The following is a 70,414-nucleotide window of genomic DNA, read 5'->3' as shown; positions in this document are numbered from 1 at the left end:
CGATCACGAGGGTTGCGGTGGGTGTGATGAGCGTACACCGGGGTGAGGGCACCTCGGTCTGCTCGGCCAGGGAGGCGGCGGAGCAGAGGCGGGAATGGCAAAAAATACAAATCTGTCAGCAACTGAATCTAAAAACGAACCTGCGGCGTTTCGCTGGCAGATGTGAACATCTGGCCCCAGGGGCAGCATGCCCCGCGCTGCACCTGTCAGCTTTTCTCCTCTAGCCAGGGGTGCGAGGCACTGGAATCCCTGGGGCGGCAGGGTTCCTGCCCCGGACTGTGCCCAGTTGCAGTTTGCATCCTCTTCCCCATGCTTCGTGCATCTTTCCCGGCTTCTGGGAGATCAGAGCACACATTGCAGGTTAGGGAAGCTGGCAATAGATCCAGCCGTCTCCACTTAAGGACGAGGTGAGCCATGACATGTACGGACTTCGGGGTTTCCAAGTTTGTGAAACAAGTGGCAGAGAAACCTGGGCATCACCGCCCCGGGCTCCTGGAGACCACCCCCCCATCCTCTCTCCCCCTGAGAGCAGTACACAGGCAAACCTTGATAGAGCAGCGTGTCGTCACGGAGCAAGGCACTTTGCACCTGTAATATCCCTCCAGGACCGACCTCACAAAGCCGCCATCTTCATTCCTGTATAAGAGATGCGAAAGGCAGCGTGCTCAGTGGCTTGCCTGTGGTCTCTTAGCTGGAAAGTCTCAGGGTAGCATCTAACTCAGACGTGCCCCACTCCCAAGTCTGCATCATCTGCGCACTCCCCCTGGCAGGCCGCTCGCCTTGGCTTTGTCTCTCAGGGACGCAGGAGCCAACCCACGGTGGGAGGTACCTTTTTGGATAGTCTGGATGTGTGTTTCCCCAAGTGTGGTCCATGTGTAACAGAACCCCTGGGCTGCTCCGATTGAAACAGAACCCACGGGCTATTTAGTTACGGGCCCGATTGCCCGCCGCCAGAATCATAACTCTGAATACCAGAGTTTGGTGAAAAGAAAAAGAATCGTTTATTTACACAAAGCCCTGCCTCCCCCTCCCAGACCTGGCCAGTCTTAGGAAGGTCAGAAACACCGTTTCCCTACTTCCCAGGCACAGTTCAGCTTTACCAGTAGCTGCCAATCACTCAGTTCTGATTGGGGAGGTCCTTTCTGTGCTGCGGTGCCCTCCAGCTCTCAATGCAGGACCGCCTGGATTCTCAGCCTCCTTGGAAACTGCCTTCTTCCTGAAAACCGCATGAATCTCCTCTCCTTCTCCAAGCAGTCTGGCAAGAGCCTGTTTTTAAAGCAGCCTGGAGATCCCTTCTCCAAGCCACATGGAGGGAGCCCACAAGAGCCAGAGAGTGAGGGCGTGAGGGCCGGAGAGAGCCTCCTAGAGCCAGAGCCAGCCCAAAATGTCCGCAGCTCCTTCTCTCTTGCTCCCTGCCTCCTCTCCCCCCCTGCGTCCTCTCACGCAGTGGGTGTTGCAAAGAGTCCTGACCATTCACAGAACCCACGTAGGCTCTGTCCGCTTCTTCCGCACCAGCCCACAGTCCAAGATCCCTCCCATCTTCCTGAGTCTTGGAAGTAAAGCGGATCTTTGCAACAATGTATCCAGCCACTAGCTCCAAGCATGCAAGGGCATCCTGAAAGCTGCTTCCTGCTGCCTATCTCCCAGCCGCAAACTCTGGGGTTTGTTTTTGGACTCCCCTGTTTCTGTAACACATGGGCCAAGAGTAGTGACATGAGCATCAATCATCTGAGGGCTTGTTAGCAATCACAGACCCCAGGCCTCTCCCCAGACGCACCGTCATAGTCTGCTCTGGCTGCCGTAACAAAATACCATAGGCTGGGGACCGTAAACAACAGTTCTGGAGGTTGGAAGTCCATGGTCAGGTTCTGGTGAGGATCTGCTTCCTGGCTTGTGGATGATGGCCGCCTTCTTGCTGCATCCTCACACGGCGGGGAAAAAGAAAATTGGACTCTGCCCTTCCTTATAAGGGCACAAATCCCATCATGAGGGCCCCACCTTCATGACCTTACCTGACCCTAATGACCTCCCAAAGGTTCCACCTCAAAATACCACTACCTTGGGGGTTAGGGCGCCAACAAATAATCTTTTTTTTTTTTTTTGCAGGGGGCAGGGGGTGTTTACAAACATTCAGTCCCTAACACCCACCGAGTCAGTAGGTGATTTTAAAGTGCCCTAGAGTTTGAGAGTCCCTGGAGATTCTGTATGGAGACGTGTAGCAATCAGATCTTTCAAGATATGTTCACTCGTGTCCTTGCTCTGTTCCCGAGGAAAGTTCTGCAGACAAAGAGAGAATGTCAACATGTTTGCAGAGTGCTCTGAACTGCTGGGCACCCCAGATGCTGCCTCAGCATTTCCTAGAATAGCAAGCCTTGAAGTCAGTGTCCCAACTAAGTAGAAAGCTGCCTGTGGCTAGTTGTTGCTGGAAGAGAGACTGTCTGTCATACTCTTGTGTATCGTAAGCCTCTGCAGAGAGGATGAGAACTGGCTTGACTCAAAAAGATTGAGCCGCAGCAAGAGAGACTGAAGTTATCCATCTTGAAGAACTTCCAGGCTGTCACGCGTCCTCATTTTTTTCCAGTGTCAAGAAGAGGTAGCAAGAAGGCAATCAGCCCTGGAAGTGGCGGGGGAGAGGGGGGAGGTCATCCAAATGGTTAGTTTTAATCTTCTGTAGCAGCTTGACTCGGTCTTCAGCCAACTAACCTCACAGACATTCATGGCCTGTTGTAGCCGAGACACAGCGATCCATCACCAAGTATCACTTTGTTCTCTGCCTTAGCGAGAGGCAGGAAAAAAGATAAAACAAACAAGCGAGGGACAGAGATTTTATGTTTTTCTAATAGAACGAGGGAAGAAGTGGGAAGAAACAATTTCATCCCAGCCCTTCCGAGCCGCTGTCACAGCCGGTTCTCATCAGAACAACAAGAACCGCAAAGCCAAGTTCGATAAAGATGAAGAACAGTGTGTCTGGGTTTCTGCGGAAGGAGCCGGTCATCCCCAGTGAGGCCTGGACGAAAGAGAGAGACAAAGGGCTTTTGGAACTGGGCCACCTCTTTGAGATGGACGATGCTTCTGGCCCTGGAAATGGAGAGGCAGCGGCAGCAACAGAGGAAGGCTGCCCGTGGGGCTGGGCTTCAGAGGCCGCCAAGCAGCCGGCGTTGTGACAGGTGTCAATCAGCATTGACAGCCTCCAGGTTCAACTGCCGTGGCTCTGCTGCCTCTCATAGCCTTGAGTGGCAGTTGGGAAGGAGAGATTTTGGGATTCAAGAGACAGGAAGGCAAGAGGCAGGAAGCCTGCTTTTGGGAGGCATTTGGCTCCTGGCCTGGTTCTGCCCCGAGCAGCAGCTCTTTGACCCTGGCTGGTCACAGCCCCTCTGTTAGCCTTGGTTTCCTTCTCTGTATCAGGCAGGGGGTAGGGGGTGCTAGACCACAGGTCTCCCTCCTGGCGGGGCTGGGCCCAGGCATTGCTGTTTTTTAAAAGCTTCCCTGGAGATTCTGATAAACTGGGCTGAGAACCACGGGCCCGGAGTCTACACAGATGGACCTTGGCCCTGGACAAGATCTGAAGACTCTCCGAGATGAGAAAACAAAAGTCCACTGTGCGGCACCCTGGCCTGCTCCCAGGTCTCTCCACCAGGAACAGCCAAGGATGCTGAATCCTTGTCACTGGGGTCACGCCAGGGCCTCTTGACATTCGCAGGGGAGGGAGGCCTCAGCGGGATCACGCAGCCTGCACAGGAACTCAGGACTTAATGGCAGGCTCCGGCTCAGGGGTCTGTGAGGTCAGCCTTCAGCCTTACCGCCTAGCTTTGCGGAGGCGTGAGTTCTCTAGGGCCGCTTTCTCACCTGTGAGATGCACCCAGTAATCATACCGGCCTCCCCGGTGAGGGCACAGGAAGTCAGACGTGGAAGTCAGAGCCATGCCTGGTTCATGGAAATAAAGTTCAGTGACCTTGTCAGTGTCCTCTGATGGGGACCGCACACTTCACGGGGGCAGCGATGGTCTCAACCGGGTTGAGCTTGGCAGCCTGACAACCAACTAAAGTCCAGACACAGGGCAGGTTGTCCACATGTGCTGGTGAAGGCATGCACGGGTGGAAAAGAAGAAGACTGGGAGGGAGACGGGGATGAGAGGGTGAGAGATGGGCAGAGGGGGAGAGAAAGAGAGAACTTACTACTTCCAGAACGTGAGCAATGACAGAAGGTGCCCGCCCTACTTTGAGGTGGCCCCCTCAGATGGGGGTCAGAGACAGGGAGCTCACTCCTGACACTGCCTCATAACGAGGTCTGTTCGCACTTCGCAACATTCAGCATGAAATGCCGCTTGTGCCCCAAGGACGGGCGCTGGAGCTGGGCTACGTTGAAAACAAAACCAGACAATGACAGCCCTTTCAACTTGTTTTTTCCCTCGTCTGCCGTCACATCAAAGCTGTGTTATCGGTATATGTTCAGAAAGTGTTTTTTAATCTCCCAAATTATAGTTTCTCTCTATATGCTTGTCATTGTAAATTACACTATGATTTCCCGAGCCTTTTTTAAAAAAAGTTTTTTGGTGGTGGTATCGGTGACAATATTTTCCCCAGGGACCTCTGCTGGGGCCTGTCGGCACACTGGCTTCTCTGTGCTTAAGTCTCACTCCTGCCTGCTTCTCCCCACATCTGGTTCGCTGCAACCTACAGGAGCCACAGGCCCATGCCCCTGTCACACCAGGGACGGCTGTGACATTCCAGCCTGGGCTGCGGGGAAGGGAGACAGGCCGCTCTAAGCAACTCCAAATTCTCAGGCTTCCCCAGAAGGCATGGGGTTCCCACGGCCCCTCGCCCTCCTAGGGACCCCCCAGCCGGGGCGTGGAGCTGGGCTCTCAGCTCTGCCTCCCCGACCTATTGGCAGCGCTAATTGCCTGGCACGCTGGAGGCTCTGGTCACGTCACTCAGCCTCCCAACTAATGACTCATCCTTGCACGGCCATTTGTTTGTGCTGGTTTCAGACAGACTAATGTTTTTAATGGCACATAATCATTTTTCAGAAGTCATTTGTTGCCACTAATCATCTCGGTAATACGCCGCGATGGAACACATAATGACATTTGTAACAGGACAAATGGCGGTGTGATTCCTGCCTTCCCCCCTCTGATCTATATTTTACCACGTGCCCGGCGGCTAATGACCAAGTGTCGTTAATGAACAACCTTCTTAAGGCTGTTTTCACCCCTGGGGGGTTTGGAAGGGCAGGGGGCACCCTTCAAAAAGGATTCCTGAGATGGTGGTGGGTCAGACTGAGAGAGGAGGAAGCCGCTGGCAGACGCAGCTTCTAGGAAGCCTGGCCCTCCGCCCACGAGCAAGGGCCTGACTCAGACTTGTTTTCCCTGGGTGGGATGTGAGCACCCAGTGAGTGAGAAGACCAGACGAGGAGTGGAGGACCCTCAAGGCAGTAAAAAAAACCCTACAAATTATTGAGAATTCCTGACCTGGAGGTTGCAAGCTGGGACTCTAGGGCCATAGAGTTCCATGGAGCCACTGGTCTTCACCGAGAGGCATGAAGACGGGGCTCTGAGGAGACGGGGCAGGGTGCGCACGGCACCTTCTGGCAGGTGGGTAGACCCTTCTGCGAGGCTGGAGCTGCAGCAAGCACAGGAGAGACTTCCGAGGACATGACATAAGACTTCTCCTTGGAGCGGGGGTGCTGGATGTGAGTGATCCTGCCATTAAAATGGCCGCTAGGGTTCTTGGAGGAGCTGGGGCCCGGTCAGCTGCTGCCTGGGACTTCTATCCTGGGAGGGTTTCATTCAGGTACAAAATAGACAGAGCCGAGGAACCTGTACTGGCCCTGGTGTCTGGGGACCTAAGTATCTGCCACAGTCAGATCCTTCCTGACCCATTTCCTTACGACAAGTCTTCTGAGTAATGATGTCAACGAGGCAATGTTTTATCCCCATGTCTGCCAGAGAGTAACTGCTTAATAAAATGCAGCAATTACAATAAATAATAATGACAGGGGACAGGCTGGACATCACTTCAGGAGACCAGGGGACAGGGCGGAGGGCCGGGGCCATGAGAACGGCTTCATCATGGCGGATGTCCCCGGCCCTGGCAGACAGCCTGTTTTCATCCTCGGGGGTCCCACCATCATAAGGAGGGGCTGTCCAGGTGGGGGGACTAAGTTACCTTTCCATCATTCTGTCTCCCACCTCCGTCTCCTTCTCTTGGGTCTCTAGGGAGGCTGCTCTCCTTGCACCCTGCTGACACGCTCCCAGATCTGGGGTGCAGGCCAAGGGGAGCAGGGTTGGTGGGCAGAGCAGCAGGGTGACTGAGAGCAGGCTTGTGGGTGCAAGTGTGCAGCCCCGGACAATTACGCGCTCTGAGCCTCCTGTGCTCGTTTATAAGAGGATACTAATGACGTCTCCCTTGCCGAGAATCACCGTGAAGATTAAATAAAACAGTGCATGTGTGATGCTGAGCACCAACCACGCGACATTAATTAATACAGTCGCTGCTGAGGACAGGTCAGGGGTTCCCTGTGGACTCAGAGAGCCCTGGGGCGAGGGGACAGCTGGAATTCAGACTCGGGTGGGCAAGTCAGAGGAGGCGCTTGAGGGGACAGCTGGGCCGTCTCCGTGGGGGGTCGACGGTAGGTCTTCCTCTCTGGGGCTGCACACCTGGGCTGTGTTCAATCCCCTGCTGCTTTTACACCGAGAAGAGGCACAGAGATTCAGTGGAAAGCCATCTGTTAGCAAGTGGGGAAGCCCCGGGCGTCCTTGCCGATGTTCAATAATTTAGCGTGAGCTGCAGGATGAGGGCTGGCCGGAGTTCCGACGTCCATGTTAATGAAGTCCTTCTTCACCTTCCTCGAGCTCAGGCCCGAGGTCCATGGGCTCCCAAGAACCTGCACAGCCCCGTCCAGCGCAGCCTCTCGTTCACGGGCAGGCAGGCAGCGGGCACAGACCTGCGGGGCGGGGGCCCAGGAGAGGCGTTACAAACACGCGCCACACACGTGCCGTGGAGCTGCGGCCGGGCTGTCTGTCTGGGAAGCACAGGGTGCCCAGGCCAGCCTGCGCCTCCGCCGGCTCAGAAGGGTTCCCGTGAAAACCGCAACGGGAGCAGCAATTGTCACTTCAGAATGGGCTGAGGCCTTAAACGATCTTCTGGGATTCTCCCCCTGATCTTGAAAGGGATGGTGTCTACCTGACCCTGTGCATTTGCTAGAACTCCCAGGGCCACCCACTTTGAAAAGGGGTCAACTTTACCGCAGGGAAAGGAGATCTTAATTACAAACGTAATGAAACGAAAAATCCCAGGAGAGCCTCTGTGGCCTTTGGAGGACTCACGGGGTCGGCGCGTCCTGATTCCTCCCAGCGCCCTCTGCTCGGAAAGGCCAGGGAGGCGCCGGCATGTCCCGCTGCCGGGGAGCAGCCCAGCATGCTGCTGGGCTCGGGGAAGGCTCCTCTCGGGAAGTGAAGCCAGAGTGGAAATTTCCCGCCTGGACACCTGAGCGTTGGCTAATGGGGTCCCAGCGGTTCACGTCCAGGAAATAACTAATAGGGTCGGGGTCATCGGGTTAAGGAAGTCGGAGCTCATTAGGGAGATGGGGGGAAGCGTGCAGCAGGACGTGGGGCTAATGTGGGTGCGTGGCGGGGGGGTGTTCCTGCCTGATAAATGGCTTCAGTCAAGTGGCAAACCCAGAGGCGTAAAATTGCCTCCTTACGATAGGTCAGTTTTGGATCCAGCAGGCGGCAAAGGTCCCGTTAGTGTCTCCGTCATTAAGCAATCTAGACACAGGTAATTTGCTTCACTCTTTGGAAAGCAAAGCCAAATGACTCATCATTATCTTATTAACACAATCAAGGGATGAACAGAAAGCTCGGCTGGCATTTCGTCTCCGTAGCACTTTCTGGAGGGGTCAGACGTCACAGCCCCCTAGATTTACTTCCTTGGTGCTTTCTCTCCCTTCCCAAGACCCCCTGCCTCCCTGGGCACTGGGCGGGAGCTCACCAGGGGCGGCATTCTGGGCCAGTGAGGCTCCTTCTAAATCCCAGCCCCTGGTTGGCACCTGGGCACCTAGGTTGGGCTCTGGGGGGTGGGAGCTGCCCTTTTGTAGCCTCCCAGAAATGGTTGGGTTTGAAGGCCCCAGGTTTTGGGTTTGGCTAACAAGAAGAGGAGCCACATTGTGTGGACATCTTTTGTGCAATACACACTGCTGCACACTTGACATGTGCTAGGCCACCCCACAGCTGGCACAACTATACTCTTTAAACTGTATATATTGCCCTGGCTGGTATGGCTCAGTGGATTGAGCACCGGCCTGCGAACCCAAGGGTCGTTGGTTCAATTCCCAGTCAGGGCAGATGCCTGGGTTGCAGGGCAGGTCCCCAGTTGGGGGCGTGCAAGAGGCAACTGTACCTTGATTTTTCTCTTCCTCTCTTTCTCCCTCCCTTTCCTTCTCTCTAAAAGTAAAGAAATAAATAAAATCTTTAAACAAATTAAAAATTAAACTGTGCACAGTAGGGCTTTGGTGGGGGTGTAGGGGTTGGTTGGTTCAGCTGCCAGTGATGACATGCAGCTGGAAGTGACTTAAATCAGAGGGCCTTCTCTGCCCTCACACAGGACTCTGGAGGTGAGCATTCTGGAGTCCCCTCACAGCACAGTGATGTTGGTTGGGGCTCCAGTTGGTCTCTTGGAGGCTTTCTCAGCCTCCCTGTGTCATTGAAAGATGGCACAGTAGCCCCGAGCCTCACCCCCTAACCCATCCACAGTCAAGGGGAGAAGGACTATAGAGCAAGGGCTTCCTTTACCTCGTCCTCTGACCCCGCTCCTTCCTCCTCCTCCTAAAAAACAAGGCAGGACAATCTTTTCTGGAGATCCCAAACACAGTCCCTGGCGTCTCTTTGACCAGAACAGGCCACAGATCCACGCTGCAGCTGTCAGGGGGCAGGGATGAGTCCTTGGTGATTTTAGCTCCTGTAGCCGGAGGTGGGCTTTGCGGGGCAGATGGCGGGCAGCGACGCAGAGAGGCTCAGCACCTCGCCCGAGACCATCAGCTACGCAGTGGCCGGCTGGGGTTCGTGTTTGGGCCCTTTAGCCAAACAGCAGTTTTCTTCTGATCAACAGCGGGAGAATGAAGAGTGGCGATCAGCCCCCCCTCCCCCACCCCCATGGAGGCCAAAAGCTACGGGGAGGGAATGTCATGCAGATAGTTAAAAAACAAACAAACAAAAAAACCCCAACAATATAACACCCCTCAGCACTTTTACACACCAGCTTCTGTCAGCCCAACCTCACAGACACCCCCGGAAGTCCTAACATCCTCTGTGTTCACTCTGACCCGGGAGTCAGGTGTCCTGGGTGAGAGGAGGTTTCTAACACCAAGGGCTTTCTCCCATCCAGGGAAAAAGCCGTGTATTCGACCTCTTTTGAATGCAGTCTTTCTCAGCCGTGCCCTAAGGCACTGTTCGCTCTGCTGGGTATCTGGGCTTTGAATGGGGCCTGTCTCCTCTCCTCACACCCACCGCCCCATTGATCTGGAAGGTTCAAACAAACAAAACATGGGACCCCAGACACAGTACATTTTCACACTGTATTACACAAGACGCTCCGGACCAGGGCCCTCCATCTTCCTTCCCTTAGGTTATCAGTTCCCACAGGATATGGTTCCATGGGATGGTCTTCAACCCCCAGCGATGATTTCCTCTTATTCTTTCTGGTCTGGCTTCCCCTACAGATGAAACTGCTGGAGGTAAGGTGACACCCCGCATATCTCATGGTGAGGGCTGGGGACCCCACAGCCTGTCGCAGACAGCGGCCCTGGCCTCTGGGACTCTCCCGGTACCCAGCCCCTCGGTCGGTCCCTTACCTGCTGGGTGCCGCCTTTGGCTTCTAGTACCCGTTGCAGGCTCCCCTGCTCGGTGAACGGGATGCGTGGGCACCCACTCCAGGGTGGAGGGACCCTCGTGGGCCAGGCTAGCCTGAGTCCCCCGACAGCAGAGGAGCACTGACCACCAGCTTGTTACTGTTGCAACCAGCGTGCCCTCCAAGGTCATCACATGTGCCCCTTCCCTGAGAGGTCCCAGCTTCTCTGCTTTTCTGGTCAGCGTGGCCTTTGGCTCTTTGTTTCTGGCTGCTCTTGTCAGATTGCTTTGGTTCCTCAAAGCTATGCCGGATCTGGAGGGTAAAAAGTAAGAGACAAAACTTGAGGGACCAGAAACATTAATTTTTCACACTATACTACAGCGGAAGCTCTGGATGGGGGGCAGGCAGGTCCTCTCTCTCTTCTCTTAGGAGCCCGGGGCACCCCTTAAGATTCAGGGGGCGCTTCCTCGCATATTTCCAGCCTCTGCCTCATCCTCAGATGAAATTGCCGAGGGCTTTGCTGTCAGGCAGAGGTGGGGGCGCCGTTGGGAGTGGAGGATGCTGAAGGGCGAAGGAGCAATCAGAAAGGCCCGGCCGTTAGTGAGCTTTAAGCAGCTTTGAGGAAGGAAAGGAAAAGAACCAGGGACCAGAAGGAAAGCCTGGGAAAGCAAAGGAGAGCCAGTGTTTACTTAGTACCTGCCCTGCCAGGCTGGGTTCCGGCACACCCCCATTCTACCCCATTCACAGGTGATGAAACAGATGCAATGAGAGGCTAAGTAACTTTCCAAAGGTCACCCAGCAGGTAAGAGGCAGAGCTGGAGGATTTGAAGCAACCTGCATGTAACTCCAAAGCTGTGGAGTCCAGGAAGGCAGGGCGGTTCAGTGGTTTGGGCCCAAACAAGGCTAGGAATACTGGAGTCCCTCAGTTTCCCCACCTGTGCAGAGCGGGCCTCAGCTTCTTTTCAGCTGCCACTCTTAGTGGGAGGGGCTTCTTTCCTGCTATGTGGAGATCGCAAGACGCTGTGACTTCTTCCTGGGAACAGGGGGGCTGGAGTCTTCAGGTCACATGATACAAGACGGCCAGCCTTGGGGACCAGGGCTGGGCTGTGCCCACTGGGCAGGCTGCAGGTCACGTAGAGAAGCACTGAGCAGGGCCCCAGGGAGTGCGGCCCCTCTGCGGGCCTTACTGCAGCCCATGAGCTACCCATGGGCAAGGAATTCAGTGTAACTATTCCCTACAGCGCAGCTTCTTCCTTTCCTCTCCCTGCACTGGCTCCTGATGCCCCTGCTTCTCCCCCACTCCTCTCACTCCAAGGAAAGGGTGGGCTGCTCAGGGGGCAGGCAGAGGGAGCACCTTTGCCACATGTAGTCTGGCCACATTCTGTCTAGAGGAGCCCAGACGTCTGTGTAGAACGGCCAAGGCGCAGACCAGCTCTGGGGCTCTCCCTTTCTGTCTCCATCCGAAAAGGAGAAGAGAGGAGACCCCAGAAGTCCCAGCAGGATTCCAGCTCTGCTTAGGAAGAGGAGCTCTCCAGTCACGTGGCAAGCGTGGTCATGTGACACGTCTCAGCCCCAGCCTGTGAGTCATCCGTGTCAGGCTTCCAGCTCTCCCTGGAGAAGGCTGTCACGGGGCTGCCAGAATTCCCACCACTGAGTCATCCCACACTGCAAGTGAGGTTTGTCGGGACATTCGAGTTTGCACATAGATGTGGATCTCAGAGGGCCCAGCCTGTGAAATTATTTTGGTGGCTTGAGAGAGGGGGCTAAAGGGAAGCAGAAGACCGGCTCACACACGGTGAGTGCCGCTTAGGGGGGAGATTCTAGGGTTTCCACAGATCACCTCATTTACTTGTCCTAATGCTATAAGGGGGCTTCTATTATTGGGCCCATTTTACAGAAGAGGAAGCCGAGGCACAGAGAGGTTGAGTCACCTGCACGAGAACACACAGTGAGCAAGGAGCAACGATGGGGTTTGAGACCAGGTCTCCCGGTTCCTTCTGCATGGCCTTCTCCATGACCTTAGGTGGCCTCGCTGAGAGCCCACGATTCCAACATTCAAAGCGAGCTCTGTATTTTCAGGATGGAACGGTGCCCAGGACACTGGCACTTCCATTGGCAGCCGAAGAAGAACCAGAATAGAACATACCAAACGGATCCGGTGTTGCCTGAGCCCCCCCGCCTGCGAGGTGTCAGGGTGCACTTGGGGCGCAGAGCGAGGCTGGGCCCGAGGCGCTGTTTGCTCTCGCCGCCTTCGCCCTGCTTGGTGTGTTTGACTCGGCCCCACTGTGCTGGGTTTAAAAAGGCATGGCGCTCCTAGCTCTTCGGAATTCAGGAATAAGCGCTCTGCACCGCCGATCAGAACGCCTGGAGTCAACAGAGCCGGTGACATCTTAAGAAAAGCGCCCGGTACTTAAGGCTTTCATCTTAATTATACATGTTCAAATCATAGACAGATTTTCTCCTTCTGGTCCTGAATATCAGAGCTGCCAAATCCAATTGAATCATCTTCTTTTAAATGCGTTTTGCAGTATGCGTTTCGCCGTTTTCCCAATTTCCATTGTAAACAAGCACCAGAATTGTGCTGAGGGCCCTTTTTTAACAGGCTGCATTATTCAACCAGCAAATGAAGAAAGGAAAGTGCTGATTGCAAAAGAATTAAAAAGTGGTCCCGGGCAGCCTCTCGGATTTGGGTGGGAGGGAGGTGGCCAGGCCCAGGAACTACGTTTGTTCTTTGTTAGACGGTTTGGGTCCTTTTCCCCCTGGCTGGGATTGACAGAGGAAGGCGTCCCTCCTAGGGGCAGTGTCCTTGCCGAATGAGCTGGCTCTCAGGCCAGTGTCCTGGGCTGGGCAGGCAGGAGAGCCATGGGTGACAGCAGGCGCTACCACTGTCATTCGTGTAGATGCCACATGCTTTCATTTCTGCTGGACCCTGGCTCTGGCAGGCTGGGACCACTCCCAGGAAATAATCTGACTGTCTCCAGCAACGTGGAGAGCTAGTGCCCTTGCCCACCAGCTGCGCCCACTGATTTGGGGTGGGGTGAGGGACTCCCGGACTTAGTGTGGTGACAGCCGTGCGTGGGAGAGGAGCAAGCCAGGACCCGACGGCTGGAATTCTGCTTGGGTCTGTCTCCGATTGTTTTGCTTCTCATCCTTTCCCTGCTCACACGGGCAACCCACACGAGCACGCGTGTGGTTCTTTGTGCCTCCTGCTTCTGCTTCCTCCTTTCCCATCACTCTCGTGCTTGTGGGTTTCTCTTAAAGCCCTGGGCTGTGTCAGTGCAGTGGCTGTTGGGCCCATTTCACAGACGGGAAGGATATGCCTTTGGTTGAGACTGGGTGCTAGAGCCCCGCTGTCTGCAAATGGATCCCAGTCTTAGGCAAGTTACTTACTATCTGGATTCCTCAGGAGGCCATCATGAGGGTGGAGCGCTTGTGAATAAGATTAGTGCCCTATAGAAGGAACCTCAGGGAGCTCTCTTGCCCTCTTTCCACCACGTGCGGACACAGCACAAAGTGGGCCGTCTGCAACTCGGAGGAGGACCCTCACCGGAACCTCACCAGGCAGGCACCAGACCTTGGACTTTCAGCCTCCAGAACTATAAGAAATAAGTGTATCTGGTTTATAAGCCTCCTGGACTTGGTCATAACAACCTGACCTGACGAAGACAGTGCGTGAACCAGTTATGGACTAGGCATCCTGTGTCATTTAACCCACTTGTTTGTTTGTTTGCGTTAAGGGCATTCATGTTACACGGGAGAAAAACGAGGCTCTGAGATTTGAATGGATGTGTAAAAGTCAGGAATTTACCCAGCCCTGCATCTAACCCTTCCACACTGAACCCCTGCAGGGCAGCGCCACTGAGCTAGTCCAGACGGAACTGGCTGATCCTGCTCGCTTCGACCTGCCCCTCTCTGTCACCCTGTCCCCACCTCCCCAGCTAAGCAAATTCCAGCAAGGGCTCAGGGCTGTAAAAACTGGCACAAGAAGCCCTTTACTTGTATATTTTTAAATGTACAGTAGTTTGGGGTTTTCTGCCATGGGTGCTCAGGTGCATGGACGGGTGATCAGGCCCAGGGGTGTGGTTTTTGGAGGGAGCTGTGCCTTGCCTCTTCCACCCTGCCATGGGCCCCCTTGCACATAGCAGAGCCTCAGTGTGTGGATGAAAGGGTCGAATGTAGTCACAGCTGCCCAGCTGGCCAGGGGAGTCCTTTAAAACACCCCAACCCTGCCCCAAGAGCAGCACAATAAAAGTGTAGGGCTCCTTGTGCAATAGCAGAAAAATCTTTCCTTTCTTTCAGTTTCTCTCTCTCCCCCTCTCCCCGTCCCTGTCAGGGTGGTTTTTATTTGCTCTCTTTGTGGGAATAATTGCAGGCGAGTGCAGACGCTCACAGGAGCCTGGGGTCCTACCCCAACATCCCCTGGCCCCCTGACACCCAGCTGCCCCAGCAGTGAAAGGGCAGCAGCCGTTGCTGAAGAGGGTGAGTGGGAGCCTCTGCGCCCCCCGCCCCCGCATGCCCCCTCGCCCCATCAGACTTCACGTGCAAATGGCAAATTCACAGATAAAAGCGTTACGAATTCTAAGATGGGCCACCTGAGCACGGAGCCCTGCAGCTGGTCTTGACAGCGTGTGCTGGGTCTCCTGTACTTTTGGGGATGCAAACTCATGCCCTTCCCCCTGGGTCACTGGCTGGCAGCTGGCATTTCTTGTGTGGGCGAGATTCCCTGGGTTCCTACCGCTGGCTCAGTGGCCAGGTGATTCAGTCTCCTGCTCTGTTGGAGGTGCAGCTATGTCTAGGCACCCCCACTCCCACCCCACGTGCACCCTCCAGGTCACGGCAAGGTGCTCGGCAAGGGCCCGGCCCAGCTCTGCCCAGGCCTGATGCCACATGACATTTGTGTCGTGTGAGGACGAGTGGGGGAAGGTGCTAATAAGACAGGGTGCTAATTAATAGGGGCAAGCTCTGCAGCTTCGTTGTTTGCATGCTGAAAGGAAACAGCGTTCCTGGTTTTCTCCTTCTCCCAGCGCTCCTGCACAATTATTTCACCTGCTGCAGAAAAGGCGCGGTCACCAATAATTATTAAATCCGATCATCATTAGCCTCCAAGCTCCAAGCAGTATGCTTAGCACATCCCCGGCTCCTGACCCCACCGTCGGGTACAGGGAGCAGATGGCAGACAAGGCAAAGGGGAGGAGCTTGACCCTGCTTTTTCAGAGGACCAGAGAGGACAGGATCTGTACCCACAACACCCCCTTCGCCTTTGCTGGCAAGAAGCCCTTACTCCCGCTTTCCCCGGCACACCTGCATATAAACCTTCCAGTTTCTCGTGTTGTATTGGGAGCGGGAATCGCCTATGAAAATGCCCAGTAGATGTGCGTACACATCTCAAGGTGTCTTCTAAAGAGACTGGTTCTTTTACAGGTTTATTTAATGACAGAAGAGCCCAGGGTCCTGGTGAGCAAAGTCCAGGCGTCCCCATGGTTTGGATAGAACATTCACAGAAGGGGAACATGGGCTGCTTTTTGAGTCAGTGAAGGCCCTGCCCAGAAAGGGTTATTGAAGTGTTTAGTGAAGGACCGTTTTGGAGGTAGGGGTGGGTGTACCAGCCATGTCACCGGCTTCTGTGAACTTGATGCTTTAACACCTGCCCTGTATATATTGGCTGGACACACCATGTTCTGGACGTGGCAGGCCCGAGTCACTTAGCTTTGACCTCCTGTTCCACCCCCTCTCCTGGGGGAAGAGTCCTCCATGCTGACTGTACAATTTTCAAATACAAACCAGCCAATCCAGAACCCACACCCCTAACCACCTCTCCTATTGGGCTGTCACACTCCAGGCCACAACACACCTGCTCTAGTGCCTCCAGGGCCGGAGGCCAACTAGAGACAGCCCCGGCTCCCGCTGCCATTACCCTAAGTAGCTGTTCTTGCCCACAGTTCTCTTTCTCCCTCTGTCTGTGGCCGACCCTGGTGCTTCTGCATGTGGCCCTCCTGTGATGTGCCGTGGGACCTCTCTCTTGGGATCTGTGAGTATAACAAACTATCTTTTTAACGGCAGACATCTCCTGATCCATTGACCTTACTGTCACAGAACCCCTGGGGTGTTCCAATTGAAACAGAACCCACAGGCTGTTCAGTTAGGGGCCCGATTGCCCGCCGCCAGAATTATAACTCCCAATACCAGAGTTTAGTGAAAAGAAAAAGAATTGTTTATTTAACAATTATATATATTTAGATTATTTGCGGATTTCTGCTGTTGAGTCTCATGTTCTTTATAACACCCACAAACACATATTTCTGCCACCCCCTACCAAACCAGGCCAGTCCCAGAAAAGCTAGAAATACCACTTCCCTGCTTCCTAGACACAGTTCGGCTTTACCAGTAGCTGCCAATCATTCAATTCTGATTGGGGAGGTCTTTCTGTGCTGTGGTGCCCTCCAGCTTTTAGTGCAGAACCGCGTGGATTCTCAGCCTCCTTGTAAACTGCCTTCTTCCTGCAAAACCGCGTGGATCTCCTCTCCTTCTCAAAACCGCATGGCGAGACCCCCCGCTAAAATGTCTGCAGCTGCTTATATATCCCTGTGTCCTCTGACGCAGTGGGTGTTGCAAGCAGTTCTGACCATTCACAGAGCCCTACGCAGGCTCTGTAGGCTCCTTCCCTACCATCCCCATAGTCCAAGACCCCTCCCATCTTCCTGGGCCTTGGAAATTTCAAAGCGGATCTTTCTGCAACGAAGTTTCCAGCCACTAGCCCCAGGCACGCAAAGGCATCCTGAAAGTTGCTTCATTTCCCCATCTCCCAGCCGCAAGCTCTGGGGTTTGTTTTTAGGCACCCCTGTTTCTGTAACATTACCACACCTAAACAATAATGAAGAAATAATTAAAGTGATAGGGTTATTAAGGAAAACAACAGGCATAGTCAGGCTTCCAGGGAGGAGCCAGGAAGCCAGCCTGCACCAGGGAAGGAGCATCATTACCAGATGCAGCGGAAGCTTCGCGAAAGCATGCCTGACAGAGGTGGGTGGCCCTAAGGAGAGGGGCAGAGCCATTGCTAAACTGAACCTTGCAGAAAGAGAGAGCAGGGGATAACCACCACCCCACCCGGCTTCTGCTTTCCCCATTTCCTGACCCCTTGTCTGCAGCTGGGCTTCCCAGTGGCTGGGTCCGAGCAGAACCCCAGCAGTACAGCGCTGGTGGAGTGCTGAGCCGCAGGGGGATGGAGATGAATCAGAGACTGTGAACGCACTGAGAGGACTTTTGTCAGTGGGTGGCCCCCAGGACAAAGCCCCTGGTGGCTTTGGATATGGATGGGGGGATTCAGAGAAGACTCCACACTACGGAGCCTCTAGCTGATGGCTGGTCAGACAGGTCCATGATGGGTGGATCTCAGAGTGCTCTAGACCAGGGCCTCTAAAAGGGTGCCATATGTACAAATCCTACCGCCGCCCCCTCCAGGGGTGGTGTTTCAATGCAGAATTTGACTCAGCAGGTCTGAAGTGGGGCCAAGATGCTGCATTTCTAACAAGCTCCCAGGTGATGCCCCTGCAGCTGGGCCGAGGACCACACACTGAGTAACCAGCCTGGGCTGGTGCAGGTCTTCCTTCCCACACATTCCCATGCCCCTCATCGGGCTGGGGTGTCAGATCGTGTGGTCATCCATTTCCACCTGGCCTGTCCTCCTCGGCCCTTTGTCCATCTGTTTGTCATTTTGGAGTGTCTTTGAAATTCATGTTTCTCCCTCCACCTCATGTGGCGTTTCTTGCCATCTGGCCAGAAATCAACTTCCCTAAGACAGACTGACCTGTGGTAACGTTAAAAAATAAATAAATAAATAAATAAAAGATAAAAGAAGGAAGTAAGTTTAATTGGCTGCAATTAGTACAAACAAAGTGCTTTGACACTGCTGCAAACGTCAGTTTTTCCTTCTTGCACTGAATACAGTTCATTGCTCAACTTGCCAAGAAAGACCCAGAATAGACTTCGGGAAGGTTGGTGGCCCCCCTCTCAGCGCTGGGGGGCTCTGTGGGCCCATGGCTTTGCGTCCAGGGCCTGGGCTCAGGGAGAGGTGGTGTGGAAGGGAGATGGCATCTCCTGAGCCCCTGCCCCGTGCTGGATAGCACGTCGGGGTGATCAGGCGACCTTGTGTCACCCTTGTCCAGCAGAGTCACTCGAAGCCCGTGTTTAGGAGGACATTCCACTTGGCTGAGTGTGGTGGCGAAACTGCGCTGGGTTCTGTGTCTGATCCCCAAACCAGTGCCCCACATGGCTTCCGAGCAGGACCGAGACTAGGGAGACAGAAGGAGGCACTCCCCTGGGGCACCAGATTTAAGAAAGAGGGACCAAAAGTCAGGAATAAAGATAGATGATATCTTAATACAATCTTTTTAAAAATAAAAATGAATCCAAAATATCCATGGTAAAAAAAAACAATTATCCAAATTTCAAATAAAGGTGGCCTACAATAGGGCCGGGGGTAGGTAGGGTGAGGAGCGCAAGGCCCCGTGTAGGGTGGAATCTGGTCTTTAGTTAGCATCTGGGTGCTTTGTTCCTCGTGGATTTTCAGCTGAGCTGTTGTCCACGGTCAGGGCCACCGGTAGACACCAAGCAGCGGTGGTGTGGGGACCCTCTGATGCTGTCTCCTTTTCAAACAGAGAAGCCGGAATGCTTTGTGGTCTGCCCTTCACATCTTTGGGTGATGTGATGCCTTCCAGAAGCAGGGGCTGGGGTGTCCTGTGCTCAGGGCACTGGCTGAGAGGACAGCCTGCAGGCTGGCCTGACCCCCTCTGCCCTCCTGTGTGTGGACCGACCCCCTGTAGGAGGGTCACCTGGCCTCATGCCTCCCAGCCAGCTGATGGCTCCCTGGACCCAGGGGCTGCCTTTCGGAAGGGCAGCTGTGGGATGAGCAGTTCCCTCTTAGCAGATTTGCTCCCGCTGGGCAGACAGGAAGGAGCCCTGGGCCCCCTCCGCAGGAAGCGTGTGAGGATTAATTAGGTAAGTCTGCAAAGGGTTTGGGAGTGAGCAGTGCGACCCTTTCCTCTCCAGGTTCGTTCCCCAGGGATGAGACATTTCAACGGGGCGTAGAGAAACCCTGGGCTCGGCCCTGGGAGGGGGCTGTCCCCGCTTCTTGCCTCGCCCTCCCCTGTCCCCTAGACCCAGGGTGTCTCCTCTTCTCTGCCTCCTGCTCCAGCCAATCAATTTCAGCAGGGAAAGAAGCAAGGCTATTACAGTTAACATCACTCTGCCCGGAGTCGCCGGGTCTTTGCTATTCATCATTCCTAATTAATTAAAAAGTAATTACTTATGGATCCGACTTTCATTATTTACACCCCCCAGGCTGTGAGGATATTACTTTCCGTGGTCCCTCTGGTACCTAAATTGCTCTGGTGCCAGGAATTATAGTGCCAAGCATAGCAAAGACCAAATGCATGCAGCCATCCTAGTTGGGGGGCAGGGTCTGAATCCCCATCAGAATCAGAGGCCATGCGTGCTGGGGGATCTGCAGCCCCCACTGAGCCCAGGAGGGGAGTATGGGGAGCTGGGGCTGCCTAGGTCTGCTCAACCTAGCAGCTTGATCTTCTCAAGACTAGAACGATCTCCAGGCCCTGCTAGTCACCGTGTGGGCCCAGATCAGCCTAACCAGCAGCACCTGAGAGCTTACGAGCAATGCAGACCCTCGGTCCCCACCCACACCTGCCAGATCAGAACCTGCATTTTCACGATGTGCCAGGGCCTTCTGGTGCATGTCTGGGTGTGAGAAGAGCCGCCCCGGTGGACAGAGAGCAGATGTCATCTGTGCCGGCTCATCCAGGTGCTGCGTGCACCGTGCCGGTTGTACATTACACACCCCTTGTGGGGCCGGGGGCTTCTGACCCCTGCCCCCCGGCGTCCCAGCCCAGGGTCCTCAGCGTGCTAATTCCTTCCCTGTCCACCCATGAGCTGTTGTCAGGATTAATCAGGATGATGTATATGAAAGCGCTTTGGAAGCCCTACGTGGAATTTCAAATGGCACCCTAATAAATTCTCGCCCAGCTCATCACCCTTCACCACGTTCCCAGGCTGCTCCCCCCGCCATTTAGTCCCTGCAATTGCTTTCTTGCCTCAGAATTTATTTGTTCAGAACTCTCTCTGCTCCCTCCTGTCGGAGCAGGCGTAATCTGGTAAATGAGTCTGGGCCGATCACTCACTACCATGGCGCGGTGTTTCCCTCCTCCGGGTCCCGTAACACAGTTGGAACATAACGGGCATCTGACACGTGAGGCTTCCTGTCCTTTGAGGCTTCTGAAGTGTGCAAACTTGGATAAGTGATTTCTCTGCCTGTCGGTTTCCTCAGCTGTCAGTCGGGGGGCCCCCACTCCCAGAGTGGCCGTGAAGAAGCAATGAGCTCATCAGCACTCGTGGCTCAGTGCCTTGCAGTCATTGTTATGATCCTTGGCCCAGTCTGAGGCTCCGCCCAGCACCTCCATCAGCTGAGCTGAGCCGGACGCACCTGGGCCAGGCGAGGCGCCCGGGGAAGGCTGATTATTTTCTGCATTTGTGGCCAGGGCGGTCTGGGCAGAAACGGGGACTGTGGGGACCCAGCCGTGAAGGCCACTCTGGGGATGTCCAGGGTGCCACGACTTTCTCTAGCTGAGAAGCGGGACTCAGGAGTCCTGAGTAGTGGGTGTGGGGTTCAAGATGGTGGCCAGACATTGCGTCCTGGTCCCTTGGTGACGTCTGCCACTCGGGTGCTTGGGAGGATGGGGTTGAGGGTATGGCCAAGGAACCAGACGCCTGGGTAGAGTGGGTTTGGTTTTCTGTGCTTTCTGCTCCCCCATTTCAGGGTAGGGTTCCGCTTGCTTGGCTTGGCTGAGGCAGAAGCCGTGGTGACCGACCGCCGTCCCACCTCCTGGTCCTGGGAAAGCCTTGGCTCTGTGCGATCCAGAGCAGAAGGGCGGGGCCTTTTCAGGGACAGAGGCAGGAACAGCAAAAGGAGGGAGATTGCCCACGGCTGGAAGGAGGAGACGGAGACTCCTTGAGTTCTGCTCCCTGGAGGTGGTCACACAAGGCACACAAGGGTCAAGGTCACACAAGGCACTTTTCAGCAACTGTTGTAAGCCACATGGGGTCCAGCCGTTGGCACTCACACTTCCCAGGCACCAGAGTCCCCGCCGACACCTGATTAGTCTGTCCCAGGTTCCCCACTCCAAGGGTCACTGGGAAGGCCTGGGGAACTCACACATTTCCAAACTGGGTCATCTGGGCCCGTTATCAGGGCTGGAGCTCCTTTGGTCATCTTAGACAGGCTTCCCCAGGCTGCCACCACCCCCGGCCCCTGCAGTTTGCCCAAATACCAGTGACAGCTGGCGCTGGCTTACACGGGTCTATGACAGCTGATGGTTATAGCTCAGGCATTCCGTGAGCCCGGTTGCATTTATCAACCCAGTGGGAGTATTTACACCACGGAAATTGGCGAACACTACACACCGGGGCTCCCTTCCCCTCACCAGCTGTTAATCGTTTAGCAGCACCCCACTTGGTACCCCCAGGCACCCACAGACTGCACTGCTTTCCTGAAGGCTTGGGGCAGGCAGAGGGAATTCCAATCCAGAAAAGAAAGCACAGGTGACCTGTCACTTCCGTGGTCCATGGGGTCCCCTTCTCAGGCCCCCAACCTTGGTCTTATTTCAGGTCAGGCTTACCACTCACCTCCCTCAAGTAGGGCTCCCTTCTTTAGAGCCCCGGCCCCAGTCCTCTGAAGTGCCCTTGGGAGAGGAAATTTCATTTCTATTTAGAGCAGTCATAATTTAGGGGACTTCTCATTGATATGCAAGCCTTTGTTCTCCTGTGCTTCCAACGTATTAGCTACATTTGTCTTCATTCTCACGCTTTGCAAAACTACGAGGCCCATTCAGAGAGTAAACCCCACACAAGGGGTCAACCTGCCCGCACTGGGAGATTCAAGTTGGCACCTCCAGATGGAAAGAAAAACTGCAACTCAGGAAGCTTCAAAAACAAGACTTCCTCGTTCATGTATATTCATGCATGTGTGTGCATGTGTTCCTGTGTGCACACATGTAGCGGTGTGCATGTATCTGTGACAATGTGGAATTTTACCTGAACCCCGAGCTCCTGGAATACAACAAAGATGAAAAGAATCCTCTCACGCTTTTGTTCTAAAACACAGCTTGCTGGAAAGAATCTTTTTTTTCCCATATGACTTAGATAAGACTTGACCTGTGATAAGGCCAGACAGAGACGCTCCGAATTCTCAGTCTTCGCCTCATAAATGATTCTGAACAGATCAATGGGGACAAAATGCTTCTTAGCCAAACTCGGGTTCTGTTTCTCTCCTTCTTCCAGGCCCCTGAACTTCGGCCTCCCCTTGCCTGAGCCTGAGCTCAGCCCCTCCTGGGGAGGACAGTCTGGTCTCGGGGTAGATCCTTCACCCCCTTTCATCTCCCCTCCCCAGGCCGGCTTTTTCAAGCATTGTTTACTCCTCTCCCTAAAAGAGAACTCTTCTGGCCGAGTTCTTGAGAAGCTTGCCAATCACAGTCGAAGCATCCTCGCCATGGCTGCGGCCCCCGCCCCTCCTGCGGCCGGACCTGCCTGCCCCTGCGACCTGGAATCAAGTCTCCCTGACGGAGGCCAAGCTTGTTCTCAGTGGCCGCCAGCCTCCTTATGGCACCTGGTAGGCCGGGAGCACCGGACAGTCTCTGGCAATAAGCCTAGTCTGATGGGGGAGACAAGCTTGGGCAGAAGCAACCACAGGTCCAAAGAGCAAATGGCAGGGTCGGGGGAGGCCAGAGCGGGAGAGCAAGGTCAAGGGCGCGTGCTCTGTGCGGACAGAGATGGACGCGGCACCTCCCTGCCTTCTCAGGAACGTCGTAAAGAGAATGAGCAATAAATGCATGCGACCTGCCAGTGGTTACCTCCGTCGGGAGAAAAGTTTTTCCTCTATCAACTTGGGTCTGATTGACCCGGGACCTAGGAATGAACTGACAACGGACAGATTAACAGGGGAAAGACAAGGTTTATTTCACACGCATGGGGGCGTGCTGTGGAAGGGCTCGCGCTCCGAACACCAGGGGTAGTAGGTGTTTCTGCGCTGGCCTAACGGGATGGGGCTGCTTAGGGCTTTGGTGGGAAGGTACGGAAGGTTCTGACAAGGCCCGTGTTGGGGACTAAATGTGTGTGAGCTGCCCCCTATATTTACACTTGGAAGCCTTAGCCCCCAGGGTGCTGGCACTTGGAGACAAGGTCTGGGGGAGCCCATGAGGATGGGATGAGGTTATGAGAGCGGCCCTCATGGTATGATGGAGAAGAGACACCAGAGAGCCTGCTCTGTCTCTGCCGTGTGGTGACACACTGAGAAGGTGGCCCTCGGCAAGCCGGGAGGGAAACCCGCACCAGAACCCGACCAGAGGGGCACCTTGATCTGGGACTTCCGCCTCCAGAACTGCGAGGAGACGGATTTCTGCTGATGAAGCCCCCGTCGGCAGGATTTTGCCATGGCAGCCTGAGCGGACCCAGACGGCCCCTTTGTGCAACTGTCTTGGAATGTCATGGTGTTGAAGATCAGTGGTCTTGCTGTCTGGGGACACTCTCAGAGCCAGGCAGGGATGTCTGCTTCCATCAGGTAAAGGCTACTCTGAAAAGGCTTCTTGCTGCATCTGCAGGGCCTCAAAGGTCTTCAGCTGAGAGCCAACTTGTTGCCATTCTAGTTAGTGTATTGTTGGTGCCCTCAGCTGCATCTCGTCCCCTGTCCGACTGTCTCAGCAAGGAGGCCAGGCCAGGAGGGCTGTGGGAGAGGCTTGGGTGGGGCTGTGTTTAGAGAAACTTGCAGAGTTGAGTGTTCCTTGGGCTTGGCCTTGAAGAAGAGATGGGCCCTTCACATGGGCACGGTGTCTCTGCCAAGCCTTTCACATGCCCCATCTCAGCCCTCACCAGCACCCCTTGGGATGTAGCTGGGGTGGGGGCTGTTGGAACGGAAGCCCCGTGAGGCTGAATTGCTGGTGTCAGGCTGTGTGACCAGCGTGGGAGTCAGGGTGAGCACCCCCCTCACCGCCTCCCCTTCAGGGCTCTCTCTGCCAGGGTTCGGACGGGCAGAGAGGAGGAGAGGTCTTCTAGCATGGGGGGCTGTGCAGTGGGGAGGGCGAGAGTGCTGGGGTGGGCCGAGGAAGACCCCCACCTGCGGGCAGCAGAGGGTGTGTGGGGGACTCACAAGGGGCGGGTAGGCTGGGCTGGGGTCACAGAGAACTCGGAATGTCAGGCCGAGGAGTTTGGGGTTAGGGAGCTTGAGAACTTTCTTTTTCAAACAGACGGTGGGTTAATAAATTTTTACCATAAGTAAGCATGCCACTTATAATCATAAAGTAAGCTATTTTTTAAAAAGGAGACAGAAAGGGCAACAGTAAAAACAAAGCACAAAAAACGGACCTGCAGGGAGGAGTCCAGACGATTCAGAGGCCGGAAGCTTCCGTAGGGGGTGGGGTGGGTGGATGCACGCTGTGAGCCGCAGAACTCGTCTGGATTGGAAGAGCGTTTATCTCTGCAGGGGTGAGGCGCCAGGCAGCCCGAGAAGAAGCCGTCTCTGGAGGGCGTAGGAAGATCTTTGGCGACATCACTGAGATGCCACTGTTTGCTTATTGGTGGACTCCTGCCTGTTAAGAGCGTAACCTCCCAGCTTCTCACTGCCGGGGGCTGTGCACACAAGCCAGTCATTTATAGCAGTCTGACTCTGCTGTGGGGGAAACTGAGGCAGGCACGCTGGATGCTCCTTGGCTAGGACAGGCGCTGCTTCTTACCCAGTGCTGGCGCCTTGAGGCAGCTCTGCTCAGCTCTGCGCCCCTTGTATTGGGACTCCGAGGGAAAGTCTTTATTTCCTATGCCAAGTGGCCTCCAAGCGAGAGATCAAACTTTAGAGAGAGCGCAGAAAGCAATTAACTTCACTCAAAGTGAAGGATATTGTTTTGTGCCACAAGACACTTTTTTTTTCTCCCCCAGAAAAATTACGCCCTCAAAATCAACATTTGATTTAGTCTTTGTTCATTTCCAGAATGATGTGAGGATATGAACAGGCAGCATGGGACTTTATATAAAAAATATGATGCAGCTGAAATAATTTTAAGGCTGGATCTAGCTTTGTATTTGCTTCCTGGAATGCCTGTACCAATTTTCCCCGCACCAGCTGCTTATGAGGAGGGCCTGGCTCTTTGTAACCTCAGCAGCTTTGAGAATTATAATTGAAAAAAACATTCACTTGATGGCGAAATATTGCTCCGTTGTGTGTTTCTTTGTTTACAGTGAAGCTGGAGATCTTTTTCCTATGGTTATCAGCCTCTTGCATTTCTGTATCGTTTTTCATAATTGGTTTTTGTCTCCGTCCATTTTTTCTCATTGCTTGGTACAAGCTCTTTACATATTATAGTTCATGTCTCTTGAACCCATGGTCCTTGGTTTCCACAGTTCCATGACCTCAATCCCTGAAGTTATAAGGTTGTAGAGGAAAACCAAATTTGCCCTGACCCAAAAATACCCACTCAGGGGCCACCCTCTTCTCAACTCTGCCCAACCCCCTCACCCCACCCCCATCACTAGCGTATTTACCTGCCCATCTTCATCAGGTCTGTGAGTTGGTCTGCTCCTGCTAGCCACATGTTATAGACTTCTGGGTCTCACGCAAAACAACTTCGAATTTTGCCAAAGATGCAAAAATTTCCTGAGGTTGATCAAAGTGATTATGGGGAATTATTTGAATCACATGTGAGGCTCCTGGCAAGCGAGAGTTTAGCAGCGTCCAGGCAGTTAACAAGAGAAAAATCCACGTGGTTGATGAAATGACAGGCACTTCAAAAGGGAGAGATTTGAATTTGAGAGGATTAAGACAGGCCATTGGGAAAATTGATGACGCCTTCAGATATTTTTTTGAGAAAATGTCCTCTTTCTGGCTGTGCTGTGAAAGTCAAACGTGAAATCAAGGGTGTTGGATCACGGTTTCAGACAATCTTGTCAAAAAAAATTATGCCCCCCCCAAATCAACATTTGATTTATTCTTTTGTTCCTTCGAAGAATTAAAAGAGAGTTGTGTTCACAGCATACTTTTGAGACATGGAAGCTAAAGCAAATGGTTCCATAATTTGGAGTTCCTTTTTAGATATAAAGTCACAAACATTTGTTTCTTTCTGTCTTTTATTTATTTATTTTTATTAAAAATTTTTTTTAAACCTTCACTTGAGGACATTTATTTCATTGTTTTTAGAGAGGGAGGGAGAGAGGAAGAGAGGGAGGAAGAAAGATGGAGAGAAACATTGATGTGTGAGAGATACGCTGATTGGTTGCCTTCCCATATGCGCCCCCGACAGGGGATGGAACCCGCCACCTGGGTATGTGCTCTGATCGGGAATCAAACTCAGGATTTTTTGGTCTACCTGATGACGCTCCATCCAACTGAGCCACACCGGCCAGGGCTCCTTCTATCTTTTAAACGGGTTCATTTTGTGACCTGTTTTTTTCTAATCCCAGTTTTTCTTGAATGATGAAGGCCTTCGACAACACAATTCTTTTTTCTTGTGTGACACAGATGTCTGCTTCCATCTGCCCTAGTCCTGTCCCGAAGTTTCAGGGCACAAGTCTTCCTCCGCGGTCCCCCCGGGGTCTGGGAGGGTCTCCTTTGGGCACACATAGGACATGGGACATGAAAGCACATTTCCTGGAAGCTGTCTGATGTGGGAAGGCTCACAGCTCGGCCGGGCAGGCTCCCATTCATACCAGGCTGGGCAAGCCTCTGAGGCACAGGAAATGGCTACTCCTTTTCCCACCAAGATAGCCTTTGCTGGGCTTATCTGGCTCAAGGCGCTGGAAACGGTTCTGGGTCCAATAGTTCCTTAGACGCTCGGAAGGTGCCCTGGCTGTAGCTCTGGGTTGGGACTGCACAGCACACAGCATGTCAAGACAGGCTCCTGTGTCCTAACCTGACCTTCTTCCGCTCTGTCTCTCCTTGGGGCTCTGCTCTCTGTGCTCTTGAACTTAAAAGCTGCCCCTTATGCTCCCTCCGCCATCCTGATGGCTACCTAAAATAGTCTCCCGCCCCTCTGCCGAGCCTGGTTGCTCTGAGTCCGGCTGCCCTGAGTCCCTACCCCCGCCCTTCCACTGGGGTTAGCGTTCGCGCCTTTAAGAAATGGGACAAAAATGAAATTGGATCTTCAGCAAGCACTCCGTTACATCTTCAATATGCTTATAATGCTTGATGCCACAGAGATGTTCAATAGCTCTGTAGTTAAATCCCTGGGTCTTTTTTCTGCGTAACTTTCCATTGCGTTTAAGCTTTGAGAGTCTTTTAAAAATGCGTTTACGCTTTGATTTTTTTCTTCCATTTAGTTTACAATACAGCTGTAGACAGGGCGAGGTCCGCTGTGTCGGTCGCCCATGGCCGTGGTAGAGCTGTGGGGCAGTGTCAGTGCAATAGGCCCATGAGCCGGGATTCCGCACGTTACTGACTCTGTGCAGCTTGGTGGGGCCCGGCTGGCCCGGCCTGGCCTGGCTGAGCCTGACTCCGGGCTGGGGCTGGAATCAGGTCTGCTCCATGTGTCTGTCTCCCTCCCAGCCGGGCAGGCTACCAGGGTGTTTTCTTTTCTTGGGGGTGGCCCAGGCTCTGAGAGCGGGCGGGTCAGGCAAGCCCATTTCCAGCCGCTGCTCCCTTTGCACGCGCTCACCTCCCACCGGCCGGGGCAGGTGCGATGGGCAGAGCTGAAGTCAAGGGACGGGCAGGGTCGCTCTGCCCTCCTCAAGGCTATGGCGAGGGTGCAGACATGTCATACCACTACCAGGAAGTGGGGGGCTGAGGCGGGATTTCAATGCACTGCATTGGCCACTAGGACAAGTCACCCCTTTTCTTTAAATGATAGGTTTAAGGAAGCAGGGGGGGAGGAATGTCTCTCAAATGCTCCCTGAACCCTCTTCTCACAGAGCGGGCAGGACTGAGGGGCGCCCCCCCCGCCCCCCCCCCCGCCCCCCGCAAGGTGACTCAGCCGCTGGAACCTTGGGTCCCATGAGGCCATTCTCCATCCAAACAGAAGCAAAGACAGCAGAGCCGGGGCGGTGCTCTCCCGAGTCCTTCGGGCAGTGACGGGTCCTCCCAGGCCACCCGGAGCTGGGGGCGAGTGCCTGGGCTGCGGGCACCCACAGCTGCTTCTGTAGGCGTGAGGCTGAGGCTATAGCCCTCTTCAAGGCCGGCGATGGTAAGAATAGCAACGAAGGCAGCTAACCCTCTGGCACGCTCCCTAAATTCTAGGCTCCGTTTGAGCTCATACATCGCAGGGCGTCGGGGAGGGAGCCGGGCATTGATTACTTTCCACAAAGAGGCTGCCGTCCTCACCTTCTGCTTTCTTATATGATGACCAGAGCTCTTCTCTTTCTTTCCTCTCTGCCATTTAATAAGGATGCGGCGAGCAAGAGAAGATGCTGTAAAATCCAATTAACTCAGGCTTCAAAAGGCACGGTCTCCGTGTGGCGCCGGCTCCCACCTCTGCAAACAATAGTCAGGCTGCTGAGATGGCCCACGGACACGCATGCTGGGGAGGAGGGCTGCTGTGGGCCCCGGGGGTCCCACGTGAGGCCGCCCCTCACTCCTCCTCAAGGCAGCGCCGGGTCGAGGAAGGGAACGGAGTGCAAGGCCCCACGTGGGGCCTCAGGCCACGCAGGTTCCCAGCACCCGCCCCGCCCTCCCCTCCCTTCTGTTTGGACCGAACTCTGTTCTCTGCACATCATCACGTGTGTCTCCTGGCCTCGAAGGGACACCCTTCTGAGGTTTGCAGCGCCGGTCCCAGGCCCTGTGCTGGCAGCCAAGCCCGTCTTGGGCAGAGGTGCTTGGCTGCAGGCAGATGTTGCTGTTCTCGAGTGGAGACGAGGGACCCCGAGCCTCAGAGTGTGCAGATGGGTGGGAGTGGAGACGGAGCCTGGGGGCCATGAGCAGCATCCTTGCAGATGGTGTCAGTCTGAGGCAATTTCGGTGGCAGATGACTTTGATGAAGCGCTGTGGAAACCTCCCACGCACACGGAGGTTTCTGCTGTGTTCTGATGCCCTCCGCCCCTCGATGCCACCTCTCTGCCCTTCAGCAACGGTTTCTTCTGGAACCCAGCCCCTGCCACCCCCTGCGACTTCAGCCCAGCCTGGGTACCCCTCCTCACACCCAGGTCTCAGGACTCCCTGGTCTCCCTGACCTCTCCAAGCGGCCCTCGCCTCCTGCCGCTGTCCTCTGGTGAGGCCTCCCCCTTGGAGGTCCTCTGCTGTCATCAGAACTTTCACACCCCTGTCATCTCCCCTGCACCCCCTGCTCTCCTCCCACTGACTTCTCCCTTCCACCTGCTGTGGGTGAGAAACGTGCCCACAGATTCTCTGACACTCCAGCCACTGAGAGGATGGGTCTGTTCTCCTCGCCTTAAATCTGGGCAGATGTCTGACTGTTTCTCCCAGGAGATCATGGCAGAAGTAACACCAGGTCAGAAAAGGACAGGCGGCTTCTGCTTGGGCCCCTTGGGACACTTACCTTGGGATCCCTGAGCTGCCACTCAGAAGTCCAGCTGCCAGGTCACATGAAGGGACCGTGAGTGCACGCTCCTGTAAAGCCCAGAGGAAGTCCCAGCTGACAGCCTCAGCCACCAGACAGGTGACGAACGCCCTCTGGGAATTCCAGCCTCCAGCAGGCGAGTTCCCCCAGCCACTGAGTTCCTGGCTAAAGCCCAGAGGTCACGGAGCCGAGACCGTCATCCTCACTGTGCCCTGTCCAAAGTCCCATACAATCTCTGGACAGAAGAAGGCGGGTGAGTAGAGCCCCTAAGTTTTGGGGCAGCAGGAGTAAGTAGGATGCCAGGGGCTCATTCTCACTGAGCCACACAAGCCATCTCTGTCTCTCCATGGCCGACACAGGGAGGGACCACATTGTCTCCAACGCTTGTTGCTTCTGCAGGGAACAGGAGAGGGTGGCCGGATGCCTGTAGAGGGGGATTGTTGCAGGACTGTCAGATAAAACACAGGACGCTGGATTGTGGAGTTAAATAGAACTCCAGATAAATCATTTTTAGTTTACGTATCAATATACCCTATGCTACAGTTGAGATATATTTATACTAAATCAATTTTTCACTATTTATCTAAAATCCCCATTCTACTGGATATCCTTATTTTATTTGTAAAATCTGTAAATCCTAAAAAGTCTGGGAGTGAGGCCCTTGACAGTCTCCCCAAAGATGCTCAGGGAAGTCGTGTTGCTCCCCGAGTGGGGCGGTGGGGCTCCCATCCTGGCCTTGCCCAGGGCATCCATGCTCATAGCCCAAGCCATGGCGTCTGAGGTTGGCAAGGGTTCCCAGGCTTCAGGAAGGGGTTTGCAGGGCCCAGATGATGGGCTGCAGCCCGAGGAGGGGGCTGGCTCTGCCCAGAGGTTAGCGTCCTTGTCCCCAGGTTGAAGATGCCGTCATTCTCTCTGGGACAAACGAGAGGGACGCTCACAGAAGGCTCCTCCTCGTCCTGGCCAGGTGAGCCTCTCTGCTGGTCCGTGCCTGCTCCCGCCTGACAGCGGAGAGCGGGAAGGCTTCCCTTCCTCCCTTTCCAGCCAGCCATCCCTTTCTTCTGTCATTTAGAGTCATTATCCAGTAATGAAAGCCAGCTCATTCTCAGTCTGCCACCGTGTCTTCTAAATAACAGTGGCTGGAGAAGTCTCAGGCTCACTCTCCAAGGCATGGTTCTCTCTTTTTCCTTCTGAGTCCCAGCTCATTAGCTCGAGGAAGAAGAATGCATCTTTTATCTGTGCCTTCTCCCTCCCGCCCTGCCCAGGCCCTGACCCCGGGGAGAGGGTGAGTCGGGAGAGCTGGGCCTCGCACCCCAGTGGGGGCCTGGACTGGTCATTCACCCATTCACTCACTCACTTATTCACTCTACCATTCATCCATTCATTCAACAAATATTTACTAAGTGCCTGGTGCAGGCCAAAGAAACCCCAGCAGCCAAGGCCAAGCAGTACCTCAAAAAGTCCAAGGGCGCAATAAGAGAAAAGAGAAGTCGTAAAAGAGATGGCGCCGCCTCTCCTGATACAAAGGGGAAACAATATCCGAGGAGACTTGGAATGGGGGTGAAGAGCCCCTAAAACGCGTGTAAGCTGCAACGCCTATTATGAGATAGGAATTACCAGTCCCTTCCCTCTCTTCTTTCAAACTGATTTTGAAAAGAAAAGGATCAGGACTTGGGGCTTGGGGTACCATACAGCCTCATAGAGGAGAGCAAAGGTGTGTGTCTAGTGCACACAGGCCCTGCTTCCTCGCCCTGTGGTCGTTATCTAAGGGTGTGTGACAAGTTACCCTCAAATTCAGTGGCTGCACACACTAAGCATTCGCCACCTCCCCGTTTCTGTTCTGTGATGGGGGATCCGGTAGCAGCGCGGTTGGAAGGCTCTGATTCAAGATCTTGTAGGAGGTTGTAGTGGGGATGCTGAGAGGTCTGCCAGGGTTCAGGTTCCACACCCAAAACAGGCCACCCAATGGCGCTGGTTAGAGACCTCAGTTCCTTGCCGGCTGCTTGCAGGAGCCTGGGCTCCTCTGCATGTGGGCCTCCCCGAAGGGCTGCCCATGACGGGCAGCTGGCCTTCCCCAGCCTTCTGTGTCTTTCATGACTAAACTTCCAAGTGACACACCATCACTTCTGCCATGTGCTCCTGGTCACAGAGACTAACCCTGGCACGATGTGGGAGGACAATGCGCGGATGGGAACACCAGGAGGCGGGATCACTGGGGCCATCCTGGAGGCCGGCGGCCACACGCGCCTTTTCCTGCTTCAAGCCTCATTTGATATTGTGTCTTTGATCTACGTTCAATAAATATTTATTGAGCACCTGCTATGTGCTGGCGCCGTCCCAGCCTCTGGGGATTCGTCAGTGATCAAAACAGACGCCAACACCTGACGGGGCCTGTGCTATCTGTCGGGTTGAATCCTGGCCCATTCAATGGAAGGGGGTGTGGGGGGACCAGTCGCTGAGTGTGTGCCCTGACTCTGTGTGTGTGTGTGTGCGCATGCACTCCATAGAGAATGTAATCTTCTCCTTCCTCTTTCATGTAATCTCTCTCTGTAAGGCTCAGATGTACTGCCATAGCTGAAAGCATTTCTGGAGCTCCCCTTTGGAATTACCTTGAATAGGAAACCCAGACAGGCTCTTTCAAACATTCTCAGAGATAACGAAGCTGCTTCTATGGCTCCAGATTCTTTGGGGGGAGGGGAAGGGTTTATCAGTGAATCATCATTTGGAATCTGTGCTCCTGTGCAAACTCATTTGGAATTCTACCACCAGCAACCCCCACCCCCAGCTCCACAACCCACCACACAGACACACAGACACACAGACACACTTAGACACACAGTGACACCCACACGCACACTCACAGCTAAACTTATGGCTATTAGACTATGAAACATTTCTCATGGACTGACTGTAAAGTCAGTTTCAAAAGGTGTATTTCAAAATAAGATGCTTCGAATAACAGCCACATTCCCAGAATAAGTGCACACAGCCTCCCAGAGGGACAATTTGGATGCGGTGCCCTCATCCTGATGGAGGAGTTCTGGAACGTTCTTTCCAGTTTTCTACTCAGACCTTAAGCTTCTCACTGTTGGAGATTACGAGTCTATCTCTACTTTTTCTTTATTTGGGGGGTGTTGTACCTGCTTTTCACGGGTTTTGTTGGCAGAGGCCGGTCTCTATCTTAAGTACAGGGAGTTTGGAATTCATGTCACATCCACCTTTCTGGGCCAGGTGGACGCTCTGGCTCGCGTCTCCCCAGAGGCCGGCAGCCCTAGCTTTCCTCCTGGCCCCAGAGAGCAGCTGTCCTGATGGCCCTCTTGCCACCACCTTTGTTTGGGGGAAGCAAATGGAGACACAATGATGTGTCTGACTCTGTCTGGCACACTGCCAACACCCACCCCATCCTCCCTGTTCCCCATCCGGTCACTTAAAGAGTGTCTTTATAGTTGGGTAAACAAGCCCTCGTTTGATCTGCCTTCAGTCCGCCCTCTTTTCCCACCAGTACAAATACTTCGGCGACATAAACACTATCATCAGTGATGGTTTGCAAACTCCTTTCCATCAAGTGTGCTTTATGTATTTATTTCTGCATAAAAAAAAGAAAGAAAGAAAGAAAGAGAAAGAAAGAGAAAGAAAGAAAGGAAGAAAGAGAAAAAAACCCTGGAAGGTATCAGAGAAGGTTATGTTTCTTTCCTCTGTAGAGTTTTGGGAGATTTGATAAAAAGTTCTGACAGCTGGCAAGCTATGGCTGCTTTTAAGTAAGAGCTAATAAATGCCCCCTCAGATCAAGAGTGAATTCGGGGCTGGTGTCTAAGAAAGGGGTCGCCCTCTCTCCGCGCGGTTGTCACGCGCCACGTGCAAAGCCTGGCTCGGCTCACACTCCGGAGTAGCGTTGAATCGGATCCAATACTTCACCATCTGGCCCTGATTGTAAACATGTGTATACAAAGCGAGTGTCACTTCAGCTAATTCACGTGGGCCCAGATGTTTCGGCGGCTGCTGCAGCTCTCCCCGGGGTAGGGGGCACAGCGGTGGCCCCAGAGGACAGCGGGGGACACCGGCGGGCAGCCTTTCTTCCAGCAGGATCTTGCAGCCGCGGGCCAGAGGGAGGCGAGGTGGCAAGCCTTTGGCCACCCAGCCTAGGCGCCACGTGTCCACGTGGCCTTAGAGCTGATGGTGGCTTCACACCAAGCTCTGGGCCATCATTGTCGCCTCAGTCAGTCGCTCTCCTTTCAGGCTCTAAACGCCCCAGAGGAAGGCCATGGTGCTCTCCTGCTTCTGCATCTCCTTTCCAGCAACTTCTTCATGTCTCTTCAGCCTTTCTGCTCTTCCTTGCATAGGTTTCCACTACTTCTGCCTTCGCTGGACACAGAGAAGAGCTGAGTCTTCCCCCGTCTGGTATGGAGGAAACTATGAATGAGTTCTCTTTGTCTCTCAAGCAAGGAGCAGGGAGATCTTGGAGAATTCCTCATAGACTCCCCAGCCTCACTATTACCATCTTTCAAATGGGATCATTGTCTCCGCTCCTTTACCTTTTTATACACCTCGCAGGCCTCTGAGCCCTGGGCACCACGTGAAGGCGACCGTCAGGCAGCGTTGTAGGTGCGGCATCCAAGTGACAGTGATGAGTTCCCGGCGACCACGTGTGGAAGTCGCTACATTCGAGCCTCCTGTGCAGCCCGGGCTTGTTCCGCGGCGCCCCCTGCAGCCCGTCGTGGGAAGTTCGGATCAGGTGTACGAACCTGGTAGGTGTAGCTGTCACTTTGTTCTGGGACGCAGAGTTGCCCCGGGGAGGGAGCAGCCAAAGAGGCCAGGCTGCAGTCTGGGTGGGTTAGCACCTCCCTGCCCCTCTGGTATCCCTGCCCTGCTCCCCACCCCCAGCTCTGCCCAAATACGAGTGACAGCCCGCCTCAACTGCTCCCTCCCAGGCTCTTCAAAAACACAACAGATTTAATTTTCTACATATGAAAAAAAATACGTCCGGTTCCAAACAGCCCCAGGGACATGAAGAGAACAAGAAAGCTAATTATCTCCTGTGTTTTCCTCTGCTGGGGAGCGCATAGCAGTAGGGACAGGAGACCAAAAGCAGCCCCCAGACAGCACCCTGGGGTGCAGAGAGGCTGCGCTGCTGGCACTTTGGAAAATGAAGGGGGTGGCACAGGGAGCCTTTGCTTCCTGTCCCCAGAGCTGGCATCTGCAGTGCATTGACAGGGCCCTGAGGTCATCAGGCAGTCCCGCAGGTATGGGTTCTGCCAAGGTCAGTCACAGGGAGGCCGCTGAAATGTGACCGCTCCCACAAGGCGGCAGGAGGTGAGGACGGGGAGGAGACAGACTCAGGGACCCTGAGCTCTGATTCCCAGGAAAAGGAGCAAACGTGGTCATCTAGCAACACACTCACCCAAACGCAAGCCTCGAGAGCCAAACGGAGACAATGCCACTGTGTGACGCCCTCCCTGTGACAGACACCTAATTAAAGTTGGAGGGGAACCGGCAAGAAAGCCACCTAATCTAGATGATATTCGCCTTGCTAATTTGGTTGGGTGTGTGTAAATGTGTGTGTGTGTGTTTTCCTGTTGGGCGAGTGTTTATAAAATCTTAATTAGGTTGTGCGTGTTGGAACAGAGATGGAAATATGTCTTTTTTTTTTCTGTAATAGTCTCACTTCCCCGGGGGACATTAGAGCTCCATACACAATATTCTCTGAGCAGGGAAAGTAGTAATGGCCGCTGACGATGGGCTTCGGGAGCGGGGTGGGAGGGACACTGTCTTCGATTCAATCACAGATGCCTGATAGCTTACATTAAAAAAAAAAAAAATCAAAACCTCCAATTGGACTCAAGGCAGCTATTTATAACCTGTCTTGAGAAGCTGGCATTTTCACTCCTATTGAATAAATTTTTAACAACCTTTAATGTGACAGCGGAGCAGGGTCAGAAGGAGTGCACTGTGTGTGCGCATAGTGGGTACGCAAGTGTCCTGGCACTGGACTGAAGGGAGCGGTGGCAACAGGTCCAACCTCTTCTCCCCTTTCCCTGTCTCTGCCCAGCCTGGCTGAGTCCCACACCTGGAGCCAAGTCTGATGCCACTCCTCTCCGGTGCATTTAAGGGGATCGTGCCTGGGGGACAGCAAAAGGGACAAGGTTGCAGGAGAGAGGATGAGCGAGCAGGAGGCTTGGCTTGGCTTAGCTAACTTGAGGACAATCAGAGCCATTCCACAGAGGCAGCCCCTGGAGCAAGCCGGCCACTGAGTCAGTGTCAAATGGCTCCTGTTTGGGGCACAGTTTCCGGGATGTGAACGGCCAGGACGCAATGACCGTGGAGCCACGTGCCATCAGCTCAGTCTTTCTCGGGGACACAGCCTTTCCTGGGTCTCTCTAGGAGCCCCCAGCACCTGCAGTCTGTGACGAACGCTGAGACCTCCTGAAGCAGGGCTGATGGAGTAGGTCCCGTGGCAAGGAAGGGTGGCGGTCCCAGACCCTCCCTTTTCCAAGGAGCCCGCCAAGCTATTCCCGGACACTGCCCGCCCCTCTCACGCAGCATGCACACACATCCCCTGGGCATCTCATTAAAATGCAGACTGACACAGCGGGTCTGGGATGGGGCCTTTCTAACCAGTTTCCGGGAGGCAGACGTTGCTGGCCCAGGGATCACACTCTGAGTAGCCAGGGTCGAGAGCCCAGAGCATTGCTTGTGGGAAGGACGGTTCATCAGCGTTACCGAGAGGGCTTGTTCAAGCAAGGTGGCAGGCCCACCCCCCGGGGTTTCTCATTTGGGAGGTCTGGGGGACAGCCGGAGGATCTGCATTTATGACACCTGCCGGGTGAGCGCGATGGGGTCAGGAGATGACACCGTGACAGTCACTGGTCCCTAGGACAGCCCTGCCCTGGGAGCTCAGGGTCGAGCAGGGGCTATGACCCCGCCGTGGAAGCACCGTGGACAACGAGCGGGTGCCCCCAGTGCTGCAGGGACCCGAAGAAGAGAAACTAAGATCAGGTTTGGAAGAGCCAGTCAAGGGCGGATACGCGGAGAGACAGGGGATGTGCTAGGCGGAGGGGCTTCTGGCGCAAGGCTGCAGAGGCAGGAAAACGCAAGGACGCCCCATACAGAACCGCCTTCTCCCTCCCAGCCCTTCGACACCCCCAAGAGAAGGGTGCCCGCCCTCTGCCCCGACCAGGGGCTGCTCACCTGTGGCTGCACATTCTTAGAACATGTGGGGAGCCTTTAACTACGACTGATGCCTCAGCCTCCCCTTCAAAGCTTCTGAATTAATCGGTCTTGGGTAGGACCCAGACACTAGTTTTTTTTGTTGTTGTTGTTTTCATGGTTTTTTTTTTAAATAAAGCTCTCCAGAGCTTTTCATACTCAAGAGTTGAGAACCACTGGCTTAGACCCAAGTATATTCCCGTTTGCCCAGCTGCAATTTGTTGGGAGTTAGGAAAAAAGATCGCCCCTCCCTTATTCGTCACGCCCCCGCCGCATTCCCCCCAAAAAGCAGCTAGCGGAGCATCTGGTAAACATCTGTTCAGTTTCACGCTGAGCGGGGTGACCTACTTTCTCGCCCATGGCGTCTCTTGCGCGGAGGGGCCCTGGAGACGGAGGGGCAGATGGAAATGTCAGCGTGTCTGTGTTGATGCCGCATTTGGGTGTCACCCAGCGCTTGTTTCTCTGTCAGATTCCGGACGTGGTATTTAGACAGTGAACCGCTGCCGCCAGGCACTTGCTGGGGAGATCAAAGCACCCGGCAGCATCCCGAGACAAGCCGGGGTTCTGGCTGCCAGGCGCTGGCAGCTCTGGGCTCGGGGCAGGCTGAGGCCAGCGCACGACTGTGGCCACTTGAACACAGACCCCGCGCGGAAAACAGTGCCCTTGGGAAAACCTTCGCTCCACACAGGGCTGTCCCAGCTACCGGAGAGGGGACATGGACCACGGTGCCATCCACACTGATGGCCGTCTGTACATTTTTCATTGTGAAGGGAGACGGGGCTAACGTAAGAAGAGGCAGTTGTCTCTGGAAGGGTCCCTCTCCGTGGTTCCACCTTGGGAGCAGATGCCTGGAAGGAGGCCCAAGGGCTGAGGACACGGTCCTCCTTTTCTTCCACTTCTTCCCTTTAAGGAAAAGCACCCAGAGGCTGGATTCCTTTCCTGCAGAGGAATATTGCCCAGTCTTCTGACATAGAGGGTCTTGGATGTCCCTCTATGTCCTTGGAGCTAGCAGACCGAGGATGGAAAACAGGAGGCACCAAGCCTGCAAGATGCTTCTGGCTTTGGGCACACAGGTGGGCACAGGTGTCCTTCTGGGAGGTGGCTCTGTGTGTGCACCCCAAGTGCTCAGCTGCTGGCCAGAGTCACTGGTGTTCATTAACCTTTTCCTGCATGCCACAGAGAACATTGTGCCTCTCCACGCAAGCTTGCAAAGAACGTCAGTTATTTAGTGTGGGCCCCCATTGCCATTTTGCAGTAGGTGCTGTTACTAACATCTCCCTGGTTGGATTTCTGAAGGAACACTTTGACAAGAGCATTTGAGAGAAGCTCAAGAATAAGACACACTTGGGCTCAGGCTGGGTCCCAGCCCCACCACCCCAGCTTTGGATTCTCCCCTTGATGAGAAGACGTGAGGTCCCAGCCCGTCCCTCTCTCAGACTTGGAGGAACTCTGGCCCTCCCATTGGGACCAAGCCCTCACCCCAGGTGTTTGGTCCTGGAAGGTTTGGGGTGCCTTTTTAGCCTTCCAGCCACCTCTCTGCCCACTCAGAGAGGCTGGGAGAAGAGGGGCGGCTGACAGGAAGGGGTGTTCTGGGCTTGATCAAGGATTCGCTGGTGGAAACGGTGACCAGGAGAGACCCCTCCCCAGCAAGTGGGGAGGTGTCGCTTCCCTCTCCCATCTCCTCCCTCCCTCCACTTTGTCCCCAGAGAGTGTGTGGGTGCTGAGTGTGTGACCCTGGCCACCGCAGGAAGTCATCGGGCTGGGCTCAGGAGGATGGGTTCGTGGTAATGGTGGAGGTGTTCCACGTTCAGGCCACAGACTCTGGTGCCAAGAGTGACATCTGCTCACAACAGTGGCAGGCCGCGAGCCAGGGCCCGACTGGGCAGATGCATCTACGGGCTCTGCCACGTCCTCCCTGGCTTGCTCACACAGGCACTCCATCAGGGTGACTCTCTTTTGAGCTCTTTCAAGGTTCAGCCCTCCATGTGGCCTTGACAGCTTCCAGCAGGCTCTGCTCCGCCCCTTCCCATCTGCCCGAGCAGGAAGCCATCTTCCTCCTAATAATTCCTGGTGCACTTTCTCTCCGTACACACCAAGTTCTCCTTTTTCTCTGACTTATCCACCTGCGTATCGGATATCATCTCCGAGCTGGGAAACTTCCCACTGACAGGAATCATACCTCATCCACCTTTATGGCCACACTGTGCGCAGCCCTGTAAATGTCGCTAGAAGGACTGGAAACCCACTCTAGTGACATTCTGGGAGTACGTGTCATCATGAGAAGGTCATTGATGTCTGCCTTGCTGTTGAAGTTGGGGGCCTCTCCTGGTCTTAGGGACATGGTGGTGGGGAGACCCGTTCCTCTGGGTTGTCAACCAATGAACAGGCATTTCTGTTACACGTCACATGACTGTGATGGTGTAGGTGCTGGGGGACTCCAGAGTTGGACGGGACTCAGGGGATGCCACTCTCCACCTCCTGGCCCCTGGGAACTCACAACTCTGTGGTCCCCCATTAGTTCAGCCATAGACAGTGAAGGCCCCACTGTGGAGCCCCCCCGGTTCTCCTGGTACCGCCACCAGCCCCACTATTTGACTCTCCTAGATCTGCTCTTTATTTTATTCCATTTCACTTTTGCTTTGCACATTGTAGGACTTGCTTTTTCCTCTCCCTTTTGGTCACTCAGTGTGTGCTCTGTCCATCCTCTGCACATCGCTTCACATCCTAGTGTCGTCTGTCACACTTGTGAACTTGAGTGGTCAAGCAACCTGTTGTGATTTACTTGGTAAAACTCACCACTGCCTGCCCTGAGGTGCCCCACATCCACTGGTCCATTTGCCTTGCAGTACAGTTTTTGCATTACTTAGAGAATAAAAGCGAACCTGCTGTAACAGGGAGACCCAACAACGCAGTGGTTTGAAGAACAAGTGCATTTCCCTCTCACCCCAAACTGGCGGGGCCTCTCCACTGCTTGTGGTCACTCAGAGACCAGGTTCCTCTACTGTGTTGCTCTGTCATCCCCAAGATACTGTCATGGACATGACAAAGGCTGCTTGAAGTACGTTCGGCTACAGGAAGGGAAGACACAGCTTGGGGAAGGTCATTGCTCAGGGGTTACCTTTTCAATGAGGTCTATCCTGCCCGTTCTAATAGTCGGGTTTTTGGTGTGATAGTGCTTTGTAACAAGCATCCCTAAATTATAGACTGTGGTAGACAGCATTCTAAAATGTCCCCTCTACATTCCCCTCCCACAGTCCTTCAATCCAATGTTAGTTTAGGTACTGCTGTGAAGCAGCTTTGCAGGTGGAATGAAGGTCACTAATCAGATGACCTTAAGATAGAGACGTTGTCCTGGAAGAGCTCAGTGGACCCACTGTAATCAATGGCACAAGTCCTTAAAATCAGAAAGAAAGGCAGAAGCACCAGTTAGAATAACACAATAAGAAAGGGAGAAGAAAGAGGTGGCAGAACTCAGACGCCAAGTGTGGGAAGCTTGGCTACGACATTGTTGGTTCTGGGATGTAAGCACCTTGTGCAAGGACTGGAGAGAAGCCTCTAAGAGCTGAGAGCTGCTCCCAGCCAAAGAAGTGAGGACCTCAGTCTTACAGCTGCAAGGAACTGAATTCAACAGACTTTCCCCAGAGCCTGCTAGAAAGAACCAGCTGGCTGACGCCTTGACTGGGCTCTTCTGAACCTGGAGCCGGCCCGGACTTCTGACCTACAGAGCCGTGGGATTACACACCTGCGCTGCTTTAAGCTGCTTCGTTTGGGTCATCTGCTGTGGCAGCAACAGACACCGAGAGCAGAGGGTCTCACACAACACTGTCTCCGGGTTGTGGGTCTGTCAGTCGGGTGGATTTGGCTCAGCCAGGCTGACCCCAGGATTCCGGGCAGAGTCAAGCACACTCCTTGCATTTTCCTTTACCTGGGTGTGCTCTTCTGAGCGCAGAAATGCAAGAGGCCAAACCGAAGCTCGGGAGCATGTGCAAACCTCTGCTGCGTCATGGCGGCTGACACCCTAAACGGCTCCTGAAAGTCACGCGACCACGCCTAGATTCAGTGGGGGGGAAAATTGCATTCTGCCTACTGGGGGTGGGTGGACACCGCACAGTCACCTGCTCAGGGCCGGGACATAGGGTTCTGTCCAGCGGAAGGAGTGGAAAACTGAGGACTATGATCCAATCTATATACATGCCCTATTAAGAATTCAGCCTCATCCCTTAGAGCACGCATCACCTTCTAACAGAGAATTTCATTCACCTGCTTCCTGGGTTTATTGTGTGTATGTGTGTGTTTCCCCAACCAGAACGTCAGCTGCATGAACGTGGGAAATGTGGTCTGTCTTGTTCCCTAATGTATCTGAAGCACATAGATGAGGCCTGGAACATAACAGGTTAATACAAACATGTGGAATGAAGGAGTGAAGGATCTTAGCTGTGAAACCAGCAACAAAGTCCCTGCCCGGTGAGGTGGGAAAAAAAACCTCATCACGATGCAAAAATAAACTCAATCCCCAGCGCTGCTGTGGAGCCCCCAACGGTCTCAAGGGGTTGTATGAAATTCTAAAAATACTCCTCCAAAAATATCTGCTGTGATAACTACCCTTTTCTCCCTCCTTCTGGCTGCTGGAGGGGCCCATGCCTATAAGTTCAAACAACAGGACATGCCAAGTCCCCAGAGGCCTCAGTCCTGGAGCTAAAATAATAATAAGCTCTGGCTTTTGGCAGGATTTTCTGCATCCACTTGGCTTCTTTTGGGCATGAAAGGATGGGTCATCCCTGCCAAATGTAACCACCATGCCCGAAAGGTGGCCGAGGGTGTCAGCGCCTCTTAGAGTGAACTGGTGTTGGTCGGGTGCCAGCGATGGGCTCCTGTTAACCCTTTCAGTCTACACAGTAATGGATGTTGTCCCTGCTTTACAGACAGGGATGGGGACTCGCTTTTCCTGAAGTCACCCAGCTGGAGGTGGCAGGCCGAGTTTCCTGGCCAAGCCTGTGACTCAGAGGCCAGGGCCCACTCACTGCTCTACACAGGTGGATGGTTCCAGGATTCCTGAAACTGGGCTTGCCCAGGGTGTGGCCAGTATGGTGTAGCTAAAGCCTGGGTGCTGGTGGCATTGTGTGACCTGGTTTCTTGGGATCCTTTCAAAGACCCCTGGATGTGACTGTAAACGCAGAGCTATGGCCCAAGGACCTGGGATTGAAGGTGGTGTGTGAACACACCCACGTGAGTAGCAGAGCCTGATTTGACAACCGCACTCTCAGCTAGGGAATTACTGATCTAAGGACCCAGGGGCCTTCCTAGAACCCACCATCATCATCACCACCACCACGATATCATGAATGATATTTTTGAGCATTAAAACACCCCTTTAGTATAGGTGGTATAATGATCTCCATTTTACAGAAAAGGAAACTGAGGCACTGTGCAGGGTCGTGCAGGGTCGTGCCCAAGGACAACCATTCGGCCTGTAGTGAAGCTGGGTCCGGTCCCGCTGGCTGGCTCCAGGGCCCTGGGTCCTCATTGCTATGCTAACGTAATACCCGGAACAAGCAGAATTCTGCATCTATTGATTGCTGCAGACTCACTCACTTAAGAGTGAGAGAAGGAAGCCAGGAGGGCAGGGTGCCAAGGGGACCCAGGATCAGAGAGGCCCTGACCTTGCCGCGATGGGGGAGGGGCCAAGATACAGGCAGTTGTATTAAAATGCAAATTTCTGCCTTGCTTGCTGCTTTATCATCTGACTCGTTATACAATTTGCCAGTTATAGAAGAAAAATTACCATAATGGGTCCCTAGGGGATGGATGTAAAAAGGAGACCAAACGTTACTTATCTGTGTTCCACTACAATTATCTACCGTGTTTGTTCTTCTGCTCCCCAGAAAAATGAAACCGTCAATGGCCGAGACAGGGTGCTGACCAGGCGGGGAAGAGCAGGCCAGAGCAGCAGGCAGCGCCTTTGATTCCCTTCATCCTGCAGCTCCCTTCGCAAGCAAAGCAAAGGTGAAGGTTTTCAAACAGGAGGAGACAGGGGCTTGGCAGGAGGGGTTCAGCCACCTCCTCGGCCTTACTGGCTCAGCACGGCCCCTCTCTGGGGACAGGCTTGGTGTGGAGGGGGGGCACCTCTGCAGGACCCACTGAGCACGGGTCCTCTGTCTCATCAGGTAGCGGCCAGACACTCTGGACTCAGGACGGCTGCAGGGAGCCGGGCTTCCCCAACGGCGCAGCGGCTATGGGGCCTGCAACCCTGGAGCACCGATGCCCTGACAACTCCTCCTGCTTCTAAGCTGCCTTGCCACCCCGTACCCCACCACCCTGCCCCTGCCTCTGCCCCTGGGCTCCTCGAGGGCAGGCACTGGGCCTTATGCACCTCCTCTCTCCTGGTCCCTAGCTCAGCGCTTGGAACACAATAAGGACTTCAATATTTGATGAGTGAATGAAAGCGGCTGTCTGTGACCACGTGTCTATGTGTTTTCAGGTTATTCTAAAGTTGTCGTCCCCAAGGGCTGGCTTCTTTTAAGTGCAGCCAAATCTTCTGCCAGCCCTCAGGCCTCTGACGATTCCTGGCTCCCATGGCCGGCATGTTCAAACAGTCCAGGGAGCCCGTCACAGCCCTGCAGGCTGCCCATGCAGCCGGCTCCAATGTTTTTACCTTTCACCAGCCGTAGGCGTCCCTAGTGTTCTTTTTCACTCCACCATGGGCTCGGGCTTCTTTTGTCTTAGTTCCCGGAGTACCTGCTCCTCATTTCTTTCTGCCACAACATGAAGGATAAACCTTCAGTGCTCCCCGAGCTCAGTTTACAAAGGACAAATTCAAAGTGATGCGCCAAGAACTCTGAAGCTGGGTCCAGCAGGCAGCCCTTTGACGCCGGGCTTCCGGGACTCTGTGGCGAGAGTCACGGCATGACTGTTCCCGTTCACACGATTTCTTACCCGCTCTCTCCGAGCTGGAAGAGCCCCGCTCTGGCACCCGGGGTCAGGGGGCTAGATGGCTTAGAACACAAATTTCCTGTTTTAATCTCTGGCTATTCACTCCTTTTAGCGGCAAAACAAGCCGACATTCTCCTCAGATGGCAAGCCCAAACCCAGCGGCTTTGTACAGAAGGCAAAGCATTATTTGTACCTCGGAGCCTCTAAGGCAGCGGTTCTCAACCTGGGGGTCGCGACCCCTTTGGGGGTCAAAGGCCCCTTTCACAGGGGCTGCCTAAGACCTTCGGAAAACACATACGTAATTACATATTGTTTTTGTGATTAATCACTATGCTTTAATTATGTTCAGTTTGTAACAATGAAAATACATCCTGTCTATCAGATATTTACATTACGATTCATAACCGTAGCAAAATTACAGTTATGAGGTAGCAACGAAAATAATTTTATAGTTGGGGGTCCCCACAACATGAGGAACTGTATTAAAGGGTCGCGGCATGAGGAAGGTTGAGAACCACTGCTCTAAGGGAACAGGCATTTCCCTATGGCCCAGAGGTTCCTTCCGATGAGGAAGACCAGGGTATGCAGTGACAGGATGCCGTAATGCCCTTCACTGATAATCCAGGGTCCGCAAGCTACAGCCCACGGGCCAAACCAGCCCACCTTCGGTTTTCTACAGCCCCCAAGCAAAGAATGATTGGTACTATTCCAACTGGCTGCAAAGTCCAAAGAATGAGATTCTGGGACATGGGACCATTAAACCAAATTCAGATTTCAGAATCCATGATAAAGTTTTCCTGGAAACCCAGCCCTGCTCACTCATCTCTGTACTGTGTGAGGCTGCGTTCATACCCCGGCAGCAGGGCCAAATGCTCGTGCTGGGCTGGAGGGCCTGCAAAGCCAAATATATCGACCATGTGGCCCTCTACAGAAATGGTCTGATGGGGGGGCTACACCCCTGGAGCACCCCTGCACTTCCTATTGCCTAGATCACCTCTCTGGCCCCAGCCTGGCTCCCAGGTTGTCCCCTGGGCAATCTGAATGTCACCAGAAATTTTCTTGCCCTTTGAGTAGACTATTTTCCTTCCCGACTTCTGCTTTTTAACATGAAGAGAGAGAAACATTGAAAGATGAATCTGGGAGCTAGGAATTCCTGGAATATAATATTATTTGGTGACCTGGCTCAAGTCACTTAATTTCTCCCTGGATCTCCTCATTCTGCTCCTGAAAACAGTGTTGCCAAGAAGTGGAGAGAAAGTCCAACATGTAGGTAGGTCAGGGCTCCTCTGTGGCCCAGAGAGCCCGCCCTCCAAAGGACCGCCCCTGTCAAAAGTGCTGCATCTGCTCCTGCCTCCGATACACTTGTCCTTGTCAGGCATGTCGCCGTTTGGGGTTGTGACGATGTGATCCTCATAACGGGCACGTGGTATTAAATATTGAGTCAACAGACGTTTATAAAGCACCTACAACAGAGGCTGCACGATACCCAAGCGAGACGTGAGGAAACCAATGAAACGAGGGCCCTGGGCTCAGAGCTTTCACACACGTGGCGACACTGTTATGCGCAAAGCCCATCCCAGGACGGAAACAGTTTACGGGAAGCCCAACACTGCAGGGTGCACCGTGTGTGTGCCAGAGTGTGTGTGCATCCACAATTTTCACAATCCTGCCCTCTGCCCAAGGAAGAAGAAAACAGCCCCCTTCCCAGAGGAGGGGACCACAGCTGGGTACCCAAAGCCCCCCGTCCAGCGGGTTGTCTGGGGATCAGCAAAGAGAGCAGCCTCGATGGAGGAAAAAGCCGAAAACGATGGTGCTGCTCTTTGCTCTGCAGGCCCAGCTCTGCAGAAGGGAAGCAGACAGGTGAGCTGGGAAAGTCTCCCGATTAATTCCCGGGAACCACTCGAGAGAGACGTTTTCTAAGCTCTCTGGCTCCAGGGAGCTATGCGTCACTGTTGCCTGAGCAGGGGGATCTAGAAAGAGGGCAAGGTGAGGTACTTACTTCATCTGCCTTGAATTAGTAGCTGGCACGCCGGTCTTCCTCCCTGGATCATAAACTCCTCGGCTGCTGGAGGATCTCTTAGTTGCTCTCATACATCCCAAGTGATCGCTAAGTACCTGCTATTCACCAGCCGCCACGCCAGCTGGGGGGCACAGTGCTTTGTGTACAGTAGGTGTTCAGGAAAGGTTTATTATCCAAATGAGTCTCTGCTGACGAAGTACGCACCAATGCCAGGGCTTTTCTAGGAGCTTCCAGAAGGTACTAGAGTCCTTGAAAAGAGAGGGAGATGACACAGAGTCAATGGGTTACCCACATTTCCCCATTCTCCTACTTCATCCTGCATCTCTGTTAGGAAAAAGCTGTTCTTTCTTTATAACCAAGTGGGTCAGCAGGTTGATGTTCAGATTTGCTGATAATCCATGAAGGAGGTGATATTTCTTCTCCAATCTATTTCTCTGTCTTCATTCCCATTTTCAGTTCCCACAGGCTGTTATTCACAGTTAAAAATCTAACGATCCCAACCAGCAAAGGCTTCAGCTATTATGGGGTGAGGGACCACCATTTCCTCAATGCAATCAGGGGCCCGCCATTCTCAGGTGCCGGCAAGAGAAGAAGCATCTTGTTCAGTGGAAGGAACAGGCTTCCCTCACTCCAGCACCAAGGTTCATTCACTCGGGGACCGGGTCTGCGGTTCAGGTCTCCAGGTTGGCTGCCCCCTTGTAGACCTTCTAGGCCATGCAGGACACGTAGAGGCTAAACTCTTTGGTCAATGCAGCGCTTACTGTCAGAAATAACAAAAGGAAATAAAAGTGAGGTGGAGAACTTGGTGACTTGGTCTACAAGCTCTCAGGCCCTTTCCCATCTTTATTCCCAGATGAGTCAGATGGTGGCATCATTCTGACATCCACCACCAAGAGCCATCCCCAGACAGCTGTCCTCTGTTAGGCCAGGAGATGAAGGTTAGACGTTCATCTCCAACTGCCAACTTCCAGTTCGAGGAGACATCACCTCCTTGGACCACTGAAAGCAGGTGACCTTGGCCCTCTGTGCAGGGGTGAGGCCTTGAAACCTGTGGCCTCGACAGGACAGCCTCTCCAAACATTATCACATCAACCCAACATCTATTCAAGAGGTGGGCACCCACAGCAAATGGCCATTTTTTAATCTCAAGAGTTTGGGGTGGTGGGCAGAGTCCCAAGAAGAACAAATCTCAAAGAATGTACCTTTCAAGATGCCATTACCTCTGTCCTTCTCTCTTTCCGGCCCCAAAAATTGTGCAGAAGCAACCTGCTCCCCGGACAATGTCCCACCACTTTGCAGGCAGGACTTGCCTGGCACCACCTGGGAAGGGCAGCAAAAATGGCTGTGGTCCCCAAGGTTACTCTCCAAAGGCTCTAGGGAATTGTAGGAGAGTTCATGACTTCATCAACACCCAATTTGCATAGCCCCGCCCACACCCCTATTTCCGCCCCTTCCAGGCTCCATGCACGTTTTTTTAATGCCCATGTTCTAGTCTCACTACCTTGTGCTTGTCTTGGGGACTCACGAGAATCTGTGTCTGTGAACCTGGAAGGGTCTAAGTGAATGCTGCGGGGGGCGAAAGGAGAAAAGAGAAAGCGGGGGTTCCCCATCTCTGGAGCCCATTCCTTCTGGGTGGTGGGGACTGGATGTTTAGCAGCATCCCTGGCCTTTATCCACTAGAGGCCAGTAGCACCTCCCTCCTCCAGCTGTGACAACCAAAAATGTCTCCAGATGTTCCCAATGTCCCTTAGGGGGCAAGAGCACCCGCGGGTGAGAACCACTGAGAGAAAGGAAAACAGAAATGATTAGAGAGTGGTTTCATTTATCTTGAATTCATGACTGCCACAAAAGCTCCCTGCTGGTCCTTGGTTCTTGAACTTGGGCTGTTCTACTTGACAGCTCTTACCTTCCACTGTGACCACCCTGGGCATCCCCTACCCCGTTCCCCAGCAGGCTTCATGGCCCCATTAATGTCACCAAACTCCAGCTCCAGGAAGCTGTGGGGAAATGGGGATTAGCGGCTGATTGATGAAGAACGTGGTAAAGGGTAAAAAGGGATTCGTTGCGCAGGGGTGAGTGGGCCAAACTGGGGGTCACGATGGTCAAGATTTTAGGATGGCATAGTCCTGGGTGAGGTGGGATTACTTAGTAGACACAGGAGGTGACCTCGCTTGTTAAACATTTAAAGGCTTAAAAATAAAGCCATTGCTTAATCTTCTTCCGCCTTTTAACTAATTGACTATTTGATTAACTGTGAATCCCTGAGCCTTTTAAATGTTTAACTTCGTAGGTTGTTGACATGGTTAATGCCTTCCCTCCTGGCTGCACGGTCTCTCCTGGCCAGGGGCGGGGCAGCCAGACCTTTGCCCCATGAATGACCAGAACACAGGTAGGAAAGACGAGGCAGACATTAGAGGGAGCGCTGAGGACTATTTGGTCACTTGGGCAGAGGTTTACAGTATCGGGCTAGCTGACAAGTGGAGGCCGAGCTCTGCCGGCTGTGCTTTAGAATGGGAATGGGTAGAACGCCACCTGGGAAGGTGACATGAGTGTAAAGAAGGTTCAGGGTATTCACCTCCAGTGGGGGATTATGTGACTTCAGTCTTGTTCCTTATACCTCTCCACATGTTTCAGGTTTCTGTCATCGGTATGTATTATTTTTATAACCTGAAAATAAAAACTGTATTAAATGCTTTTGATTTTGTATAATTTTTATTGTTATTATTTAAAGCCTGCAGAGGCTAACAGGAGCGGTTCATGTCTTTTCTGGAGGGGAATGACCACATGGGGACAGGTGACCCTGGGATGGGGTGGGGGCAAAGCCAAGCCTAATTGTCTAGGGTTCTCATTCCTGTGATGCCCCAGAAATGAAGGGGGTGCATGTCTTGGGTGCACTCTGATGTGCACCCACAGCCTCTGCGCGTCTCTGGGTAAACTGGTACAAAGGCCAGGCCTCCATGCCCAGAGCTCCAGGTCCCAGGAATGGAGTCAAGTGAACCCCCCGCAAAGCTGCTGCTGGGACTGCCAAGGTCTCTTCCAGTGCCCCTAGGCCAGCGGCAGCAGAGGAGCCCAGCCACTCAGAGGAAAAGCCCTGCACCCACTAAGACAAAGTTCAAGGGCAGGTAATGGCCCAAAAAGTCAGGTTTTTAGGACACTTCTGAGTCCTTTGGAGGCTAAAGTGAATCCCCACTGCCTGCAAAAGTGTTAGAAGGTCATTGTCAGGTGGTCTGGGAGGGGGAAGTGCAGATGGAGAGAGAGAGAGGGAGAGGGAGATTGGGGGACTGTTCTGTGGTTGACATTGGGCTCACCTCCAGGACAAGAAAGGCTAGAACATTGATTTACCAAAGGTGACACGTATTCTAATGGTGGCTCACTGTTGCCTGAAGTCCCTTGTGCAACAGCACAAGGAATTAGGTATGGGGTAAGGTGGAAGCCCTACCCCTCCCAGGGTCCCCACTGGAAACAATTAAGAGCTGCCAGAGTGGAATTTGTCTCTTTACTCTCTGGCTGGGTCCCTAACACTAGGTCCCTGTAATGCTCCAGGTCCCTTCTCAGGCCACGGCAGCCTCTTCCTGAGCTCACAGGCCTTTACTCAGCCTGGTGTTCTGTGTAGAGCCAAATCAATTCATTTAGAACTAGTGACGATTTAATCTGAGCTGGGGCGATCTTCAGCTTTCCATTAAGGATCTGGTTCATAAGCAAATTATTTCAGTAAATAAAACTTCAAGGCCAGCTGCTGATCCTACCCCAGCGAGCCCTGGTTTCAGGCAAGGGCGCAGAGAACGGAAGGCGCTGGGCTGGACGCTGGCAGCCGGCCCGCCCCGGCCTCGCCTGGACCTTGGCAACTAAGCCTCTCCCTCGTCTGGGAAGAATCGGCAAGGTCTCCAAAGCATGGTTTCTGCCTGGGCTTCCTGGGTGTGGGGGCTTTGCAGGGAGGTTCTAGCCAAACCTCACTGCCCCTGCCCCTGCCCTCCATGCTCACGCTTGGACAGAAAAGGCAGATGGCGTGAGAGAGGCCTGGGTGAGTGTCCGTGTGCTGCAGGTCCACCCCCACCTGCAGTGAAGACCGTGAGTCTATCCACCTGACTTTGAATCTGGATCCTACTGCTCACCAGCTGTTTGACCTCGGGCACGTAATTTACCTTCCTAGTCTCATTAATTTTGAGTGTTTACTAAGTTCCGGGAACTGTGCTGCGTGCTTCTCACATTTAGTTATTATTATTTAAACTTAGCAGATGAGGAAACTGAGGCAGAGAGTGAGGGGGGGCGTTAAGCAATTTGCCCAAGGTGGCACCGATGGTAAGAAGAGATGCCGGGGGCTCTTTACCCCATGGGATTGTTGGGAGGGGTAAGTGAGTTAAAGAGGGAAGCTCCCAGCCTCTGGCACACAATAAATGCTTGATAAATGGTTGTTACTACTGTTATTATATTGCCACTCTGCTTCCTGCCCCATCCCGCTCCCTGCCCGGCAGAGACGCCCCAGGCAGAGCCTCCATGGGGGGTGGGAGCTCAGAGCCATTTGTCCTTCCTGGGGGGCTGCCCAGGTGAGGCTGGAGCCTAAGGGACCAAGCTGGTATGGAGGGGAGTGCCTTCCGCCAGCAAAGCCTTGACTGGAGCCCATTTACATCTTAAAACTCAACTTAGAAAACCACAATCCATCAGCCAGTGATGGTGTAAATTGCCTTGCTAAATATATTTCTGGGTACGTGGTAAGTAAAAATATCATGAATTTAATAAGCCTTGGAATTCACATTTTTCCAATCCTAATTAAGTTTCTGCTTGGCTTTGGACGTGCTCTTGTCTTTGGCAAGGCTGGGGAGGGGAGAGAAGGCGCTTCTGTTGGCTGAGCGCTGGGCGGGGCCCACCAGACCCTTTCCATCATTAGTGCATTCCATTCTCCCGGCAGCTCCCTGAGGCTGGGTTCATTATCCCTGCTTTGTGGAGGCTCAGGGAGTCTTCCTGCTCAATCTAGGGTCAGGGTCATGGTCAGAAGCCAAACTTTGTACCTTGTACCCTGCTCCCCCCCCACACACACACACACTGGGTCCTCATTTGTCAACGAAGAGGTCCCTGTGGTCCGAGGGTCTGGGCACAGCTTGGCTTACCACCTCAGGGGTATCCTGTACTTTGATAGCTATGTTCATGCCCATGTGTTCACTCACGAACCCCCCACATTCTCACAGATGCTCCGGGCGCACACCAGCGACGTGTACCAGCCCCATGACAGAGACCCCTGGCTGCTGACTGCAGGGGGCAGCGCCTCCGCCCGGAATGGCCGCCACATTGGGGCCTGCACCACTGTAAGGGTTAATTCTGTGTGTCAGCCTGGCTGCGCCGCAGTACCCAGATTGTGGTCAAAACACTGCACGGGCCGTATCCGGGAGGGCGTCTGGGGATGATATTCATGCTGAAATCAGCGGACTCGGAGCAAAGCAGATCGCCCTCCGTGCGGTGGTGGGCCTCGTCCAATCAGCTGCAGGTCTGACCAGAACGGACACTGACCTCCCCCAAGCAAGAGAGAATTCTGCCAGCTGACAGCCTTTGGACGCCGACAGCCACTTTTCCCGAGTCTCCAGTCTGCCAGCTTTACCCACCAGATTTTTGGACTCACCAAGCCTCCACAGTCATGAGAGCCAATTCCTTAAAATAGATCTTTCTCTCTCCCTCTCTCCCCCTGTATGCGTATACACATCCTGTTGGTTTCATTTCTCTGGGGAACCCCAAACTAACGCAACCGCATTCGAGCTCTGCGCTGGGCCCACCATCAACCCCCAAACTCCCCACAGCTCTGGGAAGTGGGAGCTGTTGTTTTCCCTTTTACAGACAAGGAGAAAGGGGGAGCAGAGAGCCCGGGGGACTTGCCTTCTGTCCAGAGGGATCACGAGCAGTTTGAATTCCAGTTCAGACAGGTGAGCACCAGTGGGGGCCTCTGTTTCCTCAGTCATATCGTGGAGAACCAGCTTCCCCACGGGGTTGTTAGACAGGTGACATCTGCAAAGCCACTGGTAAGTGAAGTTCTTAGGCGTGGACGCAGGAACAGAATTAAACCCAGGCACGTGGGCTGCCAGAGCCTGTGCCCATGGGTCCTCTGCGCCCATAGGTTCCCTGCGCCCATGGTCTCCATCTGAGAGTCCCTAAGCTCATGCCCTGGCAGAGGACTGGCTCCTCCAGGATGTCCCAGAGCTGGCACCTGGGCCCCTTTCTCCTTTCCTGGGAAGCCCCAACCCAGCAGGAGAAGCATCGGGGAAGCGCAGCGACCTGTCCCATGTCACCGAGCCGCAGTGGTGTGCTGTGTGACTCTCCACAGAACATTAGCTGCACATTACACGGTTATGTTCTGTACTGAGATGTATTCCCCAGACAGGCGGGGTTCCAGAGAGATGTGTACAGGCCCCAGGGGACGGGAGAGGCAGGAAGGCTTAGCTGCCTTCCCCTTTGCTGGGCCCGAGGCTGCTGCGCAGCCCCGGAAACTGGGGAAGCCCACCTGCCCCAGCTGCCCGCTCCAACTCCCTCTAGCACCTAGAAGCAATTAGGCTGGGTGGGCTGCAGGGCAGCGGGAAGGGCGTTAGGTGGTCCGTGTGCATGTGAGCAGCTGAGAAGCCTCGCCCACTACCCCTCTGGGCCCAATTTAGGAAACAGCCTAACTCTGCTTGAACTCCTCTAGTGCTTTTAGGATAAATCTGTCCTGGAAGCAGGGGACAGGCGCTCCGTGTACCCCCTTGTATGTTCAGAGAATGGCGCTCCCCTCCCTAGGTCCCAGGGGATGCTGCAGCAGCGGCTAAGGGCAAAGCTGCAGAACCGCCCCGGGAGGATCTGAATCCAGCCCTTCCTGTGTGACCCTGGACGAGCCACGTCACCTCCCTGTGCCTCAGTTTCCTCACCTCCGAAAAGAAGATGTCCATAGTACCACGTTGCGGGTGGTTGTGAGAATTAAATGAGTTAACGCCCGAGTCTGGAAAACATCTCGCAAATGTCGGCCCACTGTTAGGATTTTCACCATACACGGGCTCCACACACGCCAGAGCCTAGGGAAGCAGGTCTTGCTGACCTGCCCACGAGAGTGGGCAGGAAGGCTCTTCTCCCCCTTCCCTTCCCAGAGGAGCAGGGTGGGGAAATTTTCCCTATAGCAAGGTGGCTCTTCTGTTGGTTGGTCATTAGCTTAGCCAACAGATCTTCTGAGCGCCTCTTGCTCCTGAGCAGGCTGGGGACAGGGTTGGCTAGGGAAGCTGGGTCCCAGAATAAGCAACTGGGACACTGTCTGCTCTCCCACGGCTGGGGGGCAAGGTCATGTGCTCCTGCCTTGGCTGGAGTGACCGCTGAGGAAGGAAGCTGGGCCTCAGCCATGTTTCAGGTATCCTACCCAAGAATTTCTCCAGCTGGGTGAGAGGCAAGAGGCTGGAAGACGTGGGAGAGGGGAATGGAGAAAACAGGGGAAGGGAAGAAGCAGGAGCTGGGCCTCCCAGACAAGGGAATGGTGCTGTGGGGGAGGGTCCACATGCCCCCCACCCTAACAGTGGGGCCCAGGACCGTAGGCCAGACTTAAGGATGCGACCAGCACGAGGAGGAGCTCAGGCTGGAAGGCAGGGAGGGAAGGGGTGCAGATCTAATCCCAGCCCCTATAAGAGCCACTCTTGATCTGACCTGCTGAGGATTGTGATCGGGAGGGAGGAACAGAGATCTGAATTTCACAGAGGCTGGAGTTTTAAAATGAATCAGACTAAACGCTGTGGCGAGACAGCTCTAATAACCGGGCACGGCTGTGACGTATATAATTTGGTCAATGTCTTTACGGGAGCAGGCGGGGGAGGTTCGGCAGAGTGTAGTTAGGGGGAGTTATAGGGACACGTAAAGCTATTTCATATGAGTTCTCTAACACGTTGAGACTCCTCAATAAGTGGGTTAAATGTATTTATTTGTTTAATACCTTATTTCCCTACGTGAGCTGAGCCGCATCTGCGCTTCCCTCCCTGGCGGTGATGTCCCATGTTGGCCACACCTGGGCCTTTGCTGAAGGCTGGTTGCCAGCATTCATGAATGGGCCTTGGTTTCCCGACCCTGGAGCCCGGGGCTGAGAAGTCAGAGGAGGGGTCTCCTCGCGCACCTCCACTGCCGGTGGCTCCGCTTGTCCGGTCCTCGGTGAGGCCCAGGCTGGGGTGAAGGAGGGGGAAGGAGCCTGACTCGTGTTTCTGATCCTCGAGGCATCTGTCAATGGTGTTCTGGAAACAGAATAAACATGCATGTCCCTGACAAAGGGGAGAGGAGCTGGGAAGGAAGCATTTTTCAGAGGGATGGGAGCTGTACCTGGCCTGGGGAGCGGGGCAGGGTGGGGGAGGTGAGCTGGCACCCCAACCCAGCCCCAGGCAGACCCACGCCCCCCTCGGAGGAGGGATCCTGCTCAGGGGCCCCCTGGGGGGCAGAGCACAGACCCCTTCCTTCTCCCTCTACCTCTCCTTCCTGCCTCCATTTTCTTCATTTTCCTGGAAAGCCAGGGCTCAGAGCAAAGGAAGTCTCAGCAACTCCTGAGCACAGACGTCACCTCGAGGCCTGCATGACTGGTCTGGGAGTCCAGGGTCTGGCCTGCAATGGAGGGAGAGCCCTGGCCCTGCCAGCTTCGGACTCATACCCACCAGCCTGGACTCCTGGCAAGCGGAGATGCTGGAAGGGACAAGGGGACAGCGCCCGGCAGCTTCCTTGCTGAGTTCCCCAGATCATTTCCTGATGCTCAGGGCCTTCCTCTTCCCTTCTGAATAGCTCCCAGAGTGGCTGGCCCTGAGGCATCTCTTCTTTGAAATCAAATTCCTCTCTGGCTTTCTCTCTCTCTCTCTCTCCCCCTCCCTCTCTGGGTCTCTCTCTCTCTCTCTCTCTCTCTGTCCCTCCCTCTCTCGGTCTCTCTCTCTCTCTCTCTCTCTCTCTCTCTCTCTCTCACACACACACACACACACACAGTCCTTGAGGCTGAATCAGACCTCTCCTCAATCCCCCCAAGCCATATCTTTTCTGCCCTTACAGCTTTAGTCCCTTGGTGAGCTGCCGTACCACCCAGGGGTTACTGCCCAGTCCCTCCACCATGGGGTGCAGCTTCCTGGTAACCCCAGTGGGCAGGTAGGGCTGGGCAAGGAATCCCATATGGCCCAGGGACTCCCATCTCCACTCCTGGTGGCCTTTAAGATTCTATCACGCGGGGCAGGTTGACTCTCTACTTCCTCGGCCCCAGGTTTCTTCCCTGCACCAACCTGGCAGCTCGGGACTGACCCGCTCTGCCCCACGCAGGGTCGCAGGAGTGAGGTGGGCGCCGGTCCGTCCTGCGCTGAGCTGCCTTTTCCTCTCGAAGCCGGCTCTGCGCTCTGGGAAGGCTGGAGCTGCGGGGGCCCGGACGGAGGCATGTGATCCTGCAAGAGGTATTTTTAGCTTTCTCATTAACCGAGTACTTTCAAATTAGCCTTCTATTAACCTCAAAGGAAAATGAAAGTGTTCTTTTTTTTTTTCTTCCCAGAGTAAGTCTCTCCTGCAGAATAGCAAGGGTCCCATGATTAACATTTCATGTGCCTCGAAGCTCTAATGGAGGTGGAGTTTCCAAGATCTAACCAGTGGAATAATCGTCCAAGGTGGTCTGTTCCTTCTCATCTCAAACATCCTTTGTTTCTGTCTCCCCCATTTCCCCCCGCTCTTACTCAGAAAGGGTTCATGTGACTGGCGCTCACTTTTGGTCTAATCTGGGAACTCATCGCCTGTCCTGCACTGGTGACCCCAGACTGACATTTAGCCCCTGCTCCCCTCTGAAGCTCTGTCTGGTCCTTGAGCTTTGTGACCAGCATCACAGAAGAGGCCTCTTTTTTGGCAGGGGTCCCTGGAGTGGGCTTAACGCTCTGCAACCAGGGTGCAGGCCAGAGAGGGGAATAAATAGCCCTGCAATCTCCCAGCTCGTCAGGGGACAAGTCCAAGGAGGCTCATCCAGTTTCCACTCCCACCGGAGAGCCAGGGTCACCTGTCAGCAGGCCTCTGTCTCAGGATTGGTGCAGATGGGCCTGCTGGAGGGGACAGATGTGTGGCCCAGCCACTTGGAGGAGGTTGGCAACAGATAGGAGGGGGCTGCCCCACCACCCGCTTCCCCTGGGTCACTGAAGGAATGGGTGGGGTTGCTTCTGAAGGACTCGGGTCAAAGTTTGGGTCATTTGTCAATTGGTCCAGCCTGTCAGTGGCCCCCCAGGTCTTGACGGCTCTCTGTTTCCTTCCTCCCTCTGTGTCATCCCCACTGATCACCTTTCCACGGCCCCATCAGCAGCTTGGTCTGCTCCCCATCTCCCTTCAGTCAGGGGTCTGAGCTTTCTGAAGTCACCGTGTTGATGAGGGGCTCTGGCTTCCTAACCAGAGGCCTCTTAGGGAGACCATTTCCTTCTCACCGGCATTTTGCTCCATTTGTAAGCAGCCACGATGGAGGACTTTCTGTGTTGTGGGGGCGGGGGTGCTGCTCAGCCCCGAAGAACACCATCTCAAAGGGGGGGTGCTCCTTGCTGGGGACTTTCACTCCACATCCCCTGCCACCTCCATGAAGTCTTCCTTGCCCAAGTGGCCCTCCTCTAGATGCGACTCATTCCTGGAGGCTGGAGAAGACAACGGGCCCAAGATTTAAATGACCAGAGGGATTGCGGGATCAAGGGTCACGTGTGCATGAAGGGCCACTGTCTGCAGCTCCTGCCTTACGCCTCCAACTGCGTCCTAGCCGTCTCCCCCTGAATGGCCCCCTGCTCCTCCCACATTGAAATGTTGGAAAGCAAACTCATCACCTCACCGTCAAACTTTTTCTTTCTTATCTTCTACTCAGTTAGTAGTGTCCCCATCAGCCCTGTCGCCCAAGCCAGAAACATGCTGGCAATCTCAAGCCAACACCCCTCTGCTGGCCCATCAGCCCTCTGTCCCCTTTACTCAGCAGTCACATGGAGACTCACAGTATTTTGGGAGTCCCTCATCTAGTCTCTGTGCTGTACATCTTCACCCCCTCACGTCTATTTCCCTTTCTGCATCCAAAATGCTTGTTCTAGAATGTTCTTCCAAGTAGGCTGTGCCCTTGCTAACACTTTTCAATGGCTCCTGGTTACCCCCAGCCAAAGCCCAGTTTCCTTGGATGACTCATAATTTTTCCAGGACTGACACCTGCCTATTGGTTCAGCTTTATCCCAGCCACCATCCCCTTACAAACCCACAATGCTCCTTCTTCCTTGTTCATCCAGTGAACTCCTAATCATCCTACAAAACCCCTTCAAAGATGTCCTCTTCTGGGAAGCTATTACAGCTAAGAGGTTCCTCCCATGCCTACTGGCACTCCTCCTGCCTGTTACCACCTCGTTTCTCCCAGAGCTCACTGTGATCTACACTAAGGGTCTGTGGAAATAGGAGCTCAGGAAGAACGGTCCCGGAGTCTTTTCCATACTGAGCTGCAGTAGCAACAGTTTTAGTTTCAATCAAGAGTCTGTCACTACACGCTGTGTCTCCCTCCACAACTAAGAAGGAATACAACTACCTCAAAACTAGAGACAACCAGAAGTTCCAGAAAATCAAGCTGCATGAAAGTCCAGCAAATAAAGATATAAAGAAGAAATACTCATCCAGACAGGCAGGAATGGCGAAGCCAGGGTGGCAAGGACACTGTGTGGTGGTGGCAGCAGTGGCAACAGTGGCAGGCTGGTGGAAAGCCCAGTCACAGATTTTAATAAGTCAGGAGGGACACCTGGGGAGCGCTCCCAGCACTAGACCAAACCACGCAGCTCATGGTCCTAGTGCTGAGGAAAATCAAGCCTCATTGCTTCTGACTGTGCAGACCAGTCGGGGTTGGGGCAGTGAAAGAAACTGCTGGTCTCTCAGCAGAGTCTGCTTGTTTAAAGAGTCCTCACAGTCCTAGAGCATCCACAGACCCACCCACTCTAGGAATGATGGCCAGGGCAACAGCTAGAGAGGTGCTAGTCTCATACAAAGTGGGAGAACTTCCTGGAAAAAGGGTGAGTGCTGAGCAAGCGGCATTGTTCCCTCTCAGACCCCTCCCCCACAACAGCGCCACATGGTGAAATGGGTCGCCCTGTACTGATGAATCCCTAAGGCTCTGCCCCTTACGATGTAACAGGTTCGACAGCTCTGCCTAAGACACAGGGCAAACAAACACAGCAGCCTGTCAAGATGAGGAGACAGAGAAGTATGGCCCAAAAGAGGGACTGGATCAAGGTTCCAGTGGGAGAACTAAGTGACGAGGAGATAGCCAACCTAACAGATGAGGAGATAGCCAACCTAACAGATACAGAATTCAAAACACTGGTGATCAAGATGCTCACAGGCTTGACAGATATGCTTAAGTATGGCAAACACATAAGGGAAGAAGTGAAGGCTATGCTAAGTGAAACGAAGGAAAATCCACACAAAACCAATGGTGAAGGGAAGGAAACCGGGGTTCAAATCAATGATTTGGAACATAAGGAAGAAAAAATCAGCCAATCAGTATAGAAGAGGAAACAAGAATTGAAAAAATGAGTAGAGGTTTAGGAACCTCTGGGACAACTTTAAATGTGCCAACATTCGAACCCTAGGGGTCCCAGAGGAGAAGAGGAAGAACAAGAAATTGAAAACTTATGTGAGAAAATAATGAATGAAAACTCTCCAAATTTGGTGAAGGAAATAGACATACAAATTCAGGAAGCACAGAAATTCCCAAACAATCTAGACCCCAAAAGGGCCACACCAAGACACATCATAATTAAAATGCCAAAGGTGAAAGATAAAGAGAGAATCTTAAAAGCAGCAAGAGAGTTACCTACAAAGGGGTGCCTATAACACTATCAGCTGATTTCTCAAAAGGAACTTTGCAGGCAAGAAAAGACTGGCAAGAAGTATTCAAGGTGATGAAAAGCAAGGACCTACAACCAAGATTACTCTATCCAGCAAAGCTATTATTTAGAATGGAAGGGCAGATAAAGTGCTTCCCAGACAAGGTAAAGCTAAAGGAGCTCATCATCACCAAGCCATTATTATATGAAATGTCAAAGAGACTTACTTAAGAAAAAGATCAAAACTATGAACATTAAAATGACAACAAACTCACACTTATCAACAACTGAATCTAAAAAATAAAAACAAAATCCAACTAAGAAAAAAAAGGTATCAATAATCAACCACCCCCCTGCACCCACAATTCCAGGCTTTGTAGACAAGCCAGCGTGCCTATAGTTAAGTTAGTGTCTTTATTTTATCTTCCTTATCCTCTCTCTTCTTCCCTCCTGCCTTCTTTCTTTTCATTGCTTTTTCTTAGGAGAATGAAGCCCTCTGTGGGCTCCGGCCTTGGAATCTGACTTTGCCTTTCCGAACCAGAGACCCTCACGTGGCCCCTTCTTCCTCTGCTGCTTCCTCTTCTTTCTCCTCCTCCTCCTTCCTCCTCCCCCTCCTCCCATGACAGTGACATTTCCTTCACATCCCATGGTCTGCAGACGCCTGTGCCTGGAAGAACGAGCATCACCACTATTCCAGAACTGCTCTCAAGTCCCGCATAATCACTGATTGTCACTTCTCCAGCCCCTGGTCCCTACAGCGCTCACTAACACTTCCACGAGAGCTGGGGTGGGGAAGGCAGAGGGACCAACTTCATGTTACTTCTGGTTAGCAATTCAGGCCCACGATTTTGGGCAGGGGCAGAGGCTGGTCCTACCAGGTACGAGAAGAGGGGCAGGGGGAGGGGGGCAGATACTCTGTTTCTCACTCGCCCTCTCGAGGCCTGTCCATCCCTCACCCCCCAACCGTGGTGCAGCATGGTTGGGCCCTAGTAACACAGGTGAGGCTCATTTTGAAAAGATTCAGACATAAAATCCTAGTCTTAATGTCAGGTAGGGGATAATTAGTCACATTTCAAAAGAATTCTTATGTTTCAAAAGGCTCTGAGGCAGGGAGCCCACAATTAGTTGGCTCCCCTGGAATATTCACATCGGAGAAGGAGAGCCAGGCCAACCTGCGCGCACGCATGTGTGTGTGTGTGTGTGTGTGTGTGTCCCAGCTTACTTTCCTGTGAGTTACAGACCTTCCTTCCTTCCCTTTTTTGCTTTTAATTAACTTCTTGGTTACGGTGCCTTCTCTTGGAGCTAGGGGAGGAGCACCGGTTGGTCTCCTCGTTTCACAGATGTAGGCAGCCACGGTTATAGCTGCAGGGCTAGATCACAGGGAAAACAGGACCGCGGGAGAAGCGGGAGAAGCGGTCCGTCCGACAGGTGGAACCCTTTTCTTCTTCGGAAGAGAATCCCTGTTATATTTGGGGAGGTAATGAAACTAGCTCAGAACCCCGTTTTCTGGATTTCCGAGCAGCTAGGCGTGGCTATGGGACAATGTCAGTGGCTATGTTCCGGGGCACTTCTGGGTGGGTGGCTCAGCCAGGAGGGTGTGCTGCCCTTTGGGGCCCTGTCACATCATCTCCCGTTCTCCTGCCAGGAAGCCGCCGGCTGGCGCTCCAGCAGCCATGTTGGACCAGGTGGGAAATGTTAGCTCTGCCTTAGGCCGGCGGGACGCAGACAGACAGATGGTGGCTGAGTTCCAATAACCATGGAGTCGCTTTACCAACCCTAGGTCCCTTAGCTCTGCACGTCTTTCACCTAAGGGAAGAAAGGTGCTGCCATCTTGGCTAAGCCACTGTTAGTTTAGATTTTTGTTATAAACAGCTGGTCCGAGTCCTAGCTGGTAAACTAAGTTTCACGGCTCCCATCTTCAAGACTGCACCGCACCCACAGCTTAGAGGCAGAGGGGATAGAGTTAGTTTGCCCACTGCCGGTATTTATATCAAAATTATAACTTTCCTCAGATCCGGTGTCTTTCTTTTGCCCTCGACCCGACCTTTTCTTTATGAGCCTGCGGGTGTGAGCGACCTGGGTGGCATCAAGGGAGAACTCTTACAAAGCAGGGGAGGTCCAAGTCTCTGCTGCGGTCACATCGCTCAGCGGGAAGCATTGAGATACCGCCCACCTCGCTGAGAAGTGTGGCAACCCCGCAGGGAAATAAAGACCGCCTTTGTGATTGGCTGTCTCCTGTGGCCACGCCCACCAAGGCTCCGCCCCCGCTCCTCCTCTATTCACAGCTTTTCCAGCTCTCGCTCTCCATTTAGCAAATACCTGGAAATGGGTCGCTTGGCTCTTCCCAAAATCGGCTCAGCGTCCGTGTATGTTCTGGTCTGTGCAAATCCTACTGCTCATTTTTACTCTCCCCTACAGCGCGGCTTTGGGTCTATCTCTTCCCATTTCTAAACCTATTTGCCCTCCGTGAAAGAAACGAATTGGATTGGTCTCCGAGACGGAATGAGGTCAGACAGAGAAAGCCTTCAACGCCTAATAGTTTTTAGCTGGGACTTTGACCTGCCAACCTGCCACTTGCTCGGCTCCCACGCCGGTCTGGCGGCTGCAGGGAGGCAGTGATCTCGCCTCCACGCTAAAAGGTCTCTCCTTAATTCACTGCCAGGTGAGCCCTCTCTGGGAGAGAAGGGCAGCAGGTCAGCGGGCTCTCAGACTTACCTCCTATTTGCACCAGCTTCCAGGGCAGGAAAGCCATGGAAGAGGTGGTTTTAACACATAAGACGTCTTCCTGAACTCTTTCGCTGGCAAATGGTGTTAACATTCTTCCCCCGAGGGCCCAGAAGGAGGGATTTGAAGCCACGTCCATCAGAAGAAGCCGCATTAGCGGAGATGGTCACGTTGGCTATGGCTCTGAGTAGCCCTTGGGTCAGGCTGCGAGCTTTCCGATTTCCTGGCCTTCCTGGGTGGACTTCTCAACACCTTTCAGCATCGATATTTGTGGGCTGGACTTGCCCTCTGGGCCCTAGTGATGTAGCTTGTGGTTTTTAATCTATTCGTTCTTTTCAAATGATCCAGGTGCTTCCCCTCTGGTCCCACCACCAATATTGTTCAGCTGGGGGTCATTCCTGACTCGGGGTGGGGGGCGGATTGCATTCATCCTGCTCTGAGAGCAGTGACACTGTCCTTGTGTCCCCATCAGGGGATGTTAGCACAAGCAGTGGACCGAGTCCCTGGGTCCCTGGATGCTCCCCAGTGGCCTGTGTGGTAGAAAATGTCTGATTTTAGTTCAAAGATTCAGGGGGCAGGATATGACCTTGGCCCAAGTTCCACCTCCACACTGGGGGTCATGTCTCCCTTCCTATTGATTTTTTCCCCAATCCCTGAAAAATCCCTACAGGAAACTAGGCTGTCTCCTTTGGAAATGTCTTCCTTTTTGTCATGTCTCAGTGCTCTTCAAAGTGAAGGATTTTTCTCTATGAAAATCATGTGGCTGGAAGGGACCCCGGAGTTAAACTAGTGCAGCCCCTCATTTTGCAAGCGAGAAAGCCGAGGCTCGGAGAGGGGATGAGTCGAGCCAAAATTTGTGCAGCTTGCTCATGGAAGAGTTGGAATCGGGACGCTGGGTCCCTTCCCTCCCAGGCCACCATCCTCTTTGTCCCCCTGATAAACTCCAGGCAGCTCAAGGCCTGGCTGGAGGGACCAGGAGGGGTGGTGCGTAGCACTGCACCCCATCACCCAATACCTCTAGGGCTCTAATTAGTCAGATCATTGATAATCATGAGCTCTGTCATGGCTCAGAATTCCCTGAGCTTCCACCTAAGAACAGAAGCCTTGATGGGCGGAATAACAGAGAGACCACAAGTCCTGAGAGAAAGTGAGTCCGCTCTCCAGCCTGGTTCTCTGGCACAGGTTTAGGTCTAAAGGGAGGGATCACTTTAGGACAGTGGAGAGTGTGTCTCTCCTTATCAACCAGCTTGTCATCCTTACTGAGTGGGAGCTCTGGACAGACCGAGGAACCTCTGCGAGGCTCGAGGACATGACCGCAGAAGCTCATGTTGTTCTGTGATGCTAGCTCATGACAGTGTGTGAGGCCGGGAGGAGGGGCGTCCCTGATGCCTGCGATCCCCAGGGCAGTATCCCAGAGCAGGTGGGGTGGCGGAGCCAGGACAAAGGAATATCAGGAGAGGACATATTGCACCCAGGCCAAAGGGACACTCATAGGGAATGGATGGAGCCAGAGGCAGGTAATGTGGGGTGGCAGTGCTCCTGAGACCTTCCCTGCACCAGCTGGGAGGAGCGGAGGAGGCCTGAGTTCTCACAGTTCTGTTATTGGATTTCTTTTCCTTCTTTTCTCTTTTCCTTCCCCTTCTGTTTCCTGTTCCTTGTCCCTTCCTGTCCCATCCCCACCTCTTTCCTCCCTCCCCTTCACCTCCCTTCTCTTCTACACTTTCCCTTCCTATCCCAATCGACACTGTGACTTGTTTTCACCCTGGTGTGGGTGTGACCTGGGGAACTAAATACATGAGAAACTTTCTGAACTCCCGATGGGAAACAAAATGGAGCTCATGAACCCAAGGAGCAGAAAGGGTGTAGTCTGGGCCCCGCTGAGCAGGCTGGACAGAGGCGGGGAAAGGTGTGGGGGTCACAAGAGCAGTTCTCCCCACCGTGGGGCAGGTGATGGGACATGCCCCAGCCCCCAGATATGGGCGTGGCTGGTGGGAGCAGCCCTGTCCCTTTCCCCTGGCTGAGATGAAGCTTCCCATGGGCGAGGTCCCTGAGTCACGAGAACAAGCCCAGCATCCAGCTAGACCTCAGCTGGACATGTAGCATGAACAAGATAATAATAACTTCTATGACGCTTTTGAGATTTGGGTGTTGTCTATTTGCGCAGCACTGGGAACACAGAAGGGCAGGACCCCTACCCTGCTGTGACATTCATCAGCTGAGTCACCTTCTGAATGGTCACCCAATTCTATATCAGTGAGGGTCTTCAGTGCCACCTGGGGCATGAATACTGCAAACACCCAGGAGATTCAATCACCTCCACGCAGACACAAGACCACCACCGAGAAGCGAATCACCTCGACTTACCCTCCTGTCTAGCTTTATGCTCTGCTAAAAGAGAAAGGAGAATAATTAGTTTTTCTTGAGTTCTTTCAGCACAATGACAAAAAAAAAAAAAAAAAAGTTCTAAAAAATAAATCTCTGGGACTGGAGAGGGAAAAGAACAAGCTGCATTGTCTGCCTCCTTCAGTGCACTACAACTCATAATAACAACAAAGAATATGACTGACTTAGAAATTCTCTGTGGTCCTTTAATACCACTGGAAAATAAGCCCGGGGAAAATGACGGGGCGGTTGCGGGCCCCCACGTGCGTGGGAGCACACCTGCACACCCACTGTGTACACTCGGAGCCCCCGTGGCATCTTGGCCATAGCAAAGACAATGTGCAAAGCCCCCTGCAGCAAGCTCCGTGGAGATTGCAGGGGGAATAGAGAAGGATCTCTTGCTGTCTGCTGTCTGGGTACCCGTCCCATCGCTGTTGCCGCTTTCAAAGCGGAAATGCGATGCTAATCAACAGCAGAGCCCCGACTTGAACTGTTTCTCCATTTTCAAGTTCCTCAGATTCAGGTTGGAGCAGACGGCCATCAGTAGCACACCTGGGAATCTGGGGTTTGAGGCCAGCTGTCTGGGAGCCAGAGCATGCGGGGAATGGAGATGTGGAGTCGGGGTACAGAAATACTGGATCTTAGAGTTGTTTGATAGTTACACTTGACAGCAGCGGGGAAGGTGGCAAGATTTATGAACAAACCGAGCATTGGAGAAATCTGCATGTTCAAGAGAGAACACAACTCAGAACACAGAAAAATTAGACCAGGAGGGATGGGAACAGCAATACAAAATTTTAAATAAAAATAAGGCGATTATAAAGTAGGCCTTGTTAATGGTGGCTGCGGGGCGCCCAGAGTCATGAAGAACTGCAGGAGAGATGGCTGGAGGCAGGTCACCAACCCAGGCAGGAGAGGAGGGTGCCAACCCCTCAGGGGGCTGTCTGCAGGCTGAGGGTCAGCAGGGCTGGTTAGGAAGGAGGGGAACTCCTGCCCTGGAGCCATGGGGCCAGGTTGGAAAGGAGCTGGCTTCCAATCGAGCCTGGTAACACGGGTGTTTGCTGTGATAGGTGTGAGGCACCCCTAGGCCGCACACAGTAGGCCCTCAGTAAATGCCTGTAGACTTGGTGAAGACATCGCAGCGGACTCAGCAGTACCAGCTTTGCAACAGTAGCTGTGGAGGAATGGCGGCTGTTCCAGAGAGTTATTACGGAGATAAAATCAACCTGCCTGCCAAGTGGCTTGGGAGAGTCAGGGTTCTTAGGTTAGGTGCTTATGCTGTGAGGAGGAAATGAACCCAACCTGGGATAACCTCAGTGGCTCCGGAACTGAACATCCAGATAAGCAGCAAGAGAGGAAGCAGGTAAGAAAGAGCCACCTCCTGACAAAAGGCCCAGAGAGCTGGAAACCTCTCCATGCAAATGCAAAAAACCATCTTGGAGCAGCAAAGGTGGTTAGGGGACGGCTTCTGAGCCACCTCCCAAGGGAGCTGATATTTCCTGAGCTCCCAGTATGCGCCGGTCCCTGTTACAGTCTTGAGTCCCTCCCAAATTCACATGCTGAAGCTCTAGCGCCCACTGTGACGGTCGCTGATGGTGGGGCCTTTGGGAGCTCGTTAAGCTTAGATGAGGTCATGAGGGTGGGACCCTTGTGACACCATTAGTGTCCTTACAGAGGACCAGACCTTCCTCTGTGCCCACTGAGTGGGGACACAGCAAAGAAAGCTGCCACCTGGAGCCAGGAGGAGGGCTGCCATGGAAACCCTGTCTCTGACGTCCAGCCCCCAGGACTGTGAGAAATCAGCGTCTGGGTCTCAGCCCCCCTCCGCTGTAGCAGCCCGAGCTGACTAAGAAAGGCCCTAAGTGCCTGAAGAATTAGTTCTTTTAATCCTTACAAGGGTGAGGCACAGGTACTATTAGTAACAGTCACTTTACAGATAAGGCCCCTGAGCCGTGGAGAAGCCCTGAGCTAACCCCAGGAAGGACACGCAGGCAGTCCGGCCTGCTCTCTTAGCCGCTGCCCACAGCTGCCTCTTCCCGTGGGTGCCCGCGCGCTGGGACGCCATCCAGGGCCGGAAGCGCTGCTGGCTGCCTTGGGCTTTCCCTGCTGCAGGAGCCTCCGTGTCTGGTTCTGGAACGTGGGAGGCAGGAGTGTGTGGGCCACGGAGACAGGTCTGCTGGGGTTTGGGTCCCGGCTCTGCTTCTTAGATCCAGGCAACCTCCGTTTCCTCTCATCTGTGGGGTGAGGTTGAGAGCATATGTTGCATTTTGTGTGATATATAGTGGGTCATCTATGAAAAGCCTTCACTGAGTCAACGCTTGTTCCTGTCCTGAGCACTGTCACCTGACAGAGTTAACCAGTCCCTGCAGCCTGACCATTGGCTTCCCCTGCCTTGGTTCTAGATCCTCCGAGGACCCTTAGAACTGAGAACTCAGTTACGCCCCTGTCAACTCCTGGGTAGATTCCTCCTTGCTCACTTGATACAACCCAGTGATGGACCTCAAATAGGCACCAAGGTCTTGACTCTTGAGTCATTGGTAGAATTAACTTGGTGTTTGCTTTCCTGGCAGAGGAGGCCCTGTGAGCAATGCGTCAGAGCAAAAGAAGCGCCATGCGGGCAGGGTAAGGTGCCAGCAGCTTGGTTTGGCGGGAGGGTTAGGTGCAAAAAGTGGGGAACTGGAGAGGGACTCGGGGCCAGTTCAGGAGACCCTGTGGTCCTCCTGATCCTGCCGGTGATGGAAGCCTTAGAGGGCGTTATATTGGGTGGCAGCCCCGTCACATCAGGGAGCTCACTCTAGGAAGTGTGTGGGGAGTGAGGGCAGGGAAGCAGGACTGGAGGCTGCCGGGCTGTCAGGCTGCTGCTAGGGTCTGGGCATTAGCTTGAGGAGGCGGCCTGCAAGATCTGGCCCCTGTCTACCTCTGGGCTCCTCTTCTTCCCCTGCCTGCTGCTCACACCCCCCCAGCATTCCTCCAACTCCCTGAGGAGGCTCCTGCTTCCAGACTTTTGCCCTCCTCGCCACCTGTACCTGCATGGCCTTTGGGTCTCTGCTCAAATATCATCTGACCCCAAAGGGCTTTTCCAAGTGCTCTGCAATAATTAACACTCTGACCCCAGCGTTCTGTATCCTCTGATCCTGCTCCATTATTTCCTCCCTTAGCATTTCTTGCTACATGATATTATAGTTATCCACTCACTTATCCCACCAGAATGTCACTCGCCCGAAGCTGGGCCAGCATCTGTGTTGTTCTCTGCTGTCCCCGCCCCTCGCCTCCCCCCTCCCCCAGCCCCCGAAATAGACAATGAAAAATGTGTTGAATGAGTGAATGAACCAGGGTGACCACTTTCCAGGGAGTGGGGCACGACCCTGATGCAATGAGCGGAAGGTAGGCCGGGGCATGTTTCAGCACGGCAGACCTACACACACTGGCAAACATTTGATTTTTTTAGTTCTAAGCGCTGAGTACCAGCCTCCTTCATGGGCGGCGAGCAGGGGCTCTTCTTCAGAAACATGTCCCCTGGGAGTCTCTTGGCAGGTACAGTTTGTAGAGACAGCCCTGCTCGGAGAGTTGGGGAGCAGCCCGACTCTTGTGAAGACAGTCCCCGCGCTCTTTGTCAGTCTGTGCATTGTTCCTTCCTGAGATGACATTGTTCTTGAGTGGTGCGTAATTGGAGCCTCAGGGCCACCTTGAGTATCGTGGGTACGCACAGCTCTGATCCTCTAGGCAAAGGGCCATATTAGACACAAAACGCTGCAAAGCGTTCATACAGGAGCCAGCACCTGCTTGGCCTGCTGGGAGGCAGGTGCTCCCAGGGGGATCCACCACCACAAAAGGCCTTTTGCCCCATGGAGCTCAAAAGCAATCAGACAAGGGCTGCCTTTTACGGGAGATGCACTTGAAAGGAATGAAAAGCCCCAGGAAAGCTGAAAGCGTTCGTCCGGTTTGGAGGGCAGTGCAGCCAGCCGGGTTTGCCCAAATCGCCGCTTAGGAAGGGCGAATGCCCGCGGCCTTGATCCTACCGCCAAGAAGGTGACATTGGAAATGATGATGTCACCCTTTTCCGCTCTCACTTAGACGCCAGATGATTCAAAGTGACTTATGCCTCAGATGATCCCAGACACTGAAGGACTTCGCTGAAATGCCCCACGCCAGGAATCATAGAAAGCAGACCTGCTGTGGAACTGTGGGGTACAGAAGGAACACAGAAGTGCCACAGTCAGGGTCCCCCTCGGTGGCTTAGAAGCAGCTAGGGAAGAAGCGCCCGTGATCAGCAGTGGGTAACTTTGGGCAAGTTCTCACTGCTGGTAAGACCTTCCCCTCAGCTGTGATTTCAAGGGGCAAGATGACCTCAACTGCGCTATAAATAAATCTAAAGAAAGGGGGTGAGAAAGAGAATTCTTGAGAGTCCCCTGGTGGCATGACGGTGGGCACTTCTCCTGCTTTAACACAGAACCCTCATCACAGCCCTACAAGGGAGGTCCTATCATCTAATTCTACAGAGGAGGAAACTGGCTTAGAGAGGTCGAAAAATTCCCCTGGGCCACACAATTAAAAAAGGGCGGGGCTGGGCCCAGAGTCCACACTTGCCCCACAAAACGACTTCTCCACCCCCACACGGACACCTCCTGTCAGGTGATCACTGGACCGTCAGGCCTCTGTGTGAGCGCAACCCATCAGTAGGCAGAGGTGGTTTAAGGAGATTTTTTTTTTTTTTTTTAGTGGAAGATGACAATAATGCTCATTAGATGTTCAAGCTCTATCATTCCTTTCCTTAGAGGAAAAGATAAAGTTTGTTTTTAGTTTTCACGGGGGTGGAAGGAAAGGTTGGGTCCAGATGGGGTTCTGCTGGTTTCCTAGTAGATGTTCTACAGCATATATCTTACTTACAGACCTCAGGATGGGGGTGGGGGAGCACGCCAGGAGCTGGGAGAAGGCAGTCCTCTATACCAGGCGAGCCCCCAAAGCCACATGTAAGATCCACCCAAATTCCTGGCACACCTAAGGTTTGTATATTTAGAGGAGACTCTAAGAGCATTAGGGGGGTGGAAATGCAGCTGCTGGGAACCGAAGAGACTGAGTAGAGGTTTCATTTGCTACCGTTCCAAGGAGTCGTGTACTTTGAAGACTGAGTTGAGTCAGCTTAACTTGCCAATTAAAATGAGTTAACAGAGAACAAAATGGGCTCCACATTATCCCTCCAAAATAAAGGCAAAATAAAGACACTTAAAAATAAAACGAAGTTTAATACAACGGAGTTTAATAAATCAAAACTAAGAGAACTAATTGCCAGCGAAGCTGCACTATAAGAATGCTAAAGGAGATTCCTCAGGCTGAGATGAAACCACACCAAACGTGGACCCAAATCGGTAGGAAGGAAATTAAGAAGTATATGGATAAAGTATATGTATTTCACCTATACTCTTAATGTCTTTAAATTCATATGACTATTTAAAACAAAACTTATCATAATGTCTCGTGGGTGTTTTTAAACATAGGTAGAAATCACGCACGTGGCCAGAATAATGCACAGGAGGTAGGGGCAGGCGGTCAACGGGACTTGACATTTGTCACATCTCTATAGCTGATGCAAGTGGTAAAATATGAACTCCAAGTCAGCTGGGATGCGTTGAAAGATGTCTTACAGAACATCCCAGAGAACACTAAAAAGCCAGTGTTAGAGTCAAAATTCAGTACTGAAACATGAGCACAAAAGCAGGCAGGAAAGGGGGGTCCGAGGGAGCAGACAGGTGAGACCCACAGAAAACAGAGCGCAAAAAGACAGATTAAGTCCCATCCTGCCGATGGCTTTATTAGAAATAAAGGGACTCAGCATTTCTCCTAACGTGCAAAGATTGTCACACTGGATAAGAACCATATGACGCATCATATAGTAACAAGATATGGCTTTTAAATACAAAACGGATGGAAGATGATATTAACCAGGCAAACACTAGATTATAAGAAAAAGCTGGATGGCTGTATTAATATTTGACGAATTAGACTAAGATAAAGGAATGTCACCAGAAATAAGAGGGTCACTTTATCATGTCAAAAGGGCCCATGCATGAAGAAGGGCGGACAATTTAAGCTGTGGATGAGCCTAGGAACTGGGCTCCAAAATCACACAGCAAAAGCTGTGAGAGGTAAAATGAGAACTAGGTGAACCCACAGTCGTGATGGGGGGCGAGTAACACCCTTGCCTCAGTACCTGATAGAACAATTAATTAAGAATGGATCACTAAGAAAATAAGATACTGGAAAGGATATTACCTCGACCTAATGATATTTATAGAACTTTATACCCAGCAACTGCAGAATATACATTTTCCCCCCAAAAGGTACATAAAACAGTTGAAAGACATATGGTAGGCTGTGAGACAACTCTCAATAATTTAAAAGATGAAACTCTTATGGAATATATTCTCTGGCACAATGGAACCAAATTAGAAATCAAGAACAATAAGAAAGAGCCAGCAGATCTGGAAATTAAATATCACTTCTAAATAACCCATGGGTTAAAAACAAAAAATCAACACAAAGGAAATAATGAAAGTGTAACATATCAAAATTTGTGAAATGCAGCTAAATCAATGCTTACAAAAAAACTTATAGCTGTAAGTGGTTATGTTATCAAAGAAGAAAAGCTTAAAATAAATGCCCTGTTTCCACATTAAGAAGCTACAAGAAGACAAGCAAATTAACCCCAGAGTAAGACTGAAGGAGGCAATAATAAGGCGCAGCAACCATAGCAGCAGAAAACAGACTAGAAATAAACAAAGACAAAGGTCGGTTCTTCGAAAAGAGAAATACAATTGGTAAGTCCCTAGCAAGACTCATCAAGAAAAAAGAGGGGGGAGCGACCGACCACTGTTAGAAACAAAAGAGGGACTCTCACTGTAGCATCTACTGTAGCCCAGGAAGGGATAATGAGGACGATGGTGAGCAACTTCATCCTCCAAT

The 70,414-nt window shown here is 53.2% G+C and overlaps 2 long non-coding RNA genes across 2 annotated transcripts; one reads left to right on the top strand and one right to left on the bottom strand.

Moving 5' to 3' along the window:
- The first annotated feature begins 41,732 nt into the window (after positions 1–41,732).
- Positions 41,733–42,913, top strand: LOC149998894 (uncharacterized). The gene is made up of 3 exons (XR_016513930.1): positions 41,733–41,815; positions 42,472–42,592; positions 42,754–42,913. It is a non-coding gene; the product is annotated as an uncharacterized LOC149998894 (long non-coding RNA).
- Positions 42,914–53,430: 10,517 nt separating this feature from the next.
- LOC149998893 (uncharacterized) lies at positions 53,431–54,829 on the bottom strand. Its single transcript, XR_016514243.1, has 3 exons — positions 54,773–54,829; positions 53,985–54,116; positions 53,431–53,755 (listed from the first exon to the last, which is right to left on the bottom strand). It is a non-coding gene; the product is annotated as an uncharacterized LOC149998893 (long non-coding RNA).
- Positions 54,830–70,414: the final 15,585 nt, after the last annotated feature.

This window comes from Furipterus horrens, unplaced genomic scaffold (genome assembly GCF_987537825.1).
Source record: "Furipterus horrens unplaced genomic scaffold, mFurHor1.1.pri manual_scaffold_11, whole genome shotgun sequence".
Lineage (NCBI taxonomy): Eukaryota > Metazoa > Chordata > Mammalia > Chiroptera > Furipteridae > Furipterus > Furipterus horrens.
Note: the sequence above shows the minus strand (reverse complement) of the source record. Positions and strands in the feature narration are given on the sequence as shown.